The 55,427-nt window shown below is 54.7% G+C and overlaps 3 protein-coding genes across 3 annotated transcripts; all 3 read right to left on the reverse strand.

Moving 5' to 3' along the window:
- Positions 1-1,220: 1,220 nt before the first annotated feature.
- LOC122381760 (activating molecule in BECN1-regulated autophagy protein 1-like) lies at positions 1,221-10,950 on the reverse strand. The gene is made up of 6 exons (XM_043366395.1): positions 10,819-10,950; positions 9,919-10,070; positions 9,419-9,538; positions 5,474-5,628; positions 3,509-3,597; positions 1,221-1,843 (listed from the first exon to the last, which is right to left on the reverse strand). Exons 2-6 carry the CDS (start codon positions 10,064-10,066, stop codon positions 1,747-1,749), a joined length of 609 nt encoding a protein of 202 aa, XP_043222330.1. The 5' UTR covers positions 10,067-10,070; positions 10,819-10,950; the 3' UTR covers positions 1,221-1,746.
- A 193-nt stretch (positions 10,951-11,143) lies between these two features.
- Positions 11,144-21,957, reverse strand: LOC122391166 (activating molecule in BECN1-regulated autophagy protein 1-like). The gene is made up of 13 exons (XM_043384870.1): positions 21,648-21,957; positions 21,295-21,353; positions 20,762-20,945; positions 19,151-19,323; positions 18,577-18,750; positions 18,437-18,446; positions 15,081-15,362; positions 13,821-13,981; positions 12,807-13,510; positions 12,332-12,593; positions 11,817-11,934; positions 11,317-11,591; positions 11,144-11,162 (listed from the first exon to the last, which is right to left on the reverse strand). The coding sequence occupies exons 1-13, from the start codon at positions 21,837-21,839 to the stop codon at positions 11,144-11,146; spliced, it is 2,613 nt and encodes an 870-aa protein (XP_043240805.1). The 5' UTR covers positions 21,840-21,957.
- A 2,831-nt stretch (positions 21,958-24,788) lies between these two features.
- On the reverse strand, positions 24,789-43,881 carry LOC122381810 (alcohol dehydrogenase class-3-like). Its single transcript, XM_043366527.1, has 10 exons — positions 43,741-43,881; positions 43,602-43,651; positions 40,356-40,457; positions 36,935-37,076; positions 28,270-28,367; positions 27,645-27,767; positions 27,085-27,301; positions 26,556-26,686; positions 25,967-26,221; positions 24,789-25,334 (listed from the first exon to the last, which is right to left on the reverse strand). Exons 2-10 carry the CDS (start codon positions 43,620-43,622, stop codon positions 25,290-25,292), a joined length of 1,134 nt encoding a protein of 377 aa, XP_043222462.1. The 5' UTR covers positions 43,623-43,651; positions 43,741-43,881; the 3' UTR covers positions 24,789-25,289.
- Positions 43,882-55,427: the final 11,546 nt, after the last annotated feature.

Below are 55,427 nucleotides of genomic sequence, written 5' to 3' on the forward strand. Positions count from 1 at the left end.
AACATGACGTCCTTCTGACGTCATTTGTGGCCGACCTATCATAGCCTCTGGATTTTTTTTTTTTTTGTCACAATGTGTAAAATTGATGCCCGGAGGGGTCTGAAAGTTTGGTGGCGATATCTTCAGCCGTTTAGGAGATATCGACGGAAAAGGACAGGGAGGGGCCGTTTCGCTCCCCCCCCCCCCTACGGGGCGCGGGTTATTAACTCTACCACTTACCTGATAATATGTTTGGTTTGTTCACATTTTGGGCTCTGGCCGCCGGCTTAGAAGTCAGATCAGGCTCATTCTTGGTTTACACACTCGTGAACAGATGCTTTAGATACCCTGAGGGTGCCAAAGTTGTACTTTGGTTTTCAGGCCAGGGTCAGGTCATCACAGGTCACGGAAATCTATTATTATGCATCGGTCACGTGACGCATGTTTTATGGTCCATTTAGGCCATAGATTTCGAATTTGATGTCGTTTATGTCATTTGAGGTCATTTTGAGCTGAATCAAGCTTACGTCAGGCCACTTTCAGGTCAAAAGGTCAAATTTTGAAGTCGATTTTATAATTTTTTTCCCAAAAGTCAGTTTTTTGAGGAAAAAAATTGGGCCAAAATCCAAAATTTTCAAAAAACCGAGATAGCCATTTGATAGACAAAGTAAAATCACGTATAACCTTTTTTGTTACGTCTTGATTCCTTTAAAAATGAAGATGTTAGCGGCGTTTGAAATTTTACCGTTTTTGAGGCAAAAATGGCGAACATGACGTCACTAAAACGCCATTTTCTCAACAATTTCCGACGAATTTCCCTCAAATTTTGAGGGAACGTGTCAAATCGATGTATGATAAGGTACTGGAAGTTTGACGTCGTTGGCGTAACGCGTTTAGAAGTTATTGGCGAAAAACGGGAGGGGTCAGATTCTGCCCCCCCCCCCCAGCGGGGCGCGGGTCAATCCATCAACACGAGGTCACCTGAATCACCATATCGGAATCGGCCGATAAAATCGCACACTGGAATTCGACTGGTGTCGGTCGAATAGTGTTGCCCGAACGGGTGGCGGTCGAAGGTATTGTCCAAAAGATCGAATAGTGTTGTGCAAAAGGTCGAATAGTGTTCTCCCAAAGGTCAAATAGTGTTGTCCAAAAGGTCAAGTAGTGTTGTCCAAAAGGTCGAATAGTGTTGTCCTTACCGGACACTCGGCAGACTGTCTTCTCTGCTTCAAAGGCTTTTCAGCGATATGGGTGCAGTGTATTGTTGATACAAATCAGACCACAGGAGAGGTTACACGCTCTGGCCCCGCACTGGTCCGATGACATAAAACGGCTCGCCGGCGGCCGGGCTCGTCCGGAGCCCGGCCGCCGGCGGCCGGTCAGTCGGCTGCACGCTCCTCTGTCCGACTGGGAGAGCAGTCACTACGGCGGCTGGCGCGCCATCACAGCCCAGTCAATCAGCTACTAAACGGCGGCCCGTCCACACCGGTACTGGTGTACCGCCGCGGCCGGACTCCCGGCGGCACGCGGCCCTCAGCTGCGGCCACTGCGGCCCTCAGCTGCGGCCCTCAGCAGCGGCCCTCAGCTGCAGCCACTGCGACCCTCAGCTGCGGCCGACACTGAGCCACCACCGCCGCCACTGCGGCCGGCTCAGTCGGGACCGGCCGGCGCGCTGCCGGCGACACCAGGACAGTATCCCGGCCCCGGCGGCCCGACCCGGCCCCGGTGCACACACGGACCGTCAGCCGCCCTCTCCGCCCCGCCCCGCTACTTGAGCATGACGAGCTTGCCGCGGTTGGTGCCGAAGATGAGGCCGGTGCCGGGCACGGGCAGCCAGCGGATGCAGTTGATGGACACGTACCGACTGGCGCAGAGGGCGGGACGGACGGTCACTGGGCGGGTCCACAGACCGGGGCACAAACAGACCGGGACACCACAGACCGGGGGCGGGACCACAGACCGGGGGCTGGACCACAGACCGGGGGCTGGACCACAGACCGGGGCACAAACAGACCAGGGGACCACAGACCAGGGGCTGGACCACAGACCGGGAGACCACAGACCGGGGCCAGTCACCGGGCGGGACCGCGGACCGGGACGGGGCCACAGCCAGGGCACAACAGACTGGGGTGGTCCCACGGGGCCGGTCAACGGGCGGGACCACAGACCGGGGACCACGGGGCGGGACCACGGGGCGGGGCAGGAACACACGGGGCCCACACGGGGACCACAGACCGGGGACCACGGGGCGGGACCACGGGGCGGGACAGGAACACACGGGACACACGTCGGGACACCACACGGGGACCACAGACAGTCCGGGGTGAGTTTCCACACAAGGAGACCACAGACCGGATGCCAATAGACGGGGCCACGAGACACAAAAGACCCGGGCGGGAAATGCCAGACAGGGTCAGTACGAAGTCGAGGGGGTGGCGGCACCTACTCCGGTTGAATCGGTTAACACGAACAGACCCGTAATAAAAATGGGAATCCAAATCGGGCAGGGTTGAGATGAGCAAAAATTACCTGGATCAATGCTTCTACAGTTAAGACTAGGATGCAGAATAACCACTACGATCAAACTAAGCGCAAACATCTATCCTTCAAGAGGCATAGCAACTCTTGTCGATTGTCGTCTCAACGTGACCTTGACCCGTGCTTAGTATGGCACTTCATGCTCTCAGGGTATCTTCCCAACACTTTTGAAATCACTTCGGCTTAAATTCGGGCAGAAGCTACGGATTCCGCCGTTCATAAGCCGCGTCATGCAGATGCCCCAGAATTTGACCCTTGACCTGATCCTGAACCGAATTCTGACATCAATCTTAAGAATGCTTAGGGAAGATCTCGCAAAGAGCTTTCAAACGCCGCCTGGTGGGGCTCGATACGACCAATGGTTCTCGAGATAACAGAGGGGTCGTATCCGACCCCCCCTCCCCTCCCAACCGGCTGTCGCGGATAGGGAACTTAGCCCAGGCGGTGCCGGGATAAACGGCTTCTGAACAAGCCCGCTATGGGCTTATAAGTGGCTCTTGCCATCATGAGGCAATTAAATTAAATATTCACCCTTAGTATTTACCGTAAGACGTAAAGGTTGATGAGTACCCTTTCAAGTAATAAGATTGTCTGTGAACCCTTGTCTTGCCTGCTATATAACACAAACCCAGCAAAAACCCAGCAAAAACCCTCAAAAACCCTGGGTTCCCACTACCCATGGGCAAAATACCAGAAACCCTGGGTTTTTCACAACCCTGAAATCGGGTCAGGCATGAAATTACCTATCCACTATTTATTACTGGAGTGTCTTATGGACCATCACTCAAACGGCCCAGTGAACAATAAATGACATCAACGGTCCATCCTAGCTGTAGTCAAAATCATTTTTGTTTTGGTTAAAAACGACTGTACAAATTGGTCAGCAGTAGACGTTGTTCAAAGCTCGACACACCCGGCGACTCCAGCGCCGGTGGGGGGAGGGGGGGGGGGCGCTGGAGACGGGGACGCCCCGGTCGGGGGACGCGCCTACCTGGGCATCTCGCCGCTGTTGAGCAGCAGGTCTTTGGTGAGCACCAGCTGTGAGGTGGTCTCGTCCAGCCGGTATATCTGGGCCATCACCTGTCCGGCAGACACGGGCGCAGCGGTCACAGACCACACAGCCACACAGCGGCACGGCCACACAGCCGCACGGCCACACAGCACGTCCACACTGCAGCCAACTCAGAGAGACGCGCCCGTCCACAGCCGCATGTCCACACTGCAGCCAACTCAGAGACGGCGCCCTGCGATATTAGCCGCACGCTGCCAAAAACCAGCAAGCACTACAGCAAGCACGCTCCCACGCAGGCTTCGCCAGGAGCTCGGCGGCTACGGGGGAGGATCTGACTGACCTGTCTGTCGGCGGGCAGGGGGAGGGCCGGGGACTGACCTGGCTGTCTGCAGGCAGGGCCGAGGGGGGGGGGACTGACCTGGCTGTCGGCGGGCAGGGGGAGGTGGGACTGACCTGGCTGTCGGCGGGCAGGGGGAGGTCGGACTGACCTGGCTGTCGGCGGGCAGGGGGAGGGCCGGGGACTGACCTGGCTGTCTGCAGGCAGGGCCGGGGGAGGCGAGGAGGGGGAGGGGGAGGTCGGACTGACCTGTCTGGCTACAGGCAGGGCCGGGGGAGGAGGGGGAGGTCGGACTGACCTGGCTGTCTGCGGGCAGGGGGAGGGCCGGGGACTGACCTGTCTGGCTACAGGCAGGGCCGGGGAGGGGGGGGGGGTGAGGTCGGACTGACCTGGCTGTCTGCGGGCAGGGCCGGGGGGAGGAGGGGGAGGGAAAGGTCGGACTGACCTGGCTGTCGGCGGGCAGGGGGAGGTCGGACTGACCTGGCTGTCGGCGGGCAGGGGGAGGTCGGACTGACCTGGCTGTCGGCGGGCAGGGGGAGGTCGGACTGACCTGGCTGTCGGCAGGCAGCGCCCGGGGAGGGCCGGGAGGAGGTCGGACTGACCTGGCTGTCGGCGGGCAGGGGGAGGTCGGACTGACCTGGCTGTCGGCGGTCAGGGCCGGGAGGAGGTCGGACTGACCTGGCTGTCGGCGGGCAGGGGGCGGTCGGACTGACCTGGCTGTCGGCGGGCAGGGGGAGGTCGGACTGACCTGGCTGTCTGCGGGCAGGGGGAGGTCGGACTGACCTGGCTGTCTGCGGGCAGGGGGAGGTCGGACTGACCTGGCTGTCGGCGGGCAGGACCGGGGGGGGGGGGGGAGGTCGGACTGACCTGGCTGTCGGCGGGCAGCGCCCGGGGAGGAGGGGGGGGGGAGGTCGGACTGACCTGGCTGTCGGCGGGCAGGGCCGGAGGGGGGGGGGGTAGGTCGGACTGACCTGGCTGTCGGCGGGCAGGGGGAGGTCGGACTGACCTGGCTGTCGGCGGGCAGGGGGAGGTCGGACTGACCTGGCTGTCGGCGGGCAGCGCCGGGAGAGGAGGGGGAGGTCGGACTGACCTGGCTGTCGGCGGGCAGGGGGAGGGCCGGGGACTGACCTGGCTGTCGGCGGGCAGGGGGCGGTCGGACTGACCTGGCTGTCGGCGGGCAGGGGGAGGTCGGACTGACCTGGCTGTCTGCGGGCAGGGGGAGGTCGGACTGACCTGGCTGTCGGCGGGCAGGACCGGGGGGGGGGAGGTCGGACTGATCTGGCTGTCGGCGGGCAGCGCCCGGGGAGGAGGGGGGGAGGTCGGACTGACCTGGCTGTCGGCGGGCAGGGCCGGAGGGGGGGGGGGGTAGGTCGGACTGACCTGGCTGTCGGCGGGCAGGGGGAGGTCGGACTGACCTGGCTGTCGGCGGGCAGGGGGAGGTCGGACTGACCTGGCTGTCGGCGGGCAGCGCCGGGAGAGGAGGGGGAGGTCGGACTGACCTGGCTGTCGGCGGGCAGGGGGAGGTCGGACTGATCTGGCTGTCGGCGGGCAGGGCCGGAGGGTCGGACTGACCTGGCTGTCGGCGGGCAGGGGGAGGTGGGACTGACCTGGCTGTCGGCGGGCAGCGCCACCATCCGCCGGGCGGCCAGGCCCACCACCAGGTGCCGGCCGCGCGGCGACAGGCTCACGGAGATGGTGTTGGTGCCCAGCGAGACGCGGTACATCAGCAGCCCCAGCTGGTGGCACTCCAGGCTGTACACGCCTGGCGACGCGGCAGACGCCCGTCACTGTCACCCACAGTACTGGCCCCTGTCCAGTCACACATAGCAGGGGAGACCCGGGAGGTATGGGCCATCGCACTTTTGAAGAAAAGTTGCGTATTTTTACACATTTGAAAGCGTAAACTGGTAGCAGCCATTCTGTTATACAACCCACGTCATTTCCAAAATCTTCCACAGTCTCCTTCGGCATTGACTACGGTATCTGCTGTCTGCATCTGAAACGGAAAGGAAGGCATAGATTGAAGGCTAGGAGAAGGATGGCCACCACTGGACGGTCACTCGTGTATTTTGACTTGTGAGGAAAGGAATATGAAATATCACTGGTTGACTTATTCATTCTTTGCTGTAGGAGGGTGATTATTAAATTCCTTAGTTTCAATCAACCACAAATGTTGGGATAAAAATGGGACGGGTTTAGAAACACTAAGCGATCAAATGTTAAAGTAATAGTTCTGCCCTAGTCCTTGCCTATTTGCATCGTAATTTTCGGTTAGTTTTGGTGGTCAGGAATGGCATGTTCTTTTAGTATCAGCCAGCGTAGCGTTACGCCTTTTTTTGTGAAAATGATATAGGTTTTCACTTGTTTTTTTTTTCTCATCCTAGATTTTTTTTCATCATCGTCACACCCAACCAGAATCCAATTTTAGAACACTGGCATTGAGCGGTGATATAGCCTTTTTGCCCTCTTCGAGTAAAATACGGTACATACAGAAAATTCGCGATAACTTTGAACCAGGCTCGTTTTATGATGTCAGGCCATCGCTAACAAAGTTTAAAGCATGCAAATTAAGACTCGATAGACAATTTGAAGCTTTCTTGCAAGAGTGAAAAACCGGGTCTAGCCACTGCCCACTGGAAGAAAATTGCCTTTTCAGTTTTCACAAAACCGGCCCATAGCTCCCGAGTCTCCCCTACCGGCCCCTACCCAGTCACCCACAGACAGCCCCAGTCACCCACAGACGGACCCTGTCCTGTCACCCACAGACGGCCCCTGTCCCACCCACAGACGGACCCTGTCCTGTCACCCACAGACGGCCCCTGTCCTGTCACCCACAGACGGCCCCTGTCCCAGCCACAGACGGCCCCTGTCACCCACAGACGGCCCCTGTCCCACCCACAGACGGCCCGTCACCCACAGACGGCCCCTGTCCTGTCACCCTCAGACGGTCCCCGTCCTGTCACCCACAGACGGCCCCTGTTCTGTCACCCACAGCTGGCCCCTGTCCTGTCACCCACAGACGGCCCCTGTCACCACAGACGGCCCCTGTCACCCTCAGACGGTCCCCGTCCTGTCACCCACAGACGGCCCCTGTCACCCACAGCCGGCTCCTGTCCAGTCACCCACAGACGGCCCCTGTCCCACCCACAGACGGCCCCTGTCCCACCCACAGACGGCCCCTGTCCCACCCACAGACGGCCCCTGTCACCCACAGACGGCCCCTGTCCTGTCACCCACAGACGGCCCCTGCGACTCACAGACGGCCCCTGTCCCACCCACAAACGGCCCCTGTCACCCACAGACGGCCCCTTTCCCACCCACAGGCGGCCCCTTTCCCACCCACAGGCGGCCCCTGTCACCCACAGACGGCCCCTGTCACCCACAGACGGCCCCTGTCACCCTCAGACGGTCCCCGTCCTGTCACCCACAGACGGCCCCTGTTCTGTCACCCACAGACGGACCCTGTCACCCACAGCCGGCTCCTGTCCAGTCACCCACAGACGGCCCCTGTCCCACCCACAGACGGCCCCTGTCCCACCCACAGACGGCCCCTGTCCCACCCACAGACGGACCCTGTCACCCACAGCCGGCTCCTGTCCAGTCACCCACAGACGGCCCCTGTCCCACCCACAGACGGCCCCTGTCCCACCCACAGACGGCCCCTGTCACCCACAGACGGCCCCTGTCACCACAGACGGCCCCTGTCCCACCCACAGACGGCCCCTGTCACCCACAGCCGGCTCCTGTCCAGTCACCCACAGACGGCCCCTGTCCCACCCACAGACGGCCCATGTCCCACCCACAGACGGCCCCTGTCACCCACAGACGGCCCCTGTCCTGTCACCCTCAGACGGTCCCCGTCCTGTCACCCACAGACGGCCCCTGTTCTGTCACCCACAGCTGGCCCCTGTCCCACCCACAGACGGCCCCTGTCCTGTCACCCACAGACGGCCCCTGTCACCCACAGACGGTCCCTGTCACCCACAGACGGCCCCTGTCACCACAGACGGCCCCTGTCCTGTCACCCACAGACGGCCCGTCACCCACAGACGGACACTGTCCCACCCACAGACGGCCCCTGTCACACACAGACGGACACTGTCCCACCCACAGGCGGCCCCTGTCACCCACAGACGGCCCCTGTCCTGTCACCCACAGACGGCCCCTGTCCCACCCACAGACGGTCCCTGTCCTGTCACCCACAGACGGCCCCTGTCCAGTCACCCACAGACGGCCCCTGTCCTGTCACTCAGACGGCCCCTGTCACCCACAGACGGCCCCTGTTCTGTCACCCACAGCTGGCCCCTGTCCCACCCACAGACGGCCCCTGTCCTGTCACCCACAGACGGCCCCTGTCACCCACAGACGGTCCCTGTCACCCACAGACGGCCCCTGTCCTGTCACCCACAGACGGCCCCTGTCCTGTCACCCACAGACGGCCCGTCACCCACAGACGGACACTGTCCCACCCACAGACGGCCCCTGTCACCCACAGACGGCCCCTGTCCTGTCACTCACAGACGGCCCCTGTCCCACCCACAGCTGGCCCCCGTCCTGTCACCCACAGACGGCCCCTGTCACCCACAGACGGCCCCTGTCCTGTCACCCACTGCAGACGGCCCCTGTCCCAGCCACAGACGGCCCCTGTCACCCACAGACGGCCCCTGTCCTGTCACCCACAGACGGCCCCTGTCCCACCCACAGACGGTCCCTGTCCTGTCACCCACAGACGGCCCCTGTCCAGTCACCCACAGACGGCCCCTGTCCTGTCACTCAGACGGCCCCTGTCACCCACAGACGGCCCCTGTCCTGTCACCCACAGACGGCCCCTGTCACCCACAGACGGCCCCTGTCCTGTCACCCACAGACGGCCCGTCACCCACAGACGGACACTGCCCCACCCACAGACGGCCCATGTCCCACCCACAGACGGCCCCTGTCACCCACAGACGGCCCCTTTCCCACCCACAGGCGGCCCCTTTCCCACCCACAGACGGCCCCTGTCCCACCCACAGACGGCCCCTGTCACACACAGACGGACACTGTCCCACCCACAGACGGCCCCTGTCACCCACAGACGGCCCCTGTCCTGTCACTCACAGACGACCCCTGTCCCACCCACAGCTGGCCCCCGTCCTGTCACCCACAGACGGCCCCTGTCACCCACAGACGGCCCCTGTCCTGTCACCCACTGCAGACGGCCCCTGTCCCAGCCACAGACGGCCCCTGTCACCCACAGACGGCCCCTGTCCTGTCACCCACAGACGGCCCCTGTCCTGTCACCCACTGCAGACGGCCCCTGTCCCAGCCACAGACGGCCCCTGTCACCCACAGACGGCCCCTGTCCTGTCACCCACAGACGGCCCCTGTTCTGTCACCCACAGCTGGCCCCTGTCCTGTCACCCACAGACGGCCCGTCACCCACAGACGGACACTGTCCCACCCACAGACGGCCCCTGTCACCCACAGACGGCCCCTGTCCTGTCACTCACAGACGGCCCCTGTCCCACCCACAGACGGCCCGTCACCCACACACGGCCCCTGCGACTCACAGACGGCCGTGGAGGGGTGCGACTCGGGTACGATGGCGGCCAGCCGCCGACCGTCCTGCGATATGTCCACGGTGGCGTCGTTGTGCACTTTGCACCGGGTGCAGATCAGGTTTCGGGTCTCTGTAAGGCGCGCGGACACTTGGTCAGGGCTACGACACCACTCTACAGACGTGATGACCGTACTCGGCACTCGTGGTGCACCAGACGCGCTGATGACGGCGCATTATGAAAGTAGCATTATGAAGGTACTCGAATATGCATACGCAGTCCGTTGGAGTCGGGTAAGTTTTAGCTGTGAGGCCCTATGGCAATGAGCTGCTCAGCGCAGCTGGGGATGCTGCGTCAGCCGCGGCGGGTACTGGACTCCCCGGCGCTGGGAATGTGTGGTCCGGACTCCCGAGGCGGGCACCCTGCGGCCGTTCGGCGGCCCGGCGCTGGGAGTCTGTCATTATCGGAGGCGGCGGGCACCCTGCGGCCGTTCCGCGGCCCGGCGCGCTCACCGTCAGTCATGTCGGGAATCTGCTGGGCGGAAAAGTCCCAGGCCTGCAGCCGGTGGCTGACGTGGCCCTGGTAGCCGCCGATGCACGCCTGCATCAGGCCGTCGTAGCCGCCGAGCGCGTCCACCGACGGCTGGTCGGCCACCAGCATCGGCCTGCCGCCGGTAAGGCACGGGTCAGAGGTCAGAGGGGGCGGGGGAGGTCACAGCACAGACGTCACCGCACAGGTCAACTGGCGTGGGGGAGAGGTCACAGTGCAGGTCAGCCGGGGTGGGGAACCGGTCACTGGAAGAACGAGAGGTCATCGGAGGCAGGAGGGAGTCACGGCGCTTATAGGGTTGGCGGGGGGGGGGGGGGGCGTCCGATCCCCAGTGCCGAAACTCAGACCCGACCGGCACTGAATGAGGCAAACGCCAGTCACATCACTACATGAGCTGTCGGGTCAGTGCTAAACACGGTCATCAGCGGTCACGTACAGCGCATCAGGACCCGTCAGCTAACATCCCCGCAGACAGTCACACCCTCCCGCCGCCCAGCCTCACACTCACCCAAACACCTCCACCCCAACCACTCACCCAAACACCTCCCCAACCACTCACCCAAACACCTCCAGCCCAACCACTCACCAAAACATCTCACCCCCAACCACTCACCCAAACACCTCGACCCCAACCACTCACCCAAACACCTCCCCAACCACTCACCCAAACACCTCCACCCCAACCACTCACCAAAACATCTCCCCCTCTACTACTCATTAAAACAGCTCCCCTCCTTCTCCACGACTCACCCAAACACCTCCACCCCAACCACTCACCCAAACACCTCCAGCCCAACCACTCACCCAAACATCTCCCCCTCTACTACTCAATAAAACACCTCCCCTCCTTCTCCACAACTCACCCAAACACCTCCGCGCCGCCGGCCACGCCCAGGTTGGCTGACGTCGGGTTCCACGTGCTCAGTCCCGTGTACGGACGGAAGCGGTAGGGCGCCGGCGGCGGGCCGGCGCGGGCGGGCCGCCGGCCGCGCCGGCCCGCACCGCCGGCCGGCTCGGCGCGCTCGGCGCTGTGGGCGGCGGCTGGCGGCGGCGCGCCACTACCGGCCGCGCGGCCCGCCCACCCGGCGCCCACCATGCTGGCCCAGGTGGAGGCGGCCCGGCCGGGGCCGCGGCGCGCCGGCTGAGAGTCGGGCGGCGCCGCCACCACCGTCGGCGCGCCGGCCGGTGTCACCTCAATACGCGGCAGCTGGCGGCCGGGCGGCACGGGCGCCGTCTCGGGCGGCGGCTCCGGCTCGTCCAGCGGGTAGAAGCCGGCCGAGAGCAGCGGGTCGGCGTCTGAGCGCAGCGCCGCCGGCCGGGCTGGCTGCGGCGGCGGCGAGCCGGCGGCCGCCGTCTCCTGCTCCGGCTCCGGGTCGTGCTGCTCCAGGTGGCGGGCGGCGTCCAGCAGCATGCCCAGCCGGCCGCCGTCGGGCGCCGCCTCCTGTCGCCGGCCGCCGCCGCCCGGCCCCACCGACTGGCGCCGCGTGCGCCGACGCCACTCCAGGAAGTCGGCCAGCAGCATGCGGTTCCGGTTGCGGCGGAAGCCGAGCAGCTCGTGGTCGGGCGCCAGCGCCTCCAGCCAGTCGTCGGAGACGCCCGCCGACCACGGCGAGTCGCCGGCCGGCCGCGGCTCCGTCTCGCCCCAGTGCGGTGGCGGCGCGCCGCGCCCGGCCGCCGGCCGCGTGTCCGCTGCGTCGGCCGCCGGCCGCGTGTCCGCTGCGTCGGCCGCCGGCTCGCGCGCGCTCTGCCGGCGCAGCCGCTCCCAGGCGCCCAGGATGGAGCGCATGCTGGAGACGGACCTGTCGCCGGCGGCCGGTGCCGGCGGCGAGGCCGGCCGGCCGCCGCCGCCCTCGCGGCCCGCCTGTCGCCGCAGGCTGGCCAGCAGTCGGGAGCGCTCCGCCTCCGTGGCCGGCGAGCGCCGCAGCCAGAGGGCGCGCTCCTCAGAGCCCATCGGGCCCAGCGGCCGCCGCTCGTCGGGCCTGCGCGCACGCGCGGGGAGAGGGGGCAGTCAGTCACAGCTTGGACAATGGACAGGGGGGGGGGGGGACAGTCAGTCACAGCTCGGACGGTCGACAGGGGGGGGGGGCAGTCAGTCACAGCTCACAGACAGTGGACGGGGGGGGGGGCAGTCAGTCACAGCTCGGAAATGGACAGAGGGGGGGAGTCAGTCACAGCTCGGACAATGGACAGAGGGGGGGGGCAGTCAGTCACAGCTCACAGACCAGGATAGTGGTCTGTGGACAGTATGCATACTGTAAGTGGACAGTATGGATCCAACGGGCAGCAGAAGTGTCTATAAACTGAGCCAAGGAGCAGTACTCTGAATAACAGTACTCTGAGTGACATAGGTCAAATCAGTCCCGCGATCTGACTCACGCTCTGCCGGAGGGCGGCGTCCAGGAGAAGCGGGGCTCGGGCGGCGGCACCGGCCGAGGCGCCGGCCGCGGGCCCTCCAGTGACAGCCGGTGCAGCCGACTCGGGGTCTCCATGTCGTCCTCCTCCATGGCGCCGGCGACCGCCCAGCCGAGACGCTCAGCGGCCGGCCCGGGCCGCTCCGTCAGTCCGGGCCGCTCCGTCAGCCCGGCCCGGTCCGCGGCCGACTCGGGCCGATCAGCCGCCGGCCCGGCCCGGTCAGCGGCTGGCCCGGCCCGGTCAGCGGCTGGCCCGGCCAGATCAGCCCAGCGGACTCGCCCAGCCCGCGCGGGCCGGTCCGCTGCCGGCCCAGCCCGGTCCGCTGCCGACCCGGCCCGGTCCGCTGCAGGTCCGGCCCGGTCCGCCGGCGGCCGCTCGGCGTTGTCGGCCGGCTCCGGCCGCTGTCCGGCCGGCCGCGGCAGCCCGCCGCACTGCCGACAGCTGGGCGGCGGGCCGGCACCGGCGGCGGCGGGCGGCTGCCGGCCGCGGCGGCGCAGCTGCTCGGCAGAGAGCGGCTCCGAGCCGGCGGCCCGGCGCAGGATCTGGCGGATCTGCCGCTCGGCAGCCAGCACCTGGTGCTGCGTCTGCCGCGTCAGCTGATCGCAGCGCGCCAGCGAGTGCTGCAGCCGGTAGTGGGCGCAGCGCAGGCTCGAGTGCGCCCGGCTGGTCCGGTGCGCCGAGCGCACGTGCTGCGGGTCGCGGCGGCGCACGCAAAAGTGTGCGGGCAGCGGGCGTGTGCGGCTGGCGCCGTCCGAGCTCAGCTCGGCCGTCTGGTCCGGCTCGGCCGGCGGCGGCGGGTCGGCCGGCGCCGTGCCGTCGGCCGGGTCGCCGTCCGACGAGCCGCCGCGGTACGGCCGGGACGAGAGCCGCGTGCGGAGGCGCGCGCCCCGGCGCAGCACGGCGCGCCGGGTGGCCGCCGCCGAGGCGGCGCTGCGCCGCACCCCACTGCCGCCACCGCCGCCGCTGCCGCCGCCGCCGGCCGCCGGCGGTTCCCAGGGCGGCGTGGCGCCGCCGGCCTCGGGCAGCCGGTTCAGGGACGAGTAGAGCGCCCGGATCTGCTCCTGGAGGGCGCTCAGCATGTCGCGGATGTTCTGCAGCTGCGCCACGTAGCTGGCCTGCTGGCGGCCGGCCTCCACGCGTGACCTGCCGGCGGGACGCGCCGTCACGCAGGGGATAGAGGCACCACCCAAACCCGCCCACAGCTAGTCTGTGCAACGCCAATCAACCAATCAATATTACAGATCACAGTGGGCACTCCTTACAGCGCAACTCCATCCCATAGCAAGCATATGTAAAACCGCACCAATGTTTGCCATGGTGATCGGTCTGAAACAAGTCACACAACACTGTCGAGTTTTGCTGCAGACTGGGTGCAGCTGCCGTTCCCGCCGTGCGGCCGGTCTGTGGGCGCGCCCGCCAGTGGCGGTCCGCCGCGTCCGGCGGGGGCACTGACCGTCTGGTGGCGCGGTGCATGTTGGCCACGTGTGTGGTGATGGCGTCCAGTCGCGAGCGGAACTCGTCGCCCAGGCGTCCGGCGGCGGCCGGCACCGGCTGTCGGCGCACCGGGCCCTCCAGCGGGTGGCCGGAGCCGGGCGGCGGCACCGGCTCGGCGGCCTGCCGGGCGGGCCAGGCGCGTCACGGACCGAGCGGGACAGCGGTACTGCGGCACACCGCGCCGCCGGGCGGGCCAGGCGGGTCACGGACCGGGCGGTACAGCGGTACTGCGGCGCCGGGCGGGCGGTGCAGCCACACCGCAACGCAGCGCTTCGGGTGGTCCGAAAAGAATGGCATAGCATCGGAACTGAATTCAATAAAGCAAGTCATGGGACACATATCAGGTACCCCCACTGTATACTACGTCGCCGATGTCGCCCGCCCCACGCTGCCGTGCAAAGGTAAAAACTACTATGTCGGGTCAGGGTCCAGTTCATATAGAAAAGCCAGTCGGCAAGTGTAACTTTGCCATAGTGTCACTTATCAAAGGGACACTTTGGGAGCGTTGGTGCAAGTGCGTAAGGGTGGCTATAAGATCCCATCTGTCGGATCACCCTTTCCAATAAGTGTCACTTAGCAGCAAAGGATCTCTATATGAACTGGGCCCAAGTCATGTTGGGTCAGAGGTTGGGTGACCCAGCACAATAGTCTTTGCCTTTGCACGGCCGCATGTCAGCGGAGCGGCCCTCTGTCCCTCACCAGCTCCCGGTCCACCAAGGCCTGCCCTCCCTGCCCTCCATCCCTGCCCCGCCCTCCGTCCCTGCCCAGCTGCCGTCCGTCCGTCCCCGCCCTCCGTCCCTGCCCTGCCCTCCGTCCCTGCCCCGCCCTCCATCCCTGCCCCGCCCTCCATCCCTGCCCTGCCCTCCATCCCTGCCCTGCCCTCCATCCCCGCCCAGCTGCCGTCCGTCCGTCCCCGCCCTCAGTCCCTGACTAGCTGCTCTCGGTCCACCAAGGCCCTGCCCTCCGTCCCTGTCCTGCCGTCCTTCCATCCCTGCCCTGCCCAGCCCCCCCCCCCCCGCGGTCGGCGCCGCCCTGCCGCCTCCCCCCCCCCTCCGCGGTCGACGCCGCCCTGCCCTCCGTCCCTGCCCTGCCGTCCCCCCCCCGCGGTCGGCGCCGCCCTGCCCTCCGTCCCTGCCCCGCCGTTCGCCCCTGCCCTGCCCTCCTTCCCTGCCCTGCCATCCGTCCCCCCCCCCCGCGGTCGGCGCCGCGCCCGCCTCACCGCGGCCGGCCGGCCGGCGGCGCCGGACTCTGGGCCGATGTCGGCCATCAGGTCACTCAGCGAGTCCATGACGCCGTGCGCCCAGCTCAGCATGTCGCGCGAGTCAGCCTCCAGGCTGGCGATCACGTCCGTGGGCGGCGCCGCGGCCGCGCTCACGGCGCGCGCGTACTGGCGCGCCAGCTCCAGACCCTCGTGGGCGGCCGGCTCCAGCAGTGGCGGCGGCGGCGGCGGCGGCGGCGGCGGGGGCGGGGGAGGCGGCAGCAGTCGCAGTACGTCGTCCGCCTGGGGAGTCGGAGGCAGCGGCACAGGGCGGTGACGATTGGGTAGGTGAACCAATATCAACAGTAGCGACATTATCATGACAGCACAGTCGATATATTTACCAGTAAAACGCCTTTTGGGCGAAGAACGAGCGAGCGAGATAGTGAGCCCTGCACGTGCGGAAGGGCGAGAAGGCACTTCCAACAGGCTTGTGCAAAGCACCCTTCTAACCGGTAGCTAGCGGTGTGCCAAATTTGAACGCAATCGGCCCAGCCGTTCCTGAGATCTGGAAGCGGGGGTGAGACTAAATGCTTACTTCGAAATCTAAGCTGCGTTGCAGCATTGGCGGTTATGTGCGGCGTGTATGCCGCATGATTAGTAGGTAAGCGGCGACCACTAAATTAAAAACTCAATAGCTTTGGCCTGTTTTCAATGGATAACACTGCATACCAAAAATGTCCATCGCTCTCGTCATAGGATATTTAGATTTAAATAACTAACTTATCTACATCATCGTTTTGAACCAAATTAATACTTTCAACTTGACCCTCGCCCGTATTGGTGTTTTTCCAGCCGCCAACGTATAAGGTATAACCCCTTGCCGTTTCGCTCCTGATCAAGCTAGAGCTTCGCGGAAAAAACGAGCGTGTTGCCCGTGACGAGAGGAAGCCGATGATACCCAATTTTAAGGTCCTAGGTCATCGGTTGACCTTCCAGGTCAGGTCAATGACCCAAAAGGCGGAAAATTGGGACCTGTTAGAACGTCGTAGTGTGGCTGCTACGGGGTTTTCCGGGGTGCTGATCACGAATATCACGCTAGTTTTGATCACAGATGATGTCTTCACTCATTTAGGCCAGGTCGGGTCAGGTCAGGTCAGGTCAACCAGTAGAGGTCCTGCCGGGTATTTGTAGTAGGTGTCAACCGCCTCTGATAGCCTCGTATATGTTACGAAGGTACCAAAACTACTTTGTAAACGTTCATGTGGTTGCTAAATTCGAATTCAGATCGAAAAAACTGGCCTAGAAACATGTCAAACTCGAAAAAGTGAACCGAGGTCACCAAAGGTCAATGACCTGACCTGACCTTCAGGTGACCTTGACACCCACCCTAATGCATGGGGGCAACATCATATCACATGTTTGAACGCTTGAAACCACGAAAAGACTGCAAACGCGCTGCTAATGCGAGCCGACATACGCTGAATCGCGGTTCCGGCCAAACATGGTCTCGAAAAGTAGGTCACAGGTCAAAGGTTATTTGCGTCAGGGTCATGAAATTTTCAGGGTAGGTGTAAAATTGATCAACGCGAGGGTACTAAACGTTACGTCGTGATCAGCCGCTTTTTACGCGAGTTATTCGCAAAAAAAAACCGAGGGGAGTCCGTTTGACCCCCCCCCCCCCCCTAAAGGGCGAGGGTTAACTCACAGTCCGAACTCCGAGCAAGTTCGGTCTTATTAAAAGATAAGCAAGTAATAGCCTTTGGCTCATTGTATAATAGACAAAAGAAATGGAAAAGAATATATGTGCGATATGTGCGATAAAGAATATATGTGCGATAATAATAATGGGGCTCATTTTCAAAGAAACCCTCAACATCATTCAACAAGTTCGGTCTTGTTTGTGAATTTGTCGGAGCATCACCTAAATCTAGTAGAGATGATGGTGGGAAACTAGGCTTTTAAGGAGGGAAGGGAGTCGGTGACGGTCAGGGGCACTACAAGTAGAGCAGTCATAAGCTGGTGACAGGGCTGACATACCATGTTTTGATAGCATGACTGAAACAGACTTTTTGGGTAGCCAGGAAATCGCATGCGAGAGCCTATTGAAATTCTTACATCGGCCTTTATATGCACCAGTCGTATACAGGTGCGGGATTTGGCATACGATTTCCAGACAATCGAAAGACTGTTTGGAGCCAACGAAGGAAGGAATGAGTGAGTACCTACTAAGTTGAAGGCATTAATTTGGTTCAAAATGATGATGCAGATAACTTAGTTATTTAAATCTAAAGATCTTATGACGAGAGTGATTGGCATTTTTGGTAGGTATGCAGTGTTATTCATTGAAAACAGGTTGGAGCGTTTAAGTCTTTAATTTAGTGGTCGCCGCTTACTAATCATGCGGCATACACGCCGCACATAACCGCCAATGCCGCAACACAGCTTAGATTTCGAAGTAAGCATTTAGTCTCACCCTGGAAGCGGCATTCTGCACGTGCGCACGTGCAAACGGGGTCCAAACTGACTTTTGCACGGCACCCTACTAACTGGTCCCCAACGGTGTACCAAATTTGAGCGCAATCGGCCCAGCCGTTCTCGAGATCTGGAAGCGCCCCCTGCACGTACGCACTTGCAGTAGCACCCTCACCGCAACACACGGGAATGCATTGTCTGGTGGGTGCCTACCTGTATGTCAAGTTTCAGTGAAATCGCTCCAGTAATTATCGAGTTATTAAAATGGGAACAAATTTGGCACCTCGTCTTATTGCATTTGGCACGTGCAGTGGGGGTCACTCACATAGATGAAGAGTATCCGACCTTTGGTAGAAGGGATGCAGCTACCCTATAAAAGTTACCGCAAGAAAATCGCCTAAGCGGCTGCTAAGATATGTGCCTCTCAAAATCACTACTTTTGCAAAACAGCTTGAACACCCTTGAATTTTAACGTGCCACGTGCCACGACGGTCACTGAGATGTATCAAAAGTAGTCAATTACGGGGTAGAAGGGATGGGGCTACCCAGCAAAGAAGAACGCAGGCCAATCGGTCCAGCGGTTACTGAGATATAAACCTCTCAAAAGCGTTACAGGCCGGGCCGGGCCGGGCCGCTCATACTGAGATTTTCCGTTATATTGAAAAGACTTCGCTGCGCTCGCTGCGCTCGCTGCGCTCGCTCGCTCGTAACAACAATAGCGTTATTGCCGGACAGAAAGGAATAACGAGCGCAACACAAATACACCAGAAAAACGGTGCTTATGAAAACAGTTCGATGGTTACTTGAAACAGCAAACTACAATTGAGCAACATATAAAACAAAAACAAAATGGGACAATAAACGGTGTGCGCTGGCACGGAGCGCGGTGCGGCCGGTCTGACAGGGACCCACCTGTCGGAGCGACCTCTCCAGGGAGCGCTGGTGGCGCAGGGAGAGAAACTGGGCGTGCAGCTGAGCGTAGCGCAGCGTCAGAGACCGGTGCGCCGACTCGAGCAGCCGGTGGCCGCCGGCCGGATCCGCCGCCGCCGCCGCCGGCGGACCGGAGCCGGCCGGCGCCGGCGGCGGAGAGTCGGCGGCCGGCGCCGGCGCCGCCGGCCGCGCGCGCAGCACCGGCTCCTGCGAGTCCTGCCACGGCGGCGCCACGTTCGAAATCGCCGTGATCAGCTTGTAGCCGAGCGGATCGAACTTGACGTACCTGAGCACCGGGCGCGGACATGGGTCACAGACAGCCAGAAAATGCCGAGGGAGCATCGCCAAAGAGTCCCCCCAGCGAGCCACATCAACCCTGCGTTCACAGCACGCTATCACAAATCAAACCTGCCGTGATTGCCCCAACATCCATCCCTCCTCACTCTTTAGTTTCATTCCATTGCCTGAGACTGAGGATCCATTTCTCTACAGTGCTCTGCAGACTGCTGGCAGAGCTGTTTTCAGTAATCCCTATTACTCCAGGCCGTAGCGGAGCGGCGCACTGCTGTCCCCGGTCCTCCCCCATCCCCCCCGGTCCTCCCCGACCCTCCCGGTCCTCCCCCCTGCCCTCCCGGTCCTCTCCCCTCCCCTCCCGGTCCTCTCCCCGCCGCTGCCGCGGCGCTCACCGGAGCCGCTCTCTGGCGCGCAGGGTGCTGCAGTGCACGAACGGCTCCTCGTTCTGCCAGTTCCAGAAGTAGAGACGGTTACCGGTGGCGATCACCAGAACGTGATCGGTCGGGTGGAACGCCAGCGAGGCGATCACGTGCGTGGCGTCCGTCTGCCACCGCTCGCTGCCGCCCTGGGACGCCCACCGACAGAGCGTCAGAGAGACAGACAGACACAGACGGAGTGTCAGAGAGACACAGACGGAGCGTCAGAGAGACACAGGCAGAGACACCGACAGAGCGACAGAGAGACACACAGACAGAGAGACACACAGAGGAAGCGTCAGAGAGACACAGAGACAGAGACACAGCCGGAGCGTCAGAGTGACACAGAGAGCGTCAGAGAGACACACAGACAGACAAACAGACAGAGCGTCAGAGAGACACGCAGACAGAGACAAACAGACAGAGCGTCAGAGAGACACGCAGACAGAGAGACACACAGACGGAGCGTCAGAGAGACACAGACGGAGCGTCAGAGACAGACGGAGCGTCAGAGACACAGACGGAGCGTCAGAGAGACAGAAAGAGCGTCAGAGAGATAGACAGAATGTTAGAGAGACAGACGGAGCGTCAGAGACAGACAGAGCGTCAGACACACCGACAGAGCGTCAGAGAGACAGACAGAGCGTCAGAGAGACAGACAGAGCGTCAGAGAGACACACAGAGCGTCAGAGAGACAGACAGAGCGTCAGAGACACACAGACAGAGCGTCAGAGAGACAGACGGAGCGTCAGAGAGACACACAGAGCGTCAGAGAGACACAGACGGAGCGTCAGAGAGACGGACAGAGCGTCAGAGAGACACAGAGAGGCGAGAGCGACAATCGATAACGAGAGAGAAAGGGGGATGGAGAGAGAGAGAGAGAGAGAGAGAGAGAGAGAGAGAGAGAGAGAGAGAGAGAGAGAGAGAGAGAGAGAGAGAGAGAGAGAGAGAGAGAGAGAGAGAGAGAGAGAGAGAGAGAGAGAGAGAGAGAGAGAGAGAGAGAGAGAGAGAGAGAGAGAGAGAGAGAGAGAGAGAGAGAGAGAGAGAGAGAGAGAGAGAGAGAGAGAGAGAGAGAGAGAGAGAGAGAGAGAGAGAGAGAGAGAGAGAGAGAGAGAGAGAGAGAGAGAGAGAGAGAGAGAGAGAGAGAGAGAGAGAGAGAGAGAGAGAGAGAGAGAGAGAGAGAGAGAGAGAGAGAGAGAGAGAGAGAGAGAGAGAGAGAGAGAGAGAGAGAGAGAGAGAGAGAGAGAGAGAGAGAGAGAGAGAGAGAGAGAGAGAGAGAGAGAGAGAGAGAGAGAGAGAGAGAGAGAGAGAGAGAGAGAGAGAGAGAGAGAGAGAGAGAGAGAGAGAGAGAGAGAGAGAGAGAGAGAGAGAGAGAGAGAGAGAGAGAGAGAGAGAGAGAGAGAGAGAGAGAGAGAGAGAGAGAGAGAGAGAGAGAGAGAGAGAGAGAGAGAGAGAGAGAGAGAGAGAGAGAGAGAGAGAGAGAGAGAGAGAGAGAGAGAGAGAGAGAGAGAGAGAGAGAGACGCAACAAAGAATCAACGGCCCCCGGCTTGACTCACGTGCAGGTCCCTGTGTAGTGTGTAACTCACGTGCAGGTCCCAGACGCGCACCTGGCCGCCCAGGCAGCCGGAGGCGATCAGCTGGCTGTTGGTCGGGTGGAAGGCCACGCACCAGGGGCTGCGCGGGTGGCCGCGCAGCGTGTTGAGCAGCGCGCCGCTAGACACCTCCGTCACGTAGATATTGTGGTCGCCGTGTGTGGAGGCGATCCGACTCCTGCGGGCCACACGGCACTGGTCAACGGCAGCCGACACGGAACTGGACTGAGGACGACGGCCCACCGCGGCCCTGGCTCCAACCAGCACCGGCCTGCGCAGCGACCGCAGGCCCGCCGATACAGCGACTTTTCACTTTTAAGTATTTTTGAACAGTTTTTAAGAGGTAAAAAGTGGCAAGAACAGTCTGCTGCCAGGCTTCTACACAATATCATCTCAGTAGTATAACCGTCGCGACCAAGCCACGCTCCACTGTGTGGAAGGTATGTGAATACCGCGTGTGCCGGTGTGTGCTCAGTGCCGCGTGTGCCGGAGTTTGCGCTGCCCGACTCGGTCGGCCGTGTACTCACCCGTCACCACTGAACGCCATCAGAAATGTCGACTTGGCGCTGCCCGGGATACGGCACGGCTGGGGGCGCGCCAGGGGCGCAGGTCAGCGTCACTGACAGGGGTACAGGTCAGGGCCATGGCTAGGGCACCATCATAGGACAGGGCAGCGACATCAGACATGAGCTTATGCTGCGTACTCGTCAGTTGCCCAACCTTTTCTTTGCCACCGCCCATTACTATGGTCTGCAATTACCAGAAATGAAAAGTATTTATCGAATGAAGAATAAATTTCACAAAGCACACTTGTTATTACCGACCCGACCCGACCCGACCCAGCCCGTCCGGCCCGAAGCGGCCGGCGGCCGGCGCTGACCTGCTCCATGAGCGGCTGGGTGACCAGTTTGTCCTCGTGGGCGTCGAGCAGGCGGCGGTGGGGCGGCGGCCGGCGCCGGGGCCGTCCCAGTCCCAGCTCGCGGTCCTCCAGCGTGTGGCAGAGCTGCGGCGCCGGCTGGGCCGCGCCGGCCACATCCGCCGGCTTCTCCTCGGCGCCGAGCAGCAGCGCCATGGCGGCCGGGGCTCAGCGAACAGCGGCCGGGGCTCAGCGAACAGCGGCCGGGGCTCAGCGAACAGCGGCCGGGGCTCAGCAGAGAGCGGCCGGGGCGCCGCCTGTCAGCGGAGAGCGGGACCGTAAGAGTAAGATGTGCAAAAGTGTGCCTTCTTATTAAGCACTAAAATGAGAATTGCTATAACACTTCAGGTTGGTATGTCTTATATACTTAATGTGAGGAGACATCTACTCAAGCAACAAATCACAAGTTTTCCATTTTTGGTAGGTGCTAAGAACAAATTGAAATACCTACCTAACCAGCTTTGTGGATGTAACCCACCATCCTTAGCACCAAATGCCAGCCACAAAGTTATGCTGATTGAATTGAATATATTATTAGCATGGAATCAATTTGGATAAATTCTTAATTCTACATAATAAAAATATCAATAGGTATGTTGCAACTCTCTTGCCTCTGGGAGATTACACCAAGTAGGACATCCTTATCCTGGGTTGTTTTGAACTTGAAGTCTTCACAAAATAATCCAAGTGATTAGGAGCATTAGGTAACCAAGCACAAAATAATCATACTTAGCCAGCTGAGTGTGGAATCAAAATTTTGGTTTTGGAATCAATATTTTCACTTTCTGATACCAGAAAATCAATTTACTACCTTCCATGATTCTATTACACCCTGTAAGTTATCCTAAATTATGATCAGAGCTATATCAGACATTGTGGTCAGTGGATTGCTTCAATAGTATGCTGGAGCCTGCAGCATCAGGTTATCTACTGCCTGAATGAGCCACCTATTTTCAAAGGATTGACAGCATAGTGACAGTGGGGCTGAATTGATACCCAAATATGGTCATAAATCAACGTTTATGCTTCCATGTTTTATTCCACTACTCTTGTTTCTCCAATTGATTTAATTTGTGGTTAAAAGGCATATGGGATCAGGAATGCATCTTTATTTTATATTTCTGCAAGCAAAACCTTGTAATGCTGCAAAAGCTTTTAATATTCACTAATGAACTGAGCTAAATTTGTGCTCTACTTATTTTCTTACCATAATATTGATGGAAGTTTCTCTTTAGCTGAGTACTCATACTAGTACATCTCTAACAAGGAATCATGAAAAGGGTAAGTACCTCGGTACCTACCTTACCTTTAATGATATTGGCTTGACATTAACTTATTCATTGCCAAGTTTATTGAAAGATTAAATGTGTCACATTTTGCAATTGTGAAGGTAGGTAATGTAATACTTTGGGCGACCCTCGAACCAGGAGAGGCTTTGATGTCTCATTTTATTCTCCCCTTGTCTCACTCCAGTCTCCAGCCTCCTCCTGTCATTCCCGTTTTCACAGCATGCTTCCAAGTGTAGGCATATTGTTGCAAAACTGGGCAGAAACTTTAAGCGATGAGCCCAATCCTAGGTATTGAGCATCGCACATCATGGCATTATGATCTCAGCTTTCAGTGGGCATTAACATAGCGGCCATTCAGGGGAGGTGCCCTAGGGCGGAGTGTCACTGAATTACCACAAAATTGGCAATACAAATATAAAAATTATAGCCTACAGAGTCTTAAAGTTTACAACCTACAAGAATTTGAAAAAATACCTACCTTTTATTGAAAATTGCCACAATTTGTGTCACAATCTCCAAATACATGCCCTCAGGCCACCTTCCCTGAACGGCCACCAATAATAGCACGTCCCGCATTAAGCCTAAACCAAAACAGCTTGGAAGAAGGTGATCTTGATTTTGAATAAAAAAAGAGCACCTACAATGCAACAAAACGGTAACTATCGCTGTGGTCTGTGGATACCTACTCTGACTCGGTACTCATTGCCCTAATGCAAGAGGAAGATAGGTAATAAATAGGTGTTGAGTTGATAGGCAAAGGCGTGGGGTATTGATATATATATTTAATATACAAGCACATACCTTAAGACCACCAAAATGGAATGAATATTAAGAAGAATAAACGTACCAAGCAGGAATCACACAACAACAACCAGCAACAAACAAACCGCAGCAGGGCAGTGGTGGCCAGCGGCGCGGCCAATCTCCTGCGCTATAAATGTATAAATGCAAAGGTGTTCGAAATGTGCCAAAAGCGCTAAATTGAGTGATTTCTATATTTTTCTGAAGACTTTACTCGACGATCGGCAGGACACATTCCTGCCCAAGGCCCTACCTATTTATATATGTACACTGTGGCCCTACCTATATAGGTACAGTCTGTCTTAAAAGTACCGCGCAAAGTGGCGGTGGATCCATCAAGCCTGACCGAGAAAGGGCCTGTTTTAATTTAAGTCACCGACCAATTGACCTAGGGAATGGATAAGGATGTCAGTTGCTTCAGTGACCCAAATTTAGCAGGCCCTTGCTCAGTCAGGCTCGATGGATCCACCGTCACTTTGCGCGGTACTTTTAAGACAGACTGTACCTTCCTGCCTGCTTTGTTAGTGTGCGGATTGGAATGCCTTGTTGTGGCGGCTTGTGAGCCGAATTCATGATTCAAGGATTCAAGAGAAATGCCTTGATGTCATTCATCATTCTCTTCGAAAGGTGAAATTTCATCCACTTCACTGCACACAGGATGAGTAATGTTCTCCGTTCGCCTGGCCGTCCGCGTTATGAAAAAACGCCCTGACCTGGCGAGGGTTAACTCCGTTAATGCTGTAAGGAGCGGAAAACGCGGCACCCGCACCGCCTCCCGCCTCGGAATACAGGGGCGAGCCTCGGGCCGGGATCTACGTAACCCATTGTGGACCCGCCCGAGCAACGTACGCAAAGCCCGCAAACACGGCACACCGGCTGCCCAGTTCTCCCCGGGAACGGACCAAACTGCACTGCGCAGCGCCGAGAGCGGCGACAGAACACCAGCCCTCAGAGAATGATGCATCAAACTCAACTCCGAAACGACACGCTCCACAATCAACTCAAAGATAGGAGCGACTTAGGGCTACGTGTATTGTGACTACTCCAGCGGGGTACAAACTACAATGTAACAAAAGCCGCGGCCGCGCCGTCCACAGAGCGAGCCGCCGAAAAAATGACCCAACTACTGCGTGCCAGCTTGTCACATGCGCTTTAACAAATATTTTCTTCTCTCTATTTTCCGCGAAGCTCGCTGGTAAGGTACTGCCGTCTCAGTATGCTCTGGTACTGACCCGGCCTGTGGTGTCCACAGAGAGCAACGACGGTACATTCCTCCATACGGGCCACCAGATGTGATCGATTGCATTTCGGCGCGCACCGGCAGCGCCAGCAAACGGCCATGTTTCGACTGAGTTAGAATCACTGGCACTGCCCTCGATTACAATCACCACCCATAAGGCTCCCCAATCACCGCGCCGCCAGACGCCCGCCGCCCGGTCCGGTCCGGTCCGGTCCGGTCCGGTCCCGGTCCGGCAGTGGTCCGTCCCGGCCTCCGCCATCCCCCGTCGGCCGCCGCTCACAGGTTGACCACCGAGCGCAGAGCCTTGCCCTCGTGCATCACCTGCAACAGGCGTCATGATCAGACGTCAGCACAACACCCGACCAACCCGTCAAACTCTGTCCCACATCACCTGCGACAGGCGTGATGATCAGACGTCAGCACAACACCCGACCAACCCGTCAAACTCTGTCCCACATCACCTGCGACACGCGTCATGATCAGACGTCAGCACAACTGACCCATCCAACCCGTCAAACTCAGTCCCACATCACCCAATAGCACAACACCAGCCACTCTTCTGAACGGGAATGGCCCATACTGGCCGGCTTTTCTCAAAGTGCCGGCCTGTATTTTAAGTAAGCTTGAGAGACTTGTGAGTTAAGGCTTTAGAAGCTTTACAGGCTAGACGGAATGGCTTCTACAGCGGCTGCTGGGGCGCGCTCCATAAATACGAGTAATGGTGCAATCGGTGCAGTTGGCAGTGTCTGTAGATAAACCCAGACACGGAGCTGAAACACCGAATCCAGTTACACTAAAAACAAACTCGGAGGAGGAATAATACAAAAAGGTGAAATGACGGATTAATACATATAAAATAGTTAATTCCAAAATTGATACACCTGCAATTTTTCATCAATATTCGTCCCCAATCAGCGAAGTTGGCAGCAGCCCGGACGGCCTCGGGCCCTGACCTTGAAGGCCTCGTTGATCTGGTCCAGCGGGAAGTTGAACGTGACGAACTCGTCCACCATCAGCTTCTTATGCATGTACTTCTGGACGAGCTGCGGCACGGCGTCGCGCGACTTCCATCCGCCGAACGCGCAGCCCTTCCAGACGCGGCCGGTCACCAGCTGGAACGGCCGCGTGGAGATCTCCTGGCCGGCGGCCGCCACACCCAGGATGGTCGACACGCCCCAGCCCTTGTGGCACGACTCCAGCGCCGCCCGCTGAAACACCGCGCGGCGCACAACGTCAGATCACCGGCCGCCGAAACGGCCTTCACCGAGAACTAATTAACAATGCAATGAATATAATTAAAAAAACAGCAACAATAGCAGCTGACCGCATTTACTTAAGGCTTGAGTTCGCCATATTATCTAGGAAATGGGGCCCCAGTGCAAGTAACTTTACATGGCGCGCTCCTGTACAAAACCGATGTGGAGACATTTAGCAGATGGGCGCCAGTTCGCGAGGCGGCGCCGCTGGGCCGTCCCGCCGTGGGAGGTCCGGCACACCCGGCCGGCGGCGGGGCGCGACCGGCCGGCGGCGGGGCGCCCTCACCATGGTGTGGACGTTGCCGATGCACTCGAACGTGTAGTCGAGTCCGCCGTCAGTGAGCTCGGTCAGCACCTGCTGGATCGGTCGCTCCTGCTCCTTGGGGTTCACGAACTCGGTGATACCGAACGGCTTACCTGGAACGGCACACAGACCAGTCAGCCAACCATCAGCCCGCCCAACGTGTCGAGCCAACACCACTGATTATATAGGCCGCCCTTTCACACAGAAATTCCGCGTCACCAGTATCACTTTGCACCGAATCTCCGGCACGGCGAGGGCCATGGGGGAGTCTTGGGGGCGGCCACACGGTCAGCGCTCCCAAAGCACGGCTCCATCCCGAGCACCAGGACATCGTCCACAGGCACACGGTAAGCGCCGCCATAACATGGTTCCGTCAGGACCATAGCCACACCGTCTCAGCTGACAGCTCCACCGTCCCTCTCCGGTACTGGCCTGTCCCCCCAGTGACCTCCCTGCCCCGCACTGACCGCCCCCCCCCCCCCGCCACTGGACGTCCCTGCCCCGCACTGACCGGCCTCGAACTTGTCCGGGTTGATGTCGACGCCGATGACGCGGGCGGCGCCGCGCTCCCGACAGCCCATGGCCACGGCCAGTCCGACGGCGCCCAGGCCCCAGATGGCCACCGAGCTGCCTGGCTGCACGTCCGCGGTGTTGAGCGCGGCGCCGTACCCGGTCGAGATGCCGCAGCCCAGCAGACACACCTTGTCCAGCGGCGCCTCCGGGTCCACCTGGGCGCGACGGCCGGGTCACACCGAGCGCAGGGGGCAGACGGAGCGCGGGGCCAGAAGGACGGGCAGGGGCAGAGGGACGGGCAGGGGCAGAGGGACGGGCAGGGGCAGACACCGAGCGCAGGGGCAGAAGGACGGGCAGGGGCGGGCAGGGGCAGACAGAGGGCAGGGCCAAACGGAGCGCAGGGGCCGGGTCAGACAGACGGAGCACATCAGATGGACGAAGCGGGTCAGCGGTACGAAAAAAAAACAGGAGAGCGGCAGCATGTCAATATTTTCGCTCCACATTTTCTCTATGACCACGCCGCTGCCGCCGGCGCGGGCGGCCGGCAGACCCCCTCACCTTGCAGATGGAAAACTCGGAGACCACCGTGTACTCGCAGAATGTGGAGCAGCCCATGAAGTGGAACACAGACTTGCCCTTGCACGTGAACCGCGACGTGCCGTCCGGCATCACCCCGGCGCCCTGTGCGGCGGCAGGGGAGAGGGGGGGTCAGCGGGGCACACGGCGCCCCCACTCCGACAGGGTGCAGGCGCCGACCGGAGCAGGGCCGCACCGGTACACCGTGCAGGGCGGAAGGAGTCGCGGACGGGTACACACCGCAGTACCTGTAAGGCACACCAGGGGTACACGGTACGCCCCGGCCACCGTACCTGGGTGTTACACCAGGGGTACACCCTGGCCACCGTACAGTCCACAGCAGAAGTAATGTGTGGTTTCAGTCATGGGTATGTTCTGCTTCTGAAGCCTAGGAACTATTAGCCAGACTGCAACGAGACTTTAAATGTAGCTTACATGTATCTTCACCCTTGCAGCTACAACTTTATCTATTGAAGTCTTCTTTTCAATCAGTCCGCATTTAAAATCGTCGGTCAAAGCCATCCGTTGAGATTGGTAAAACCACACATTACTTTAGCGGTGGGCTGTACCTGGGTGGTACACCAGGGGTACACCCCGGCCGTCGTACCTGAGTGGAGCGGATCCTGCCGCAGAGGTTCGTCTTGGGCGACTTGCAGAACTTGCAATCGTAGCATTGCGGAATGTACAGCGGTACCACGTGGTCACCTGGAGCAGCGCCACAGGTCAGCGGACAGACCGGGTAACACGGGGACAGCGATATCGGCCACAGGTCAGCGGACAGACCGTGTAACGCGGGGACAGCGATATCAAACACCGTGTAACGCAGGCACAGCGATATCAAACACCGTGTAACATGGGGACGGCGATATCAAACACCGTGTAACGCGGGGACAGCGATATCAAACACCGTGTAACGCGGGGACAGCGATATCAAACACCGTGTAACACGGGGACAGCGATATCAAACACCGTGTAACGCGGGGACAGCGATATCAAACACCGTGTAACACGGGGGCGGCGATATCAGCCAGTTTAACCCTCGTCCGTATTGGCGTTTTGCCAGCCGCTAACGTATAGGGGGGGGGGGGGGGTCCGTTGGACCCATCAGCCATTCGGCTCCCGATCGAGCTACAGCTGCGCGGAAAGACGAACATTTTTTTCCCGTTACAAGAGGAAGCCGATGGTACCTAATTTTAAGGTCCCAGGTCAATGGCTGACCTTCCAGGTCAGGTCAACGACCCAAAAGTCGGGAAATCGGGACATGCCAGAAGTTCTTCCGATAGACATCGTTATGCTGGTTTTCGGGGTCCTGATTTCGATTTTTTTATCAAAGACGATGAGTGTATGCATTTGGGTCAGGTCAGGTGAACCAGAAGGCGTCCCGCCGGCTATGGTAGGTGTAAAAAACCGTCACTGACAGACAGCGTCGTAGCATGTTGCATAGGAACCAAAACTACTTCTCAGATGTTCAAATGGGTGCTAAATTCGAAAACAGCTTTAAAAATGCGCTAAAAGTTATAAGACCCGAAAGCAGCATGAGGTCACCAAAGGTTAATGACCTTGACATGGACTTAAAGCGATCAGGACACCCGCAATAATGCGTGGGACAAACATCACCTCACATGTTAGTATGTTTCTAATCACCAAAGTCTGGAAACGGACGGATAAGGACAAGGTGCGCTGACATACACCGAACCGCGACTCCCATCAGACATGGTGTCGGGGAACAGATTTGAGGTCAAAGGTCAAAATGTTCAGGGTCTGTGTACATAAAATTGATTAACTCGAGGGCAATGAAACTTTCGTCGCGATAGGCCGCGTATTTCGCGAGTTATTCGCCAATATCGAAAGGGGTCCATCAGATCCCCCTACAAGCGCGAGGGCTAATGCAGGGTTGCTATTTGTTTTCTCAAATAAATATGAACACTGTTCACGAGCGAGTGAGGTCATGAGCCAAATTTTTATAAATAAGCAACGAATAATTCGTGAATGTGCATGAACTGTTCGCAAACAGGGTAAGGGTAGACTATACCTACCCCCCTCTCGCTTTCCGTTACGCCTTAATTGAGCTAGAGCTTCGCAAAAAAACCATGTCCACTATTACAAAACACAGCGAGTGGCACAAAGTTTAAATATTTCAGGTCAATGAGTGACCTCTGAGGTCTAGTCAAATGTCTCTTGGTAGGAATTCATTTTTTTTGTGAATGACAATCAAAAATAGCTACAGAGCCATGATTTTTATACCATTGTGCTCGTCATTCTCAGGTCAGTCGAATGATATATTTTTTTGTTTGGGTAAAGTCAACTTAGGATGCTGACCTCGCGTCAAGATCAGGCTAAAGCCGCTCACGTCACGAAGTTGGTCAATGGTCATATTGCATATGATTCGATTCGGAAGGTTTTACTGAGTCCATTGGTGTCTTTCCCAACTCACTAGCTCATATGATTTAGTTATTTAGGAAAAACTCCAACGACATCAAGCGACCTGACTAATGACTCATACGACATCATGCAAAGTCCAAGAGAAAGTAAAAGTTTAAACGTCAGATCTTGCAGAGCAAAAAAAAAAAAGAGCGTTAGAAATCACGATGACATGTGCTTGAGTAAGGCAACTTTGAACGAATTCTGCAATAAAAACATTAAAGAAATATTCGTAGCTATCTTTAGAAAAGGTGACAGCTGCATTATTATCGAATAAAGGTGGCTTCTTGTTCTGGGTAGCAATTACCAGTGCATGTCCAAGAGTCAACTATCAAAAGCAGACAAGTCTGATGCTATCAGTGCCCGAGCTGTGAATGCCGGAAGCAGCGATTGCGGCAGCTGGCCCGTGCTGCCGAAAATCACAGGCCGGCTCTGATACATACAGCACGAGTGGCTGGATTACTCGCTCCGACTGATCCGTCCGACTCTCCGCCGACATCGCCCGAGTCGCCTCCGGCGCCGGCTCAACGCTCCTCTGCCAGCGAGTCACGGCGCGGCCGTCAGACACACACACAGACACACACACACACACACAGCGCCGGCTCAACGCTCCTCTGCCAGCGAGTCATGGCGCGGCCGTCAGACACACACACAGACACACACAGACACACACACACAGCCGGACCGGCGCGGCCGTCAGACACACACACAGACACACACAGACACACACACACAGACACAGTCGGACCGGCGCGCCAGACAAGTGGTGCTCCAGCCACTCGCTATCGGGCCGAGGTCAGCGGGCGCCTCCCGTCTGGCGCCGGGCGCCGCCGCGCGGGACGGGACCGCCGCCGCGCGGGACGGGACCGCCGCCCGCTCCCTGTCCCATCATTAACAAATCTCCAGGCCGTGAACGTGCCGATTTCTGTAATCAGCATAATTGTCATAGCCATCTTTTCGGGGAGCTATAGCTGTCAAGGTAACTGGAGCCGAACAGTGGCCCTGCTGAAATTTGGAACATGATTAGGGACCGGTTAGTAGGGTGTAGTGCAAAAGTCAGTTGGGACCCATTTTGCACATGCGCACGTGCAGGGTGCCGCTTGCAGATCTCGAGAACGGCTGGGCCGATTGCGCTCAAATTTGGCACATCGCTGGGGACCGGTCAGTAGGGTGCAGGGCACAAGTTAGTTGGAGGTAAACCCCCGCAAGTTCGCACGTGCAAGGCCCACCCTCTCGCTCGCTCTGTTGGTCGCTCCTCCCCAAAAGGCGTTTTACTGGCAAAGTAGAGTCAAACCACTTTTGAAAATTAGCGAACCATAGTGCATAAACAGGCGTGATACATCTTATTCGCAGTCCTTTCATAAGGGGCGCAATAAAGCTGTTTGAGATTCGTATAGGTGCGGCGGTTGCCAGGGCTGTCAATAGCCTGTGTGCCTCGGCAGTCACCCTTTAGCCGGCCGTGGGCCACAGACGGCAGCCACATACGGCCGCGGCCGGAGCGACGAGTCCCGCTGGCCGGTCGGCAGACGGCCCGGTCCGTGTCAGTAGACAGCCGCGCCGGTCGGTCCGTGTCCACAGAGAGCCGCGCCCCCAGGCTCGTCTGGCCGTGTGTTTGTTTACACACCCGTGGGCGGGGGGCGCGGCCAGCTCCGTCACCACGACCCGGCCGGCCGACACACCTCAACCGGCCGCACTCCAACACTTCGATCACCGCGCCGCGCTGGTGCGTGTCAAACAAGTTACATTTTGATGAAAAAAGACTGATATCTGCCTTAAACCTCGCCGGCCGAAGGGGGGGGGGGGGCGGGCATAGGTTCTTTTTTCGCGATAACTCCGAACACGCTGGCGATAGAGCTGAAACTTGGCATACTTGACCTTTGATTCAAGCCGGATCTTTTGACACCAACCGCATTTTCAGGTCAGGTCGGGTCACTGACCTATGACGTCATAATTGAACCTCTGCACGGTCTTCAGATGTCGCAACTTCACAACGCCCTCAATGCCAGAGGAGCTTTCACAAGGAAATGAAACTTGCAGGATCTAGTATCCATTACGAGTCTCACAACTTGTGTACCTCGGATTTTTCCTAAAGATCATATGAGGTCAGGTCATTTTCGTGACCTCAACAATCAACATTATAAGTCAATGGGGGAAAATGAAAACTGTTATTCTGGCGCCGGGAACGATCTCCAACTATCTCAAGCACACAGAATCGTGAGTTGATGCACTCCTTGCAAGGTTAGATGCGTCACTTTTGCAATGTTGACCTTGCGTGACGTCATTTATGACGTCATCAAGGTCATATTAGTTTTTCGTCAATAACTTCCGATCAAATTGAGCTAGCGAGTCGGGAAAGCCACCAATGGACTCAAGAAGACCTGCCGTATCGAATGATATGCGACACGACCTCTTTCGACCAACTTCATGACCTGGGGGCGCTGACCTGACCCTGACCTGAGATCAACAGGCAACAGCAACACCCTAAATTGACCTGACCCAAACAAAAAGTATATCATTCGACGCGCCTGAGCGAGGCGAACACGATGCTGCCAAAATCGCGGCTCTGCGGCCGTTTTTTGCGAAGTTATTCCCCAAAAACTGAACCGTATCTTGGGGCACTTGACCTGACCTCAGAGGTCACCGGTTGACCTAGGACCTTAAAATCGGGTACCAATATCTGCGTCTCGTAACGGCGCACACGCTCGTTTTTTTTCCGCGACGCGCTAGCTCCACCAAGGGCGAAACGGCGAGGGGGGTCGTACCCCCCCCCCCCTCGGCCGGCGCGTATGTAGAAAACTAATAAGTCCGGCGAGGGTTAATGGGGGGATGGGGAGGATAGAGGCCTTTTACGTTACCTACCACCACTTAGGCGAATAGGTATCTCGAGAACGGTAGCGTCATGCACGTTGCAGTTTTTTTTTTTGTCGTATCTTGTCATATATTTTCGCTTAGTATGTAAAAAATAACATGAAATTTCAAGGATACGTGTGCATTTGAACAACTCGAGGGCAGGTACCGAAAGTTCCGTAGTCATCCGCCGCTTTTTACGCTAGTTGATAGTGAAAAAGCTGAATAGGTTCATCCGACCTCCACCCACCCCACATGTGTGACGGTTAACCCGCGCCTCGCTGGGGCTTCTGGATTTCCACGCCCTGCTTAGGGTGGGGAGGGGGAGGGTTTGAACACCCCCCCCCCCATTCTAACTCGACTCCAGTGCGGTGTTTCACGGCCGCTGCTACCACGCTGCTAGCGCATTTCGCGAGCTGTCGTCACAACTCACAATCAGTGTTCGCCACGGGCCGCAAAATCTTAGTCCAGCCCAGCCCAGGCCCATGGGTTTACAGCCCGGCCCAGCCCGAGCCCATTCATGGTAAAAGCGTCAAAGCCCAGCCCGGCCCAGCCCGTCAAAAATGAATGTGTTAAAAATTATTGACACCGCACAGGTACCCAAAGGTAGCAAAGAAACAATATTTTGCGAGCCGCATGCACAATGCACATTGCATGCGTGCTTTATTGACTCGTTTTTTAGTCTTGCACAGTAATAAGCTATGTAGTTATAGTTTTTGTCTCAGTTGCGAGCCCCTGACTCCACTTAACAGTTCCTGGCCCAGCCCATCCACAGCCCATCGATCCTTCATATTTGAGGGCCCAGCCCAGCCCGTAGCCCAGCCCAGCCCATGGCCCATTGGGCTGGCCCGGCCCATGGCGAACACTGCTCACAATCTTGGAGCAACGAGTTTGTTGATGTCTCCATGGAAACCCGATTTGACAAGTATTCTGGCAGCGTGCCGGAAGCGTACTAGCTGCAGCGGCGTGAAACGGGGCCCTGAGCAGCGTAGCGATACGCGGCAAGCGTCGTTCGAAAAAGCGTCAAAAGTAACGATTAAATTACTTCAGTCATATTTTTTAGGTCAGGTCAAAAGTCAGGTCACTAGAGGTCATTGAGAGTAAATTTCGCCTATTTTCAGCTCAAACTTCGACAATATTCGACAAAGCGGCGCATACCTAGCTCAAGAACGGATAGGGTTACAGCACCGCGGAAGAGCGTATTCGATAGCTCTTTCAACACTCTTACTGCACACCGTCCTCAGATTTGACCTATTATTAACGGTTTAGCATCTAGAGAGCAAGAACTGTGGAGATAGACGCTTTTGCGGGAACTGTTTTTCTGCAAAAAACTTTTGACAAAATTTTGCACGAGCCTACTTTTACCGGCATCGTGTTCCTGTCGTTGAGACGCGTTGAATGACCTATAATTTGACCTTGAACTTAACTTAACCCAACGTCAACTTAACCCGGCCGGGCCCGGAGGGTAATCCCAACCACCGCAGCCCGGGGGGGGCGTTTTTCGGCCTCCCCCAACTCCGTAAACAAGAGAACTTCGGAAACAAAAGCGATACCAAATGAAAGGTCCTTACAAGACGTTTCTAAAGCACCTATTTTTGTTACCCCAGGTCAATTTTCAAGGTCAGAGGCCAAGCTGAAAGGCAAAAACCGGCATATGTGTAGTGATCTCACAGTAAGCGTTCTAGAGGACGGCAGGATGAAAAAAGGCAACATTGGGTGTCAAACGAAAGAAGAGAAGCTGAGGATTCCGAAAATGTGCCCGAAGTCATAAAGGTCAAGTCATGCTCAAAATTGACCTCAAACTTTGTACTTTTTCGTACATCTTGCGTGCTAACTTCCAAGATGTTTTAAAATGTTTTGAGGCTGAGATAGAAATAGGGACCTGAGAATCAGGTCCCTATTTGTGGTCATCTTAGGATACAAGGCTGCTCACAGGTCAAGGTCACAAAAGAATATCCTTGTTGGAGGCTATTTCATTTATTCAAGTTAGTAATAATAAATAAGACAATTTTGTCATCCGGAGGCTCTAAATGAAGGCTTAGAGGAAAATGGATACCAGAATCGTGATCAGCGGGTACGAATCCATCATAAACGACCTTTCATGTGTCAAGGTCAACCAAAGATCATTTGAGGTCACATGAGGTCAACATAAAACTTAACTTTTTCTAAACAAAATGTATATCATTCGACGCAGCTTGACAAGGCGAATGCGTTGTACCACTGCCGTAGCTCTGGGACCATTTTTGTCTAAGTTATTTGCGAAAACTAAAACCACAGCTCGGGGTCGTTGACCTGACCTCTGACCTCAGGTTTCTATTTTTCTCTAGGTCAAACGCTACACAACCGGGCTAGTAATTTATCTTTATCTCTAAAACTCAATTTTTAGCAGCTATTTGAAGTTTGCGTCTGTGACGCCTAAGTTTGCCGTGCAGGAGTCCAGGAAAATCGACCCTGTGACGTCATCAAGGAGCAGGGTCCATTTTTTACTTCAGAAGATGCCAAATTGATGGGAAAAAAGGTAATGAAAATTTCGCTTTCCTATCCCTAAGCGTTCGGGAGCTATCGCAAATATTCGCCAGGGGGGGGGGGGCAAAAAACACCCCCGGGCCCGCGAGGATTAAAACTTGACCTAAGGTCAAGGTCATGAGCAGACTGGAAAAGTTCGTGTCGCCTACCAGTCGATTCGTATCGTCAAACTGAACATAACTAAGGCATTTTCATTGCTTTAGCATGCCCCGTCAAAACCTATTGGCGAAAACTGCTGAACACCTTTCGTGACCTGATCAGTCCTTTTCTGGTTCAGTGTGTCATGTTTACTTGTTATTCGGTTTTTGAGAGCTTTTAGAATTGCATTCGTTCAAAAAAGGCGCCTTCAAATTGCTATCATTGACTTATAATGGAGAGGTCGCAAAATTGACCCGGCCTTAGGTCACCGATATAAAAATTCCGAAATACGTTTTATACTGGCTGAACGTTTCAAAGCCATCCGCCACTTGGTGTAGCTATGGTGTGACCTCACCCGAGGTGAGGTCACTTGACACGGCCTGGCCTATCTTGGTCTGAGATTTTCACAACATGGGGGATGTGTTCAAGCAGCCCCCCTCCCCAAGCAGCGTGAGGGTTAACGCTGTTCTACACTCGACCTCGCATGCGAGTCAGATTTTTTAGTCGGGGATCTTTTCAACCCGTGTGAGTATCTTCGAAGTTCACGAATTATTTCTAGCACACGTTGCCATCAATCGCCTAAACCTAAAGATTTTCAGACATCCCAGTCATCTCGAGTCGCATACATGCGGCGAACTTTTAAGCCTGCACTAGCTACGAGTTCTCTCCGCAGATTCAGTTCCTGCCGATCTGAGGCGCATTGATTGCTCTACTTTTTCTTAAAACGAGGTCAAACTTTTACGCAAGGGGAACCAACAGGCAACAAATATAACCGATTCTCTAGAGGGTTTTGTATCGGCTATCTTTAGTAGCTGTCTCGTCGCCAGCAGCGCGTTCGTGTTTCCATGAAGCTCTAGCTCAATATGGGCTGAACGGCTGGGGGCCAGCCAGCCCATATGTATACAGTAGCCGCTCTTTTGAAAGTCCTGATCCCTACGGGCGAAGGTTTCAAGGTCACCTAGCCTCTGTATCGGCACACGAGGCGTACTCTATTGCGCCTAAAATGCTGTAGATCTTGTTGCTATACATTATGACGATCATGCCTTAACAAAACCATCTGTTGTTGCTTTTTTAGAAAAGTTTTCGGATAATTTCGGACTAGGTTATATTATTATTAACATAATGGATTTGATTGATGCACATTTCGCACTGACACATTTCGCACATTGTCACAATTAAAGATCAGCAAAAGAAGACCACATATTTATCGAACTAAAACACTACTTAAGAAATATCCCAGCCGAAACGACAAAAATCATAGGCTAAATAGGTATGTCGACCCGCATCCCCCCCCCGCCCCCCGGGCCCCGAGTCGCTCCCCCCGCCGAGCGGGCACTGACCGGGGGACAGGTGGGTGACACCCTCGCCGACGCTCTCCACCAGGCCGCCGCCCTCGTGGCCCAGGATGCACGGGAACAGGCCCTCCGGATCGTGGCCATTCAGAGTGTAGGCGTCCGTGTGGCACACGCCGGTGGCCAGCACCTGCGGGCGCGGCGCCGGCCGGGCCCGTCAGATGGGTGCCCGCCCACAGTGGCCGGCCACAGGTGCCCGCAGCCAATCCACTGAAGGCATCTTTCTCTTAAAGTGACTATCCCACGTTTACGAACGTGGGATAACGTGGGATACCTCTCTCAACTCAATACTAACGTTAGTATTGAGTTGAGAGAGGCAAATTGGGGCTCCCGACTCGCAATTACCGGATTGGGCACTTACAGCATTGGGAAACGCCTTAATAAAATTGAACTTAAACGTCTTCAAAATATGTGGGATAAAGTTATATACTTTATAAACTGGAACTGCTCGAAAGTTTTTTTTTTGCCGATTTAAGTGATCGTCCCTAGTTTTGAGTTGAGATAGCCAAATTGGAGTCCCGGCTTGCAATTACCGGTTTGAGCCCTCACAACATCGAAAAATGCTTTAATTTAGAGCTTTGTGTTCAGAGTTCTGCAGTTATTGGATTCTTCATGCATTTGAGTGCCCCCTAGACTTTGTGACGTCCGTGCAGATCAAGTGACTTTTAAATCTTATACTTAAACCTTGGTAAAAGACTATTGTTGCTGTGGTTCAACTCGTACCTATACTGCTTTGCAGGCAACATCTGTCGCACTTTCAAGATGCAAATTATTTCTTCCAAATGGCGTCATGGGAACTTACAGCGGAGGCCCAAAAATAAATAAAAATAAAAGTATTTTATCTCAAAAAGCGGCGAATATGTTTTTTTTTTTAATTTGGCTGATACTCATTTTCACTGTTTTTGAACCACGGTACCTACATCACTAAAGCCAATTTATTAAATTCTCTTAAGGTCGGGGTCCCTTTAACTCTCGCCAGCATATGGGGGCGGGGAAACATGCCACTCCCCCTCCCCAAGGTAGTTTTTTTCTGCTCTGCACTAAATATTTGCTAGAAACCTGATTTTTTCGTATCCCTGCTTCTTTATCCTTTCTCAGCGTCCACTGAAAATTTCAAGTTTCTGTGGTTTTTGGTTTCGGAGATATGACCTTGTTCTTCAGGTCAAGTCATGACCCAAATGACCAATATCCAATATCTTACATTGGTTATGGGTCTTGTGAGCTTTTGACACCTTGATTTGACACCTTGATTTTATGCTGATTGACAATCCTATCTAGGGAAAATAATAAATTGACTTTAAGGTGATGTGCGGCTCTCGCGAGATTAAGCGGTAGGCTTTGCACTTTTGCATTTCCGGTTATATCTCAGAAACTAATCGATCTACAATGAAGCCATTTTACACGATCATGGCCGGCTTGTGAACCAACAAGTCGATCGCATCTTCAACACTTAAAAGCTTAAGACGACGAAGCTAAAGCCTGAAGTACACTAAATTTTCTAGGTGCAAAACCTACCGCTAAAACTCGCGAGACCTGTACCTACTTCAGTTCAAAAAGAGCACAACGAACATCTACAGAATTTCACAAAAATATCCGCCTGTTTTTTAGACACAGTACTTTGGTATTTTGGGTCTGCACTGTTCCTGTAACGTAACAAAGGCTCTTTACGAATATTTAGAAGCAATAGTATGGACTCTCATGAAGTTCAGAAAATATCGGGCGTATGTTATGTTTAGCTTGAAGGTCCGGCTCTCGCGAGTTTAAACGGTTGGTTTTGCCCTTTCTCCTTTTCGGCCATATCTCAGAGACTAATCGATACACGATGAAGCCATTTTAGAGGATCATGGCAGGCATGTGTACGAATAAGTCGATCGCATCTTCAACCCTTAAAAGCTTAAGACGAAGAATATATAGCCGGAAAGTTACTAAAATTCATAGGGGCAAAACCTACCGCTAAAAACCGCGAGGCCTGTACAGTGTACATACAGCTATGAGTATGGCTTTGACCAAGGTTTTAGTAAAAGGTTTCAAAATCACTAAATCTGCGCTGATGTGCTAAGGTCTAAGAAGGCATTTAAATGTATTAGTCCCTTAAAATTCGAGTGCTGCAGACTTTTAACCCGCGCCCCAGTGGCGGTCTCAGCCAACTTCGCCCTAGTGGGGGGGGGGGGGGGGCATATGTTACCACCCACCTCTAACTCAAAAACTAAGAGGGCTAGAAAGACGCGGTAAAAAGCAGTCGATAGCTCTCAATGCGTACGTTTGAAAGTATTTCGGTCATTTTTCACCTTAGAGCAATATTGGGGTCACCAGAGGTCATCAAAGGTCAAAATTTGCCAATTGTCATTATATTTTTCAGAAAACATGCCGCTATCTCAGGAACTATGGTAGCTAGAAAGCCGCATGGAACAGCAAACGATAGCTTTTGAACTCTTCTTTTGAAAAGGTCATTATCAATATTGACCTCAGGTCAACGGTTTAGCCTCCAGAGGGCAAAAACTAAAAAATAGCTGTTTTTACGAAAAGTGTTTTTCGACAATAACTTTCGACTGCAAAAAGCGACGACATTTCTATTGCCAGAATCGTGTTCCTCTCGCCGAGACGCGTCGAATGAACTAAATTTGACCTTGAAAGGTCAATTTGAAAATTTGACCTCAGGTCAAGGTCATGACCTTACCGGAAAAGGTCATGTTGCATATCAGTCGATGCGTCTCAACAAGACAAACACAATGAGACCATCCCCAGCGTTCTATCTCTTTCCAATCGCGAGTTATTGGCAAAAAACTGTTTGTAGCCTCAAGTGACCTCGGATGACCTGTCTAGAGGCTATCAGCAAAAATGACACCTCGGTCATCACGAGTGGACTAAATCATTGTGATTCTGAAATATTTGGACTGCTCCGATGCGTACACACGAATCTAGAGGCATTTTCATTTTTCTCCATTGACTTGTAATGGTAAGGTCACGCCACTGACCTGACCTTAGGTCACAGATATAAAAAATCCGAGATATACAAATTGTAGGCGCCCATAACAGCATGCAATCCACCAAGTTTAAAACCTTTCTGACAAACACTGCAGGCTGGACATGATTGCAAACTTCTTTTTAGGCTTGGTCAGTTAACTTGACCTTGTGACCTGACCTGACATGACCTGGGGTCAAAAATTTCACACATTGTCCAAAATTGATGTACCAAAAGCTACCGCAAGCGGCGCGGCGCTGCGCGCCGCGGTTTTTTATTCACACGCAAAAAACGCGACAGGGTGGTAACATATGCCCCCCCCCCCCCCCACTGGGGCGAAGGTTAAAGTAAATATTTCCGAATTCACTAAATATTTTCAGAAAGGCGAGCTCTTCCATTACGCCCAGCCAGTGACGGGCGCCGCCTGCTGCAGGTTTGGTTACCCACCTTGATGCGGACTTCTCCGGCCTTTGGCGGCGCCACCTCCACCGTCTCCAGACTGAGCGGCTCCTTGGGAGCCCAGGCCACGGCAGCCCTGCACGTGATCACCTGAAACACGAGCACACACCAACGTCTCACCACACAACCGAGCCAGTGCCAAGGGCCGCACAAAATCCTATCGGTGATATTTGTAGGTAATACATGCCTGAGTAAGGCTAGTGGAGGTCCTGTGCACGCCCAAGATCTCGTCAAAACCTGCTACGTTTTGCAGTCTGGGTGGTGGGTGGCAAAATAACCCAGCAACTGCCCGGTTATTTTGCAAATCCTTCAAACATGGTTTGAATGACATATTTAAGATATTCAAATTATATTGTGCAACTTACTCAATGAACTTAAATAAAAAGCTTTTTGACACCATCAACTGCCAACTGGAGATGTGGGGCTAGTGTGTCTATAGTTCAGGCATGGATGAAGTATTCCCCTTATCTCTGGGAATACCTAATCCATTTTTCAGGGTTCCTTCATTCTCCTTGCCATCCTTCCCTGCCTTTTTGTTTCCAGCACCAGGAACCCAACCAGGTGAGATAACCAGGTGAGATGCAGAGCATTCATATTTTTATATATTCATACTCCATGATCACAAATGACAGTTGCCAAAGTATGGCCTTGATGATGTTGACTGCCAGCAGGCTGTTCACGGGCCCTGTGTACAGTCGGACCGTACACAGGCTGTAAGCTCCGCTCAACGCGTCCCTACGTCAGCCTTCCGTCACCGCACACAGCAACCTCTGTGGTCGGTCGGGACTGGGACCGGCCACAGGGGACTGTCCACTGCATGCAGCTGTGATGTCAGTACCACCTACCAATCCCTACCCCCACACCTGCTGCACACACCACACTCACCGCACTCAGCAGTTTGCGGCGCCCGTGAACACCCCTCAGGTTATACATTGATATAGATCATATGATGACCAGCAACCACTGTATAAACCAAATGCTAAGCACATGAAAGCTCACATTTTGGACACAAAACCACATGCTTGTTCCATGTGGTACTTTTTGACATTTTTTACAGTAACACATTGTGCACTCAGAGCATGCTAATGGATAGGAAAATAGTTCACACAATTTATTTTAGGCATTTTCTGTTTGCAAGGAAACCAGTATTGTTTTTAAAAAAAAATGACATTTTATCCTAAAATTTATTTTGTGAAATCTGCTACACTTCCTGCTTCTGTCATAATGGGCCTCTCAGGTCAGTCGGGCGCACTATGGTATCGGCAGTCCATTTATGGATACGTATCTATTAAAGGAAACGTTTCCAAATTTGGAAGGCACTTTGTTCCATTTATGGAAACGCCAGTTCCAAAATTGGAAACGCCAATTTTTAAGCAGGCATATTTCAGTATTTCTTAAGTTAATAGTAATCTTTTCAGCTGGCGTGTCTTTTTGTCGATATGTTTTCTCCCAAAACAGTAAAATCCAACAATATTTTCGTACGCAAATGGCGAATCTGATGCCCTGACGCAAACCCTTGTCGACGTTCCATTTTTGGAAACGGAAGGTTCCAAAAATGGAAACTATGAGCCAACACAGGAAAAGGCATAAGCACCATATTATTGATATGTGGGCCTGTCTACCCCACGCCCTCTAAGTAATTGCCGAGCTATTGATGCCGGTACATGTTCCGATATGGGTGATTTCCCTTTGCATCTAAATTTCGTATGAATGGTCCTCCAATTGCTTGGGCATAGTGCCCGAAAGCCGATGTTGGTACAATAATGCTTACGAAAATGTGTCTTCTGGGGAAAGTCCCCAATTTCTAGGCACCTACATAAACCCCAGAACTGTCCAACCGTCTTGCCTACTAAGCTGCTACTGCTTACGAAACCCACATTATAACATATTTTAACTGTTGCAAGCATGCACGCGTGACTGCAGTAAGCGTCGCGATGTGCCCTGAATTGCGGTTAACAGACTCTGGCTTCCCAAGAAAAGCAAGGCTTTATAAGTAAGGTTGGAGTTAAACTTCGGCCTAATCAGGCCGGTTCAGAAGCTCCGGTTCGCATTTTATGCTGTCGGAGCGTGCACCTTTTCCAACCTTCTCGTGGATTATTAGAAATGAGAAAGGCAGAAAATGCTTCTAAAAACATTAAATGCAAATAAGAGTTGAAATACATATAACCTACTGCATCTGTGAGCTGTATGTACAACATGAGTTAAAATTCGTCATTTGTTCCAAAAATGGAAACTGTGCTTCATAAAGCATTATTCAATGGGCCTTACACAGGCACTAACTGAAGGCCTACTGAACTAATACGGTGCAAAGTGGGCAATTAGTACAGTTTGAGCATTTCCCCATCCATAGAAATTGTTTATAACACCTTGTCATCTCTTTTTCATATAATTGAATCGTTTAAAACTGGACGACAGCCTGGATCGCTTCCGACAAGCAGTAACATATCAGACCTTTAATGCAATTATTTACATACATTCTACCAACTTTCACACATTCGTAAGTTAAATGGGTGCTAAGAAGTTCAGTTTGCCCACTTAGAAGCATCTGTACGAAATATTTTCCAACTTACCGCCTTCCAAAGCCGGAAAGACGATCTCCGCACGTGGTCACCAACACGCCATTCAGGGCTTGCTTTACAGCAATGTAAAATATTAATGAATACCAGACAGCAAGTCTGTCAATTAAAAAATTGCCATTCTTGTGAAAATCAAATTTTTCCACAAAAACATGAGGTATATTTCATTAATGACACATAAAAGTTCACCTATCATGAAAAAATCTATTGTTTACAAAAGGAAGTGGACCGTGCAAGCCTGTTCAACAGCCGATTTTTCTGTTCAACGTTGGAATTATGAAGCGAAATGCGGTCTTTTGATTGGTGGCCTTTGTTTGATGCGGAAATCTATGGTTTGTTGCGGAAACTACCGAACAGGTTTATGTGCTCCTTGCGTTTCCGAAAATAGAAACGGAGCGTTTCCATTATTGGAACAGTTGGTTTTTAGCGTTTCCATTTTTGGAACTTTCTTCCAAAAATAGAAACGTTTCTATAAATGAACTGCCGATACCATAGTGCGCCCGACTGAGGTAGTTTGTTCCACTCACGGATAGTTCCAGGAAAATATGAGTTAAAGTAATGATAGGACAGAAGTTGTGATTGAATTTAGTCAACCTTCAACCAACATGAGTACAAACAGCATTCTGATTCTATTTGATTACATGTCCTTCTTCCTTACCTTCCCCTGGGTGGCTGACATATTAATGTTTCTGTTTTCCTAAATAAGTCGGTAAATGTCAAGTTTAAGTCCTAAGAAGATTTCAACAACAGCGTCACAATTGTAGTTAGGACCTAAACTTGACATATACCAATAAGTCTTGGGTAGCTATGTCTTGGATCTCAGTGCTGCACGCGCCCTCAAAATAATGCTGCACTGCAATAATGGACGACGGTGAAAACGACGGTGTAAGTCAATATACCCTGGGTGAAAACAGGGCGCCTGAGGCGATTTGATCAAGGTTCGCGAAACTCACATGTGACTGGCGCATGTGGGGGAGAAGTTCCAAATATCACGTGACTAATATGCCCTCCGGCGCCCTGCAGCCGATTCGCGTTGGTGCACTAAGGCTGGCACTTTATTTCAAGTGTCACTGGGTGATTTCGGTTTGCGCTGAGCCCAGGGACGTATCCAAGGGGGGGGGGGGCGACGGGGGCGGTCGCCCCTCCCTGGGCCCTGCCGGGCCCCAAAAGCGGGCCCGGCAGGGCCCGCTAGGCAGCCCGAAAGCGGGCCCGAAGGGCCCGCTTTTGGGCCTAGCCAGGGACAGTTTGGGCCGGCAGGGCCAAAAAGCGAAAGGGCCTGTTCAGAAGGATTTGTTCGAGCCTTCGGGTTCGCGGATGGGCCCCTGGGGCCCTGCCGGGCCACAAACGGGTCCGTAACTGGGCCCTTCGGTCCCACTTTTGGGCAGAGCCAGGGCAATTTGGAGCCCGGCAGGGCCCCAAAAGAGGAAGGACCCGTTCAGAAGGATATGGCCGTGTCTTCAGGCTTGAGGAAGGGCCCCTTTAGCCCTGCCGGGCCCAAACCTTATCGGTTTTGGACCCCAAATCCTTATCGGGCCCGAAGGTCCCACTTTTGAGCTAATTGGCCCTGGAAAAGTTATGGAAACCGGATCCGAAAAAATCTTCTTCCGGGGCCAGTCACTGGGACATCTTTGCCTGTTCGGGCCTTAGAAGTGGAAGGGCCCGCTGAGAAGATCTTGCCCAGGCTTTCGGGTCCAAAAAAAGGCCCCGTGGGCCCATACGGGACGGGCCCCAAAAGCGGACCGGGCCAAGCCAATGAAAACCTGGGACCCAGGATGTCTCAAAAAGCGAAACAGTCCGCACAGAAGGCCTTGAACCAGGCTTTTGAGCTTGAGTAATGGGCCCTTGACCTCGACAATGTACCTAGTACCTACCAAGAAAACTGGCCCGGATATGCGCTTCCGGGCCCAGTCTCAGGAACAGCTTGTCTTGGCCGGGCCCCAAAAACGGAAGGGCCCGCTGAGAAGGCCTTGCCAAGGCCATCGGGTCCGAGGAACAGGCAACAGCCGATGAAGGGCCCCTTTCGACTGACCCGACGTGGGACTGCTCCTGTTCTCCAAACAAAATCAGCTCCATAGTTCACACTATGTACAGTGGGTCTATTTAAGATCTCCAGAGCCACCACGTGGCGCTACGGTCGGGGTAGGGCGAGTCCAAATCCGGAGGGAAGTGAGGTCACCGGTCATTGTGGGGGAAGGAGGGAGGGGGAGTGACGCGGTATCACGGCGCATGGGGCGCGCGTATAGCGCCGGGAGTGGGCCGCCTAGGGCCGCCCGCCACTGCGCCGAGGCTGAGGGGAGGGGATGATGATTGCGGGTGCGTTCACTCCGGTATGGTGGTATCCTGTTCATGTGGCACCAGCAAGAATGCGACTGAAGGGAATCATTATCTCAAACAAACGGACAAGCGAGAGGCAGCGCCAGTTCCAGCCAAAACCTTGAACAATGATAATTGAAATCTAGGACGTATTAAAAGCATGCAACTATTCAGTCGATAGTTGCATGATGACAGTCTTAGGCTTTTCTAAAATGTTATTTGAGTTGGGTATTTTTTCATTTGGCACGTTCAGTTTTAATGAGTTTATCGGGTCGAACAGAATCCGAAAAGAAAGAGCTCCAGAAAAATGACCAAAAATATTTTCTTTAAAAATGAAACTAAGCTAGACATTTATAAGCGAAAATTTTGACTTTTTTGAGAGGATTTTGGGGAAAGATATTGGCGAAAGATGTCATCGTGCTTGTCTGTGTTGCAGTAGAAGAAAAGGTTTTGGTTCGTGTCCAGATAAAACCAGACCCGGGAGTGGGCCTCGAACTCACGACATCGCGTTCAGCTCACAGGTTACCCAAACTAAACGCTACGAGCACCTATCGCCCTGCGCAGCTTGCTCAGTGCTACGGCTATAGTTCGGCCACGGATGTTCGGCCAAAGTGTCTGACGTCTGTCAATGTCACGAGGCTAAGCCCCTAGGTAAATGTCCGTCCCGGTAGCTCGGTCGGTGGGGCTTTGGACTCCGTGTGGTGAGAGCGCACGTCCCGGTTGCAAAAGTCCGGGTTCGAAACGCGACGTGTGCTTGACGTTTTTGAGCTCCTGACGGGTATGGTTGTGGTTGGTGGCAGGCCGCTGCCAGGCGAAGTCAGTGAGGGGATCGGCCGTGCGCGGCTATGTGCGCGCGTTAAACTTTGGACTCTGAATTCTGCCATAGACCAGGAATTGCTTGATCGGAGGGTAGAGCGTAGGGTCAACGCAACAAGCTCAGCTTAGCGGGGACTCTTTCCTTATGATTCCTTTCATTCAAAAGGTTCGGGCCAAATATTAAAAAAGGGGGAGCCGAACCATGTTGGGTCGGGTTGAACCCGGAATTGGACCTGTGTCTTACATGCAATCATGGTCAGAGAAAACAGAGGCCAATTTCGGGTCAAATATTTTTATTAACCCGCGCACCGACGGGGGGGGGGCGGATATCCGCCCCCCCCTGAGGTTTTTCGCGGATAGCGGGAAAACCGCGGCGCGTAGCGCCGCGAAATTTGGTATGACTATTCTCTCATCAATTTTACACATGGTGTGCAAGTTTGAACCTCCTAACTTTTAAGGTCAGGTCACCAGGTCACTTTGAATGACCCAACCTCAAGTCACTTTTTTGCAACTTTGTCACCGTGCCAGAGCTACAGTAGATGTCGGAGGCCTTTGAAAGTCGCAGGATGTTATTAGGTCATTAGTAGCTACAATTTGTATATCTCGGAATTTTGATATCGGTGACCTAAGGTCAGGTCAATTTCGCGACCTCCCCATTATAAGTCAATGGGGGAAAAATCAACTCCCTGTTTTTACCACTAAAACGGGTCGGAATGGCCCCATATACCATACATGACTTCACATACGATCAACCTTCACTACCTTGAGGTCTGTTTTGCTGTTGGGCAGCTGTAAGGTCATGTGACGTCATCAAAGGTCACCAAAGGTTTTTTGCCAATAACTCCTTACAGGAACAAGATACAGCCGCGCGGATGGTCTCATTGTGTTCAGCCCGTCAAGACGCATCGAATGATATACATGATGACCTCGAGGTCACGTGACCTGAGGTCAACCTTTGACCTTGACCTTTCGAGGTCAACATATATATCATTCGATGCGGATTGACGAGAGGATCACGATGATGCCCTTAGTTTGTTCCTATCTTGACTACTTCGAAAGTTATTCGAGAAAAATCCTCTCGATATCTAGCGCCGCCATTTTGACTTTTTCGACCCCTGTGACGTCATCTTTGACCTGACCTGAAAATGACCTTTGTAAAAATTGTAGACCTTGTCCGTGCGTATCCGATGCCGTTTACCGCTTGTCGCTATCTTGCTTCGTTCTCGAGATCTCAGGGGGGGGGCGGTCATCCGCCCCCCCCGTCGGTACTAAGTTGGCGCAGACCCCCGTCGGTGCGCGGGTTAACTTATCTTATTGTTTTTTAGCTTACACGTATAATAACTTTAAGCTTTTTTTTAATCGAGACTTTATGCACAAAAATGTGGCATTCGTCCGCTTTTCCTCATCTCCTCTCAGCGACTTGATTTGACCTTAAATCTTACCACAAAAAATAAATCACCTGCGTGATAATTATTTGCCCAAGGGCGCTCTACGGAAGAAACGCCAGCCGGTCAAAAAATTGGCGAAAGATACGATATTTCTAGTGCTTGAATTATATTCAATGAAAATTTCAGGAGACATAAATAATATTAATCCTTCGGGCACTCGGAGCATTCGCTAGCATTCCATTGCCAGCTGCATTACCAACATCATATTTGCATTACTTTGGGTTCATCATAGTTGACAGTAGATGAACCGGCCACAGCAAACCCGTGCCTCATTATCCTTTCCTCCAAGCAGCCAAGCTAACCGGCCGCCCCGGCCCGGCCCACCACCGCGATATGGAACAACACTGGAGTGCACTGGCGGTCCCAGGGGGGGGCCACGGGGGCCATGGCCCCCCCTTTGGTGCTGAAAGGTGGGGCCATACTATCTTTTGGCCCCACCTTTCAGATCGAACAAAAGTCCTAGAAAAGTTTTTCGTATGTTTCATTTTCTTTCTTGCGCCATCAAAGGACGTAAATTTCACTCATGAGGGCTCAGTTTCGCATTCTGTCAATTTGGTGGTCAGCGTCGCTGGCACCGGTTCACGAGTATGGCCGGATCTTATATGGAATATCAGCGTGGGTTTACTTGAGGCTCTCGTAGGCCCAGCAATGGCTGGCATGAGACCCTCTTCGGCAGTGGTGGGTGGGCCCTGCTAAAGGAGATTGGCTCTAAGACACTAAAGTAAGACCTCATGGGTTGGTGCTGTGCACCTCAGAAGCCCGGTGGTGACGCCGTATGCCGGCTTGGTTTCTTAAGGATTAGCGTGGGAACTCCGGGGCCTGCATAGAGTTTGCATGAGCTAGTATGTAATCTCAGAGGCATGTGTGTAATGTGTACACAGTGGCGGTCGCGGGGGGGGGGGCATCAGGGCCATGCCCCCCCCCCAAGGTCAATAAAGGGGGCCATCATATCATTTGCCCCCCCCCCCCTCAAACAACCAATGGGCCCCCATATAGGTGTATGGGGCCCTGGCAATTATTCGATCGTCACGAAGCTAAAAAAAAGCCCACGCCCAGCTATTAATATAGCTCCCACACCGGTCTTTGAGCGTCCTACACTGACCTCTGAGGGAACTTCAGTGGCGGTCAAGTGCCCACGTTGACCGCTAAGAGCCTACATCAACCTCTGAGACCCCACATCTGGCCTATGAGGGCCCCTAACAGGCCTCAGGGGTCCCAACCGGCGTCTGAGGGTCTCACACCGGTCTCTGGTGGCCTTATTTCTGTCTGTGGTGTCCCAAGACGAAACCAAAGGTGCTAATGAGGGCCCCGCACTGGCTGCTGAAGACCCGATGCCGGCCTCTAAGGGCCTGCATTGGCATTTGAGGAGGGCCCATCTTGGTCTTTGAGGGCCCTCTGCTGGCCTCTGGGGTCCAACGACGGCTCATGCCGGTCTTTTAGGGCCCCACGCTGACCTCTGAGGGCCCATGTTGGCCTGTAATAACCCACATTAGCCTCTGAGAGCCCAACTCGGTCACTGATTGTCTCAAACTACTGGCCTTTGTAGTTTGCAGGCCCTGTACTGGTCTCTGAGGGCCCTAAACTGGCCTCTACGTGAAAACATATATGGGTGGGTTTCTGAAGATCAGAGGGCTCACGCAGTCTCCGGCACAGCCTTACGTTGGTCCTGATCGAGATTACTTTGCGTCCTGATGGTCCGGCGCAGATTCCCTCATATTTCGACGTCGGGACCCCATGAGCCGGTGTGGGTCCTGGGGCTGGCAGAGACTGATGAAGTCCTTGGGGCTCAGGGCCAGTCTTTTTAGCAGTAAGACTAGGCAGGTTGAGTGAGCCCCAATAGAGCCGCTGCGAAGCCCCGCAGGAGTCGCGCGCGGCCCTCAGATGCCAATTTTGAAAGCTCGGAACCTGTGGGGGGTCTCCAGAGGTCGGTCGGTGTACCTACTCTCTCCCGCCGCCACACAACTAGGTATGTTACCTATATGAGTAAATGTCATAGTCTGAAAATGCTCTCTGGGTTTCACATGCTTGTTCAAAGCAAGAGGTATCTGTACTTTTCCGAATTGTTTTATAGTGGTAAGGTCATGAATCCGCGTGCCTGACCTTCCAGTATACCTATGCTACACCGATCCGTCGTCATGGTGCAGTGGGCCGACCGGTGGAAGCACCGTGGGACGGGAAATGGAACTGGTGATTTTGCCTTAAATTGAGCTTAAAAATTTCACGCAAGAATCAGATGGATGAAGCATAAGTAATGCCAACTGCGCGGCACCTCGTGGACGTAAAAAATTAGCCGATCACCCCCCCCCCCTCCCGGTGACGGATAAATGTTATGTCCCGCGAGTGTGACTTTGGCCCCCCCTTTTGCTAGCGGCTGCGACCGCCAGTGCTGGAGTGCGCCATTTGCCTGCGGCAGTGCCCAACCGCGCCGGGGCTGTTTGACAGGTCACCCGCACCGTGACCTCGCCAACCGCCCCCCCCCCGCCCACCTCCCCATCGGGCCTAGCTCGGTACTGACCTCCCCTTGAATTTGACATGGACTCGACTGAGGCTCAACGCCATCTAGTAACGTCTGGAGATCCTTACTAGATCCACTGTACATACTATAAGCATTCTGTACAGAACGTAGTCTCAAATTCGCATGTTTTTTTATTTGAGCTGCTCATTGAAATGATTTCATAGTTGAACTGACAAGAATGAGTAATATGTTAACGTGAGCAACACAACACAATGGATGAATGGGTGAACAATGCAACCCAAATCTCCCCGGCCGGGGAGCCGGGAGGTATACCCCAGCTCTCCCCGGGCCGGGGCGTTTGGCCCGTTACCCCGTCCCGGCTTGGCCAGACGGGCCACGCAAATGCACCAATGCGTGAAGGAAGGTGTTAACTGTTTATGTTTGTGTGTAGGACCAAATATGTTTTAAGTGCTGTGCCCCATGGTGTTATGAGGCAGAGGAATATAGGTACAATGTTATAAATCTATGGAAATAAGTCTGGAAAGCATCGTTTGCCAATGTTAGTGGGGTGCAAAGAGGTAATACAAGATTTATAACTCATGCTATGTTAACCCGCGCCGTGCTTGTGGCCTGAATTTTCCTTGTGCTGGGGGGAGGGGGGGGGGGTCAGGCCCCCATCTAACTCGGCTCCTGGGCCACGTAGTGACACGCAGTAAGTGACAATCGAAAAAGCGTAAAAAATAATGTCAGAAATGCCTCAATAATTTTTAAGGTCAGGTCAAAGCGGTCTTTAGGCGAAAAATTCCGGCATGCGGCTATTTTTCTGTTGGTAAAACTCAAGATTCCTTTACTACTCAGGTTGGTTCACTAGGGAAATAAAGGCGCCGTGGTGACGTCATCAGAGGAAATCCTTCACATTCAAATGAAGGGGTGATTTGAATTGCTGATTTTGGCTCGATATAGGCCTACTTTTTTAGTTTCAGTCCCATTTATCGTAATGAGGCCAATTCATTGTTACATTGGTACATCTTTTGATGACATATAAGCCTTGATTTTTTCTCCAGCTCGCCCGAAAGATGATGAAATTTGCATGCATGCCTATGGGTGAAGGGAGATTCTGCCGCCGTGGTGACGTCACGGTAAAGGTAAAACTGGCCTCTGGTATACAAAAAATTGGCGGCGCTGCGCGCCGCCGTTTTTGCCATATTCACGAACAACCTGAGAGGGGGAACGTGAATACGCTCCCCCTAGCACGGCGCGGGTGAACGAAATTCAAAGGAAGTGGATTTCAAAAACGAACTTCAACGGAAGTGAAATGCAAACATTTTATCAAGGTTGACAAACCCAAGACAATGCATTTTCATTTGCAATATGCCGAATTCTATCGTAAATTCACTGTTTTTCGACATTCTCAATTTTTCACACCAGGATAGACGGTCTCTGTGGGGCCCCTTTGAGCTGACCCACGGGCCCCTTCTCGGCTGTCGCCCCTCCCTGAGCGAAATCCTGGATACGTGCCTGGCTGAGCCACTAGCCGATTGGTGTAAAATGCCGCTTACAGGGGCGTAGGCAGGGGGGGGGGCACTGGGCCATGGCCCCCCCCTTGGGCGCCGAAGGCGCCCTTTGCGATTGGAGGGCGCCGAAGGCGCCCTCCAATCGCAAATGCAATTGTGATATAATCGAATCGAAAAACAATCGCGACTGGAGGGCGCCCTCCAATCGCGAATGTGTTTACAGGGAAAATACGGATGGAGGGCGCCCTCGGAGGACGCCCATTCCAAATACGCCCTCCAAATACGGTTGGAGGGCTCCCTCGGGTGCCCTCCAACCACATTTGTAGGCTGTAGCTCTCTAAGCGTAACGGTGGTCGCCTATGTAAGCCGCTGTCCTGTAAATAAGCGCCCTCTCACCCGAAGGCGCCCTCCTGTAGGTCGCCACCCTGCTACACATTGCCGCCCTTCTGCTGATCGGCGTCCTCATAATTATTGGCGCTCTCCTACCTATTGAGCCCTCATGTGAAATTTTGAAGGCCGCCTTTCTCCCTTTTGGCACCCTCTTGTTCAGTGCCGCCCTCCTACCTATTGGTTCCCTAGTCCTTCCTGTTGAATGTTAATCGGGGCCCTTCTCCTATTGGCGCCCTCGTGTAGATCGCCGCCCTCCTAACCACTGGCACCCTCCTGTTGATCACCGCCCTCCTATCCACTGGCACCTTCCTGTTGACCAGCGCCCTCCGCACAGACGCCCTCCTGTTCGTGTCATCCTCTTGAGCAAAGGCGCCCTCCTCACCATTGCCACCCCCATTTTAATCGTCACCCTTCCGCTCATTGGCGACTTCCAGTTGATGACCGCCCTCCCACCTATTGGCGACCTCTTGTTGATCGCCACCCTCCTATTGGTACTCTCCTGTTCCTCGCCACCCTCTTACCTGGTGGCGCCCTCCTGTTGATTGTTGATCGGCGCCCTCCTACCTATTGGTGCCCTCCTGTTGATCGCTGCCCTTCTATCCATTGGCGCCCTCCTGCTGCTCGCCAACTTCCTACCTATCGGTGCCCTACTGTCGAAACTCGGGATGTTGATCGGGGCTCTTCTACCTATTAGTGCCCTCCTGTGGATCGCAGCCCTTCTACCTATTGGCAACATCCGTTGATCGCTGCCCTCCTATCATTTATTTACTCCTTTGGCATGTTTTTCAACTTAGTCGTTCTATTGCACATAGTTGATGTCTTGCCTGTGAAAACTGCCACAAATGAACGTGCATTCAGCACAATGAATGAAGTATCTATACCTACCAAAACTATCTACGCTCTACGATGCATAAAACACGTCTTTGGTCTTAACGGATTGATCCTACTTTACGTGCATCATGGCATCTATATGGATTACGATTAAGTATTGTCAACAGGTTCGGGCGCAACAGCAGGCATCTGAAGTTTCGGTGATTGAAACTGGTTATGTGGGTACACTGTATGCATCTGTGAGAAGGCTATGAAGGCTGGTCTGAGGTAATTTGGATGATGTTTACGCATCTCGCGCTCCGGTATCAATCCGATACGGTGATCTGGTGCGTAGATATGCCACCGATATGCAAACTTTTATACATCGACACCCATGAGCCAAGCTTTCTGTACAGTTTGTGTGGCAGCGGCCCGACCAAACCTTAGGTATTTTTTACACCTTCAAATTTGGTAAAAGAGCGAGAGGAGCTTTGAACAGTGATCGTATAGAAGGCGTGCCTAAAAAGCGGAGGAAAAGGTTGTTTTCAAAAATTTCGCGCGCCTTCGGCGCAGCATTTCAAGAACACTTGACCTTTTGTGACCTGGAGTATAAAGAATACACACGATGCAAAATCAATGCAGCACGACCTATACGAGGTTACGCAAAAAAAAAAACTGGTGGCATGGTAAAAAACGCCTCCCAACCCCCCAACCCCCACTGAGCGATTTTTTATCTCGCGACCGTATGGCGCCCTCCTTGGGTGAGGTGGCGCCCTCCAAACCCTTGGCCCCCCCCCCCTTCGCGATTTTCTAAATACGCCGCTGGCCGCTTAGTGTCACTACCATCAAGTGTCACTTGGCCGCCTAGTCTTACTAGCTTCCTAGTGCGCCAGCCGCCATCTCGAATCGGCCCCTGTTTTCACCGGCGTCCCTCTTTAGTGCCCTGCAGCAACGTCCGTACTCCGTGGCCGTCCGTGGCTGCAACCGGCTGCAACCGTCCCCTGGCTGCAACCGACTTCTTCTTACTAGCTGCCGGACAATGGTCACGTGACCATTTGACCTTGAGTTGGCACCAGATTTTGTGGACAGATATTGCGCTGATATTACATACAGTGGCGCAGCTTATTTTACTGCAATATCTTAGGTTCTAAATATTGGACATGTTATGATACATGATAGGTGTTAGGTAAGTACTAAGTACAGCCACCAGCACTTTGCTACTAATCACCTCGTTTTTGGCAGAGCCTATTTTAACCCTCGCCCGTATAGGGGGGCCGGGGGGGGGGGGTCGTCCGTACAGGGGGTCCGTACGGACCCCCCCATGGTTTTTCGCGAATAACTCGCGTAAAAAGCGGCCGATCGCGACGAAACTTTCAGTACCCTCGCGTTCATCAATTTCACACCCACCCAGAAAATTTCATGACCCTGACCCAAATGACCTTTGACCTGTGACCTACTTTTCGAGACCATGTTTGGCTGGAATCGCGATTCGGCGTATGTCGGCTCGCATTAGCCGCGCGTTTGCAGTCTTTTCGTGGTTTCAAGCGTTCAAACATGTGATATGATGTTGCCCCCATGCATTAGGGTGGGCGTCAAGGTCACCTAAAGGTCAGGTCAGGTCATTGACTTTTGATGACCTCGGTTCACTTTTTCGAGTTTTACATGTTTCTAGGCCAGTTTTTGGAGCTGAATTCGAATTTAGCAACCATATGAACATTTACGAAGTAGTTTTGCTGCCTTCGTAACATGTTACGAAGCTGTCAGAGGCGGTTGCCACCTACTATAAATAGGTACCCTCACTCGTTGACCTGACCTGACCTGACCCGACCTGGCTTAAATACATGAAGACATCATCTGTGATTAAAGCTAACATGATATTCGTGATCAGCACCCCGAAAAACCCCATAGCAGTCACACTTTACGACGTTCTAACAGGTCCCGATTTTCCCGCCTTTGGGGTCATTGACCTGACCTGCAAGGTCAACCAATGACCTAGGACCTTAAAATTGGGTATTATCGGCTTCCTCTAGTCACGGGCAACACGCTCGTTTTTTTCCGCGAAGCTCTAGCTCGATCAGGGACGAAACGGCAAGGGGGGGTCCAACGGACCCCCCCCCCCGCTTATACGTTCGCGGCTGGAAAAACACCAATACGGGCGAGGGTTAACCCTCGCCGGCACAGGGGGGTTGATGCAACCCCCTATGGTTTTTCGCGAATAACTCGCGTAAAAAGCGGCCGATCGCGACGAAATTTTCAGTACCCTCGCATTGATCAATTTTACACGTTCCCTGAAAATTTCATGACCCTGACCCAAATGACCTTTGACCTGTGACCTCTTTTCCGTGACCATGTATGGCCGAAATCGCGATTCGGCGTATGTCGGTTCGCATTAGCCGCGCGTTTGGAAGCTTTTCGTGGTTTCAAACGTTCAAACATGTGATTTGATGTTGCCCCCATACATTAGGGTGGGTGTCAAGGTCACCTGAAGCTCAGGTCAGGTCATTGACTATTCGTGACCTCGGGTGACCTCGGTTCACTTTTTCGAGTTTTACATGTTTCTAAGCTAGTTTTTGGGGCTGAATTCAAATTTAGCAACCATTTGAACATTTACGAAGTAGTTTTTGTGCCTTCGTAACATGTTACGAAGCTGTCAGAGGCGGTTGACACGTATTACGAATACCCGTCACAACCCCTATCGGTTGACCTGACCTGACCGACCTGGTCTAAACGCTAAAAGA

The sequence above is a fragment of the Amphibalanus amphitrite genome, unplaced genomic scaffold (genome assembly GCF_019059575.1).
Source record: "Amphibalanus amphitrite isolate SeventyFive unplaced genomic scaffold, NRLGWU_Aamphi_draft 000001F_arrow, whole genome shotgun sequence".
Classification (NCBI taxonomy): Eukaryota; Metazoa; Arthropoda; class Thecostraca; order Balanomorpha; family Balanidae; genus Amphibalanus; species Amphibalanus amphitrite.

What these genes read in the sequence shown, in the direction of transcription:
- LOC122391166 (XM_043384870.1), bottom strand. Translation starts at nt 21,839, where the DNA reads ATGGCGCTGCTGCTCGGCGCCGAGGAGAAGCCGGCGGATGTGGCCGGC. An exon ending in CCGCCGGCCGGCCGGCCGCG is followed by an intron (nt 13,982 to 15,080) that starts GTGAGGCGGGCG and finishes CCCGCCCGGCAG; the next exon opens with GCCGCCGAGCCGGTGCCGCC. An exon ending in ATGCACCGCGCCACCAGACG is followed by an intron (nt 13,511 to 13,820) that starts GTCAGTGCCCCC and finishes TCCCGCCGGCAG; the next exon opens with GTCACGCGTGGAGGCCGGCC.
- LOC122381810 (XM_043366527.1), bottom strand. Translation starts at nt 43,622, where the DNA reads ATGTCAGCCACCCAGGGGAAG. An exon ending in CCGGAGAAGTCCGCATCAAG is followed by an intron (nt 37,077 to 40,355) that starts GTGGGTAACCAA and finishes CCGCGCCCGCAG; the next exon opens with GTGCTGGCCACCGGCGTGTG. An exon ending in TCGGCAACGTCCACACCATG is followed by an intron (nt 26,222 to 26,555) that starts GTGAGGGCGCCC and finishes GCGGTGTTTCAG; the next exon opens with CGGGCGGCGCTGGAGTCGTG.
- LOC122381760 (XM_043366395.1), bottom strand. Translation starts at nt 10,066, where the DNA reads ATGCTGGTGGCCGACCAGCCGTCGGTGGACGCGCTCGGCGGCTACGAC. An exon ending in GATTCCCGACATGACTGACG is followed by an intron (nt 9,539 to 9,918) that starts GTGAGCGCGCCG and finishes CGCGCCTTACAG; the next exon opens with AGACCCGAAACCTGATCTGC. An exon ending in GCACCCCTCCACGGCCGTCT is followed by an intron (nt 5,629 to 9,418) that starts GTGAGTCGCAGG and finishes CCGCGTCGCCAG; the next exon opens with GCGTGTACAGCCTGGAGTGC.